The sequence below is a fragment of the Lactuca saligna genome, chromosome 8 (assembly GCF_052625555.1).
Source record: "Lactuca saligna cultivar CGN05327 chromosome 8, ASM5262555v1, whole genome shotgun sequence".
Taxonomy (NCBI): Eukaryota; Viridiplantae; Streptophyta; class Magnoliopsida; order Asterales; family Asteraceae; genus Lactuca; species Lactuca saligna.
Window position 1 is genome coordinate 127,030,897 of NC_136424.1, and position 72,089 is coordinate 127,102,985.

The following is a 72,089-nucleotide window of genomic DNA, read 5'->3' on the forward strand; positions in this document are numbered from 1 at the left end:
AAAATGTATGAAATCGTTCATCCAGCATAGATAGCAAGTATACAGATAATATGCACACACAACACGTAATTTATATAAAATACTTCATATCTATGTGTAAGCTGAAAGTAACTATGCACTCACTTGAGAAGGTGGTGACTGGGTACTCGGACAGTGCTTCGTTTACTTTAAAATAATTTCCTTCGACGAAACCTAGTATTATCACCACTAGATTTTAGTCTAATATTACCGTGACTAATTATTATTATTATTATTATTATTATTATTATTATTATTATTATTATTATTATTATATAAGCGTTTAAACAATACTTTCCAACCACTATGTACAGACAGGGGTCAGACATAAAACACCGGAGGGCAGGACCATTTTGGCGTATAGCACTTCTGAAATCCAACAACCCTATGCGGCCCTTTAAACTAGATTCCCCGTACCGCGAGTAGTTAAAAAGATACTATAACGATACTTATATAAGTCATAATAATAGCTCAAATATTTATTATAAATTTATAATAACAATACTAATTTTAAATATAAACTTTATTTAAAGTAGGGTAAGCATAACTTACTTACAAGGGGAATTCAGCTAGGAGTCGGGCTCTGCAGGGGCAGAACTTCATTGCTGAATCTTTCTAAGAAAGATTCGTGCAGCGCTTCAGCGCTCACCTTACTATACTAAAACTACAGAAAGAGAAGTCGAATCACGAGGGACCGAAATGCTTAGGGGATAAGGAGAGAAAGACTCTTGAATCAAGAGAATGATGCAAGAAATATGAGAGCCCAAGCCTCTTATCTATAGTAATTGAATTTACAAAAACTACCCTCCACAATTACTTAATGACCTTATAGTTATATAAACAACTAAACACCCCTTCATAATATTATTTTAAATAGATTTAATGATATTTGCACTAAACTAATGTCGAAAGAACTCAACATTAGTCTTATAATGACCGTATCGTCGATACCTTTCTAATGATATATACATATGTGTGTGTGTGTATATATATATATATATATATATATATATATATATATATATATATATATATGTAAGTATATATGATTTATGCTTTATTTTAATACGTAAATATGCTATTATAATTTGTAACTCCTTCATACGAACTCCGTTTTTGACGTTATTTATATCCACGCGTAGGTGGAGACGTACTCTACAACTTTCGTTTAGACTACGTCGGCTAATTATTAATTTATTTTTAAAGTTATATTTTTAACAGGTCGGGACAGGATTGGTCCGTTAAAATCTCATAGCTTCTTTATCCAATGTCCATTTTTGTCTGTCTTTTTATCGTTACGCTACTAATAACAAGATCTTCAATTCTCGTTTAGTTTGTGTCGGCTAAAAACCGCTCGATCTAATACTCGAACTTCGGGGTGTACACCGCTAAGCCGAAACTTCGAAAAATCATAACTTCCTCATAAGAAGTCAGATTTGGGCGTTCTTTTTATGGATGCTCTCAGGTTAACATATTCTACGAATTTCATTTAGATTACTAGGCTAAAAGAAGCTCTATAATAAATTCACTATTTACGTCTCCCGGTGTCGTGCCGGTTTTGCCGTAAAACTTCGACGGACCATAACTTCTTCGTTATAACTCGGATTTCGACGCTCTTTATATGTACGAAAACCTTGTAACATATAATAAAACTTGGTTGAGATTATTTATTCTTAATAATCTTTTGTCGAAAAGTCGTTTCCAACCCCTATTACCTTTAAATTGACTAGTCCGGATCTACGAGCGTTACAGTGTGTGTGTGTGTATTGTTATTAGTAAAGTGTGATTGATTGATTCAACACTTTTTGTAGGCACGATTTTCTTGACATCTCCCCGAATTTAACGAAGGCTATTGGTGCCATTGCGATGTAAATGTTCTTTTCCTTCTATCCTTTCTAATTTTGGCTTGATTTTTTGACATTTCTTCTTCAATTCGTGTGAATTAATTCGCCCGATCTACTAGAAGTTTTATAATCTGAAAAAAAGTTGTTGCAATTGTGACTTGTGTACTTTCTGCACTGTGAATGCTAACATTTTACACATTTGAGTCGTTTTTGGTTCCCTAATGACAATGATTCTTAATTTTAGTTGTGTCTAACCAGATTTCATCTACATGAGCAACATTCTTTCACAATATGCTTCAAATCAAATCCTCTAAGAGCCTTGGAACTAGAATATATATATATATATATATATATATATATATATATATATATATATATATATATATATTCCTATTGAATAGTCTTCTTATCATGTTATATACTTTTGTATTTGCTATAAAAGTGCATGATAAGTTAAGAAAAAGGCTAGAGGTATACTATGAATTTGTTTTATTTCTGGAATCCTTTTACATATTCACTTACTTTATAAAATTTCATATCCTAAAATAAATCACACTAGTATTTCGATTATCTTGTGTCTAGATAGCTCTGGTGGAGTTAATTTATAGCTTATTAGTTACATCATGGATAGGGGTAGTGAAGTATCATGGCCATAGACCGTGTTGAAGGCTTAAACATGTTAGTTATTAATTATTTGCATTCACTATAGTTTTTTATTATAATTAGTGACTATCCTTGTTGTTTTTATAATACCATAACATTTTTGTAATTAATTTCAAAACAAAGATTATTTATCTAACTTTTTATCATATGTACATTTTCTGTAATTTAATTCTAGCACAAACACACACAACACACATAATGGTAAATATCTAAATGTATGAGTAAAGGATAAGGGAAAAGAAATTTTACATTAATAACAATGTACTTTACAAAAATACACACATACACACGATGAAAGTAGGTTGCTTTAATGTAATTACTAAAAACCAAACAGGTTCTATTTAGGTTTCTTTAATAAGAACGAAAACGAATTATGTCAAATTTAGCAATGTACTTTGTAAGTACATTCTTATTTTAGGGTTAATTTGAAAATTGTTTTTTTAAAATGTCATTTTAATGGGTTTTCATTTTTTTTAAATAGTAACATGAACTTGCTTTATAAATCAGAAATGTAGCATGTTAAAGCTACTATAATTTTAGGCCTGCAAGAAAGAAATCAGATATGATAACTGAATGGCTTAAATAGAAGACTATTGAGTATACGACTGAAATAATTCAGATTTGAGAGTTAAGTTATCAACTGCAATGAGGAAAAAAAGCAAACCGAAGCCCAATAATAGACAATTTGGATTCAATATCATCATCACGTGCATCTTCATCTTTCGTTGCAAGGGCCAAATGTGGATTTGGATGAATGTTTGTCCAACTCTCCAAACGCTATTTAGAAATGGAAAATTGAGTTTGAGTTTTTGTTATATAAAATGTGTTGTACAAAAAATATTAATGTATATATTTAAGTTACCAAAAGTTGTAAAACACTATAATTAATGTAAAATACTTTACAAAAAAATTAATTCCTAGCAAATTTGGTAACAAAAATTGCAACATATAATTGCTCAATACTAAAAATTCCACGAGTTTTATTGCCGTTGTAAGTTGCATAGCTAAATATCTATGAATTTGAACTACTCCTTATCAACGTTGTTATGAAATATAATTTCGTAATAAATGTCGTTTCAAATTAGCTAGACTTTTTGTTCCATAGCAAAACAAGCAAAGGAAATCAAATTCCATATTAGAATTCCCTAGCAAATACCTACGAATGGTACTTCAATAACAAAACAACTATGAAATTGGTTTCTGTTGAAAAAGTATGTTGCATAGCAACACGATAATTAATTCCATAGCAGTAGCACAACAGAAACTTATTACGAATGTTTTTTTCCATAGAAATACTGGTAGCATAATACAAACGGATATGAAATCGGTAGCATTTTCCCTAGCAAGTCCCATGCTTGTTACTAGAAATAAATTCTGTAGATAATGTGGTAGCAACCTTGCTACGGAACGACATTCAATAGCACGATTCATTGCAAATTAACAATGAAAATGCGTTCCATAGCGTTATTCCCTAGTAAAATTGTGTTTTTCTTGTAGTGTTGGATTTTCATCTTTCCCCTTTTGTAGAAGTCTTCCAGATCAAAAGTTGAACCCTAACACTACCATAAAATTGCAAAGCTTATGGGTAGCCTTCAAGTTTTCTGATGTGCATTTCTGTTCCGGTAGCCTCCTTTGATTCTTGATTGTGTGAGTTCATGTGCGTTGAATTTGAACCCTTGTGTATGGAGAGAGAGAGAGAGAGAGAGAGAGAGAGAGAGAGAGAGAGAGAGAGAGAGAGAGAGAGAGAGAGAGAGAGAGAGAGGGAGGTTTGATGGTATTTTATTTAGTTTTTTCTTTAATTTATATAAATAAAAGAAAATGAAAAAACAAATTAAAAAGGAAAATAAATCATTTGAAATATTTTTAAATAGTTTTGGATCAAACCTGCAATAAAAAACTTATTTTGGACCACTGTGCAACTAGGATCAAATCTTAATTTTTGACAAACCATTAGGGACCAAATTTACAATTTTATCTTTTTTTTAAAACTGAAAATAGTACACATTATATATTTGAGGACCATAATCACAAACATTAATAAATGATAAGCGGCATCTGGTGAATATCGTCTAAGTGGAAGGAATGTAGGAGTGGTTTTATAAACTGATACATGGAAATTCTTTTGAATCTTTAAAGAAATTAAAGTCATTTTTTTTTTTCAAAACTATATTTGAATTTAACGGTAACTTCGAGTTCGAAGAAATCCATTGCTCTGCTTTCCCTTTTTCTGGGTCCCTACCGGGTTTGAATGTTTGATGCTCCCCTGGCCATATCTTTTTCAAGAACATCCCTCGATGTTCACAAAAGTCTTAAAAAGAACCTTCATGTTTTCAATAGCTTCACAGAATTTCCCCATTAGTATTTAGAGTATCTACAATGCATGGTATAATAAAATAGTTGAACAAGATGTCAAGATGGAAAGCATATTTAGTGCTCATTGGACTGTTCAACGAGAAAAAAAAAAGATACAATAAGTAGTGTCAAAGTCAATGAAATGATGTCGATCATGGTTATTACCTTATTACCTTTCTTAACATCCTTAAAGTAACAAATTTATAAGATCCAAAAAATACATTATGCATATTTTTATAAAAAAATGTTTTTGTGTTTGCTTTAATATCATGTGAAAAGCCATGGACGATCATAGTGTAATAAATTAAAAACAAAAAATTTAATCAAATAGGATCGTTGGTATGTGCTTTTTCGTTTAGTTTTAATGAGGAATTGTATATTAGGATGTAGACCTTGGACTTGAAGATGGATATTTGATATTTTGATGCATACTTTATTTTCGACTATTTATTCAATAGTTTTTGAAAGAAGGACATCATCGATAAGTTATATATATGGATGAAATTAAAAGATATAACTTATTAGGCCTTCAGGAGTACTCTCCATACCAAGGGTAATAGAGAGCTTCCTAATCAACCACCACGAACCATCATAAATCACCGGAGTACTCTACACGATGAAGAAGATAAAGAAAGAAGAGAGAGAAGAAAAAGGTTGAGAGAGAAGAAGACGATTATTGGCCGTTATCGTTTGTCCTCCACACCACATACTTCTACGAGCATGAGTCACCACAAAATATTGGAGTGCTGTTCATCTTTGTTATAGGTGCTGTTCATCTTTGTTACCGGTGTTATATGTTTGGATTTGGATTTGTGAATGTGCAAAATAATGATTGGATTTGTGAAGGGCGGAAACAAAATTTGTTGGAGCTATGTATTTTTTATATTGATTTCAGAAGAGTTTTCTACATTAAAGTATCATTATTTTGGAAAAAAAATTAAAAAAATCGTACTTTTTTAACAAAAAAATCTTGATTATTTAGCCTTTTGAATATAAAATTTCAAAAAATCGACTAATTTATTTACTTTAGTTCTTTTTGACATGTTCAGCTAGTCAATAAGACCAAATCGTTAATTTTTTTCCAAAATAATGAGAATTTTTTGCATATTTTTTTTTAAAGTTATATATAATATATAAACATATGTTTTACGTATTTGTATGTATTTTTACGTATTTATATATATTTTTAAGTATATATATATATATATATATATATATATATATATATATATATATATATATATATATATATATATAGGGTAAATGATACAAAAAACACTCTTTTTACACAGAAATTCGATTTTGACACTGTGTTTTTTTGTATCAATTTTGACACCGTGTTTTCCAATTTGTTACAATTCTGACCACTTGACCGGTTAACCAGGTTACATGCTGACGTAGCATGATGACGTGGCAGTTTTGATGACGTAACATGCTGATGTGTCAAAATTGAATTTTTTTCTCACAAAAAACACTAAGTTTTTAATTTTTTTTGATTTTGACACTAAGTTTATTTTTTTCTTTAAACTTTGACACTATGTTTTTTTGTTCCAAATCGAACATCATTTTTTCCAATTTTATTCAATGTTGATAATTTTCTATTTGAAATCGTATAAATATGCTTTTAATACATTAAAACCGTATAAATATGTTTTTTTTTTCATTTAAAAACCATAGTTTGTATAAATACATTTTTTTTACACTCAAATCATAATTTTATATATAAATATGTATTAGTTATATAAAAATTATATTTTATATTAAATATGCAACTTTCAAATGTGTTTGGAGGTTTGGAGGCGTGTAATCAATCAAAAACTCAGATATCAAGTTTGCAACCCATCAAATTTTTATATCTTATTAGAAGCTTATGGTTAGTGTGATTCTCATGATATAACTAATGCTTTGAATGTATGAAAAAAAAACACATTGTATTTAAATAAAAATGTGGGTTTTAAACGAAAAATATATGTTTATACGGTTTAAAATGTAATAAAAATATATTTATACGGTTTCAAATAGAAAATAGATAAAATTGAACAAAATTTGATAAAAGATATTCGATTGGAACAAAAAAACATAGTGTCAAAATTAAAATAAAAAGTTAAACTTAGTGTCAAAATCGAAAAAAAGTGAAAACTTAGTGTTTTTTATAGAAAAAAAAATCAATTTTGACACGTCAGCATACCATCTCAGCATGCCACGTCATCAAAACTAACACGTCATCATGCCACGTCAACATGTAACCCGGTTAACCGGTCAAATGGTCAGAATTGTAACAAACTGAAAAACACAGTATCAAAATTGACACAAAAAAAACACGGTGTCAAAATCGAATTTCTGTGTAAAAAGAATGTTTTTTGTGACATTTACCCATATATATATATATATATATATATATATATGTGTGTGTGTGTGTGTGTGTGTGTGTATTTTTATATACTTTAAATGTATAAACATAGTTGTTTACGTATTTATATGTATTCTTAAGTATTTTATATTTTTTTATGTATTTTTATATGTTATTTTTTATGTACTACATATTTATATGCTTTTTTTTTTTTTTTTTTTTTTTTTTTTTTTTTCATATTTAGGTAGTTTTAAGTTTTTTTTTTAATAGATGCTTATGCATTTTTATCTATTTTAAATGTATTATCATACTATTTGTACGTATTTATGAATTTTTTACTTTTCACCATTTCATCCAATTTTCACAGCTTTTTTGAGTATGTCTGGATGGTTTTCCAGTATACTCATATATTTTAGGTTTTTCTCATTCGTTTATCTTGAAATTAAAAAACAAATTAAAAAAAAAAGTATGCACATATGCACAATTTGTGATTCATTAGAGGCTACATAAGACTAGTAAAGTTTTGGCAGTGCATCAATTATTATTTTGTTATCTATCATAATGAAAGTGGAAACCACTTGAAGAAAATAAACAAACAAAATAGTTATTATCTTGGTTGAAGACGTCTGAAATTCAATATAAGCGAAGGAAAATAGTTACCCCTTGACTCCTAATCCTTAGCATGTAATGTGGATTCTTCTATTTTCTTTTTCTTTTCTTATCTTGTCAATATGTATTTTTTTGTCTATTTGAATATAATTTATATTATCAATTATACTCCGTCTTTTATAGGTTAATCTTTAAATTATTATACTATGAATTCATATCTTATCCTAAATTTTGGTAAAAACCGGTTCAGAATAATTCATCTATTTCTTTTCAAGTTAAACTGGTATCCTGTTATTTCTCAATTAACCGATTCTTTTTATATAAGTTTCTCATTTTTATTTTAATAAAAGAAATCCAACAACGACTACTTGTCTATATTTTTTAAAAAGCATGAAAAACGTTAATAAAAAAAATTTAAAAAGCCTAATGTTTTGTTCGAATATGCTGTTTAATATATTTTTTTGACATTTTGTTCTTTTTTTATTTATAGATAGGGTAATCCGAAAAAAATTATGAGTTATACACAAACTAGTCAGACTCCCTAAAGAGTTATAATAAATAAGAAATGAATATTTTTCTAAGAATCCATTAAAAAATAATAAACATCATATTATATATATATATATATATATATATATATATATATATATATATATATATATATATATATATATATATATATATATATATATATTAAAACTGATTGATTACACTCATTATATATTTTTTTTATTGATTAGACTCATTATATATTTTTTTTTATTAAAGTTGATTAGATTGTTCCGAAAACTAAATAATAAAAACCCCCCAAAGGGGTTTGTTTAGCACCATCCTTTATAAATTAGGTAATAATATAAGAAAAGGAAAGGTAGACTAAATTAGGTAATAATGTAACGCCCCGTTTATTTAAATAAATTAGTAAATGTGAGTCCCGGACTAATTGGTGAAGAATTTTATAAGTCGGGGTTAAAAGAGTAAGTTCGTGATTAAATTGAAAAGATTTGAAGGCTGAAGAGCTTATTGGTAATTTAGGGAGTTATTATGAAAGAAAAGAAGGAAGGAGGGATCAATTATGTTAATATGGGAATGTGTTTTAAGGCACCGGGTATATAAGTGATAAGTGAACCCTAAACCTACGTTTGTATCGGCCGCCACTCATGTTTTCAGCCGCCAACATCCCGTTCTCCCCTCTCACACTCCGATCAAGTGAAGCTCTGACGATCGCCGCAACTGAAGCCTTAGACTCCGAGAGTCGGCGTTCCACCTTACTGCCGATTACGACGCCATTGCCATTGTTTCATCGCCATAAACTGCTACCGGTGAAGTCATAAACAACCGTCGAAGACCGACAGGAGTGTTGTCGCCGCTACACTGCCTTTGTGAAGAAGATGAAGCCACCACCGAACGCCTCATCCACAGCGACGTCGGTGGCCCTTGTGCCGTCCACTTTTGATGTGGGCATTGCTTCATTCCAAGGTGGTCTCCGCTCGTCCTCTTCGCCCCTTCTTCTCTCTAGTTCGTTGTTGCAACGCCGTTGTGTCGCCGATGAGCCACTTGAGTTGCTGCTGCCTTTACCAAACGCCACCAGGTGGGTGGCTCGGTGCGTCTTGCAATCGGAGTCGTGAGGGTACTGTGTTGTTTCTTGTTCATATTAGCTTGCAAAGCTGTTGCTGATTATGTTTGTTGTGTGGGCGTGACAGTTTAGCCGGAGATCGAGATAAAACCCACCATGGCCGCCGACCATGGTGGTTGTTGCCCTGAAACCACTTCCTGCCACCACAAGCCATCATGAGGTGGTGGCTGTGTCAGTAGATCCTTGTATGAGTGTTTTTTTTAGAAGTTGTTTGCAAAGTTCACAGCCGGAAAAGTTGAGAAAAGGGCCACCACCACCACCATGAGGTGGTAGCTGCCGCCAAGCGCCACCGCCGGCCGCCATGGTGTGTTTGTGTGTGTGTGTTAGTTAGTTAGTGTGTGTGTGTGTGTTTGTCTAAAGCATTGTAATTGTAATTTCCAAAATATTAATGAAAAGAAATGGAAAACCACCACCTTAGGGTGGTGGCCGCCGCCGTGAGCCGCCATCGACCACCACCACTCTAGGTGGTAGTGGGTGGTGCCCCGCTAGAAAACCCTAATGGGCTTAGATATTGGTTTTGGGCCTATTGGGCCATGTTTGGGTGTAAAACCCTAATTATAAGTATTGGGCCTTAGACCTATTGGACCCACTTTTGGGCCATTGGGATTGGTTTGTGAATTAAGCCAAACTATTCCATGCCATTTATCTAGTAGAGTAAAGAACTTAATGGGCTAAGTCCTTAATGAGCTAATTGAGAAAATATTAATATTTGGGAATTTATCAGGACACACGAGAAATATCTAATAAGTGAAATATTAAATAATAATCATTGGCAGAAATTAATCTAAGCAATAATGGACTTAATGGATTAAGTCCTTAACGGATTAAGTCCCTAGTGGGTTAAGTAAGAAACACTTAACCCTAGTTATCATTTGATGTGAAACCCTAATTTTACTTGGGCTTTGTATTGGGCCATCCGAGAATAATCAAATGGATTAGAGTAATTAGTTGGGCTTTAGGGTAAGGCCCATATGAAGGATTGGGCCCAATTTGGAAAATTGGGCCATAGATAGGCCATAGTTGGGGTCTAGATGGTTGTATGATATTGGGCCCTAAAATGATACATGTTGGACTGGATTGATCAATTGGGCCATATGTTGGACTTTGATCCCTAGTTGACTTTGGGCCTATGGATTGGGCCTTGGGCTTGGGTAAGCCAAGCTAGGGGTAATGTAGTAATTATCCAAAGCATGTATTTTTAGTTATGTGTTAGAACCCAATTATTAACTGGGTGTTATTTGATGTTGACAGTTCGGGAATCTGTCAGCCAGCAGCTGGGGTGGAGTTTGTGGGACTTCAGCAGTGTGGGATTGTGTCTGCGGGACATCAGCAGTGTGAGGTGAGTTTCCTTCCAGTAGGAACGGGTCTAAGGCCACAATGCCGGCCCGTTTAGTAGCAGTAGTTTCCGGACTTTGGTCCGATGCAGTTGTTAGTTTGTTTAATGTCTTCGTGGCTCAGACAGTATTTATGTGTTAAGTGTTATGGGCTACGACCTGACGTAGTATGCAGTATATGAGTTTATGATCATGTGTGTTATGCTATTTGATATGTGTTTTTGCTATGCTATGCTATGCCCAGTTAGTTCTGGACTTCGGTCCGATGCAGTTAGTTCCGGACTTCGGTCCGATGCAGTTAGTCCGGACTTCGGTCCGATGCAGGGGACAAGGTCCCAGTCAGTTCCGGACTTCGGTCCGATGCAGTTAGTTCCGGACTTCGGTCCGATGCAGTTAGTTCCGGACTTTGGTCCGATGCAGGGGACAAGGTCCCAGTCAGTTCCGGACTTCGGTCCGATGCAGTTTCCGGGCTTCGTCCCGATGCAGTGGGCAAGGCCCAATATGTGTTTATATGTTATTGTATGGTATGTGGTAGTTTGGGGGAGCTCACTAAGCTTCGTGCTTACAGTTTCAATTTTGGTTTCAGGTACTCAGTTTTCAAAAGAAGAGCTCGGGAAGATTGCAGTGCACACACCATTTGTTCAGCCTGGGATATTTTTACTCTGATATAATTGACAGTTATTATAATATTTTGAGATACATTGCTTATGATTTCTATATGAGGTTTATTGACTATGGTTTTATCATTAAATTAAACGAAATTTTCAGACTGTGTTTTTGGGATGTTACAAGTTGGTATCAGAGCCTTGGTTTGAGGGATTCGGGCGCACTCCTGAGTGTGTCTGAACTCAAACTAAGGAAGTGGTATAAAGTTTTCAAGAGAAAAACCATGGTTAGAAAAGAATTTTGAGAAAAGAAAACAATTTTAGAAAAAGTATAAAGAAAAGAGTTTTAGAAAAAGCGAAAAAAAGTTTTGAAAGGAGAAAAGGGTGTGGTGCATGCAATCAGCCGAGCTCAAGTAAGTACTCCCAAATTACCCATACAAGTTTATGTTATGAATATCAGTTTCAGTTTCAGTAGAACACCATGCTAGAATAGGGCTAAGGATCTAGGAAGGATGCCTTATGTGCCTATTATATGTTTATCAGCTTTATGAGAATTGCATGCTAGTTAGGGCTAAGGATCTAGGGAGGATGCCTTATGTGTGTGTTATATGTGTACCAGCTTATTGAGAGATGCATGCTAGTACAAAGTAGCCAGTACGATAGCCAGAGTAGTATATGCTTTAGTATGTGTACTCAACGCCCGAATGCTGCTTGCTTTGTGCTCCTAGGAGTTCTAGTTGTCTTTCACTAACTAGTAAACGAATATGATAAGTTACATATTGCAAGGACTAAATAATTTCAGAAGGTTAGGTCTAACCCTATTTCGTAGCTCTTGTCTGAGTCCAACCGTTGTAGGGTAGGATCTCTCATTCGAAGAATTATCTAGTCTGAGTAATATGTAATAGTATTCGCGAGCTAGTTAGGGGAAGAAAGCAGGAACTTCTTATGCAACTGATGGTGGGGAGTGAGTTAGTGGAGTCAGAGATTTCCCTAGGGCAAGCCTAGGATGATATTAGCATGAGATTAGTAGTAGTAGTAGTAGAAGGGACTTGGTGGAGTCAAGGCAGTTCTTGAGGAAAGTACGGATAGATGTGGAAGGTAGTAGGGGCCCATATTACTGAAAGCAGAGGATCGGTACTCGAATCAAGGAAGGCTAAGATGAAACCAGAGAACTTGTAGTGTGTGAGATCCCTCGAGTTTGGATAAGTATCGTGATGTTAGTGATGGTATATTGCCAAGTATAGTGATGCTATGTGGTAGACCAGATGGTAGTTCTAGTATCGACGAGGGATCAGGCTCAAACTCTGTAGCAGGACAACTCGATGATCAGGTGAAGGAGTTCATTCCATATGAGGTTATGCACAATATCATTGACTAGACTCCTGTGATCCTCAGTAGGATCAAGGAGGGTATTATAGAGATGTGTGATGAGAGGCCGAGCACTTTCTGCACCGAGGTTGCAGACATGATAGGGACCCGTACGTTGATGTTTCAGGAATTCAGAGTTTGTGAAGCTTCAGATTGTCATGGGGGTTTGGGACCCCCATTGTTAGCAGCAGATGAGTGGCATATGTCGCCAACATTTTTCGTACCAGACGTCTCGAAAGGAGACAAGATTCGACTTACTTCCTATATCTTGAGGGATAGAGCACGAGATTGATAGGAAAAGGTTGGTAGTAAGTTGAGTAATGATGCGGTTGATGCTATGTCATGGGATGACTTTCAGACTAGATTCTGGGAAGAGTGTGCCCAGACTTTTGAGGCGTGGAACTTGGCACAAGAGTTGTTAGATCTCCACCAGACGACTGAGACCGTGGTAGAGATCACTGCCAAGTCTCGAGAAAGAGCTTATATGGTACCGTAGTATGCATCAGATGAGGAAATGAAGAAGGTAAGTTATTAGAACATACTATAGAATGATAGCATGGAGATCGTGAGTATTTCGGGGTGCAAGACCCTGAATGATATGACTTCTAGAGCTTGAGTTTGGGATATGGACTTGGAGCACATTGGTAAGAGGGAACCAAATCAGTTGCTTATAGTGAGGGGTCTCAGGAGGAGACCGTAGATTTCAGATTAGCTTTCGAGAGACCAGCAGGACCAGATTCGGTACAACACTTGCGGGAAACTGCACAAGGGAACCTTTCGTTCTAGATCTTTGAGTAAGTGTAACCCTGAGTTATCCTCAGTTTGTGTCTGAATTGTTTTTTTTATAGAGAAGTCATATGCCAATCGCATACCGAGAAGCATTAGCGATTAGTGATAGAGCAAATCCCCCAGATTGCGGGATTGGGGAGTACAACATCATCTTGGTTTATTCCAAGACTGTGGAGCGGCACGAGAAGCACCTGAGGGGGGGTGCTAGAGACTTTGAGGTGGGAGACAATTTTCATAAGGTTCTTCAATTGTGAGTTCTGGTTGCGCGGGGTGCAATTCCTTAGGCACCCTGTCAACCAGAATGGTGTACTAGTCGATCTAGGCCAAGATAGAGGTCGTGAGGCAGTGGGAGATTCCGAGGTCTCCAATTGAGATTCAGAGCTTCCTGAGTCTAGCATGTTATTACCGGAGGTTTATTCGTATTTTTAGAAGTTGTGTAATCTTTTGGATTAGCTGGTGTTGAAACCCTAGCATGAATAGGTGTGAGTTCTAGCAGATGGTAATGGGTGGTGAGAAGGATTGGAAATTCTTCCAGTTTGGTATGTTGTAAGGCATTAGCTGAATCAAAGTGGGGGGAGAATCGCCCAAGGATTCAGAAGCGGGAGCAGTTTTGAGACTAGGATAAGTCTTGCATCCTTGTCTGAAAGGAAGACAGCCCATGTGGTTGTATGGTTCGAGGAGAGTGTGATATGGAAGTTCGGAAAAACTTGCCAATAAGGAGATTGCATTCCCATAATGTTTACTAGTAAGCCTTAGGGAATCAGGTTGGGGATTCCATACAGGACATGAGTTTAGCTAAGTGCAGGTCAAGCGCATATTAGATCCAGCATAGATAGTGTTAGAGTGTGGTAAGTCTGCGGGTGTAGCCGTAGCATTCACTAGCAGCAGACAATGATAGAGTGTTATAAGTCTGCGGGTGTAGCCCTAGCATTCACTAGGTTGGTAGATAGCGTGAGTGCGTTGTTAGGACGCGGAAAGAACAGTAGTACCCCCCAGTTCGGGTGTAGCAGTGAGGAAATGGAAATCCATGGATTGGATTTCGGAATTTCCCAGACGGATTAGACCAGGTTAAGCCAGTGATAAGATTGTAGAAGTGCCACTATAGAGATGAGGGCAAGGAAGCAGTGGACTGTTTAAGGTCATGTATGACATGAGGCTACCGATTGTCATGTAGCCATCACTTTTAGCCTTAGGTTTGGTGACGTCAAGATTTCATGTATGGACTCGATCAGTTAGATCAGGAAGTTATTAGAGCCTCAGTGGCATGGTAACTAGTGGCAGCTAGTTCTAGAGAAGGAATCTGTTCAAAAGTCGTATGAGGCAACTAAGTAGGGAGTCCTTTGGCTCTGCAATCGGGCTGGAAACCGGTATTTCAGATGATTGACGAACCAATTGAGACGTGGAAGGCCTAGATAGATTTCGGGAAGCAGCCATGTGGCAACATACTGCTTCAGGCAGTTTAGTGTTTCGGCAGTTCAAGTGTTTCAGGTAGTTCAGTATTTCAGGCATTTCAGTGTTCAGGCAATTCAGTATTTCAGGCAGTTTAGTGTTTCAGAAATTTCAGTGCTTCAAACAGTTCAGTGTCTCAAGCAGTAATGGTATTTTGAGATTTCATGTATGGATAGAGTCACAGATAGCTTGGGATATGATAAGTCACTCACAGCGGGATTATCAGGACATTGACCAGCTATAAGTGAATCACAGGGATAAGTAGATTTGTGATTCTGTTTTCTAGTGTGAGCCTTGAGTTACCAGAAGTTGAGTAGGCAGCTGAGAAACAAGTGGATTGGATTTAGCAATCATGAATCAGTAGAGTGGTCTGTCAGGGATTCGGACCATCTCAAGACATCAGAATTTAGATGAAGTAGATGTGATCTTGTTGCGAGGGATTAGTTCGCCTACAGATGTTAGGGCTTTGTGATGATTGGTCATAGCTACCCAGAGAAGGCTAGGGTATGCCCAGGTTTATGGCCATGTTACATGAGTAGTTAGCGTGTAAGGAATGGTAAGGAATGATTTCGAGGACGAAATCTAATATAAGTGGGGGAGAGTTGTAACTCCCCGTTTATTTAAATAAATTAGTAAATGTGAGTCCCGGACTAATTGGTGAAGAATTTTATAAGTTGGGGTTAAAAGAGTAAGTTCGTGATTAAATTGAAAAGATTTGAAGGCTGAAGAGTTTATTGGTAATTTAGGGAGTTATTATGAAAGAAAAGAAGGAAGGAGGGATCAATTATGTTAATATGGGAATGTGTTTTAAGGCACCGGGTATATAAGTGATAAGTGAACCCTAAACCTACGTTTGTATCGACCGCCACTCATGTTTTCAGCCGCCAACATCCCGTTCTCCCCTCTCACACTCCGATCAAGTGAAGCTCTGACGATCGCCGCAACTGAAGCCTTAGACTCCGAGAGTCGGCGTTCCACCTTACTGCCGATTACGACGCCATTGCCACTATTTCATCGCCATAAACTGCTACCGGTGAAGTCATAAACAACCGTCGAAGACCGACAGGAGTGTTGTCGCCGCTACACTGCCTTTGTGAAGAAGATGAAGCCACCACCGAACGCCTCATCCACAGCGACGTCGGTGGCCCTTGTGCCGTCCACTTTTGATGTGGGCATTGCTTCATTCCAAGGTGGTCTCCGCTCGTCCTCTTCACCCCTTCTTCTCTCTAGTTCGTTGTTGCAACGCCGTTGTGTCGCCGATGAGCCACTTGAGTTGCTGCTGCCTTTACCAAACGCCACCAGGTGGGTGGCTCGGTGCGTCTTGCAATCGGAGTCGTGAGGGTATTGTGTTGTTTCTTGTTCATATTAGCTTGCAAAGCTGTTGCTGATTATGTTTGTTGTGTGGGCGTGACAGTTTAGCCGGAGATCGAGATAAAACCCACCATGGCCGCCGACCATGGTGGTTGTTTCCCTGAAACCACTTCCTGCCACCACAAGCCATCGTGAGGTGGTGGCTGTGTGAGTAGATCCTTGTATGAGTGTTTTTTTAGAAGTTGTTTGCAAAGTTCACAGCCGGAAAAGTTGAGAAAAGGGCCACCACCACCACCATGAGGTGGTAGCTGCCGCCAAGCGCCACCGCCGGCCGCCATGGTGTGTTTGTGTGTGTGTGTGTTAGTTAGTTAGTGTGTGTGTGTGTGTTTGTCTAAAGCATTGTAATTGTAATTTCCAAAATATTAATGAAAAGAAATGGAAAACCACCACCTTAGGGTGGTGGCCGCCACCGTGAGCCGCCATCGACCACCACCACTCTAGGTGGTAGTGGGTGGTGCCCCGCTAGAAAACCCTAATGGGCTTAGATATTGGTTTTGGGCCTATTGGGCCATGTTTGGGTGTAAAACCCTAATTATAAGTATTGGGCCTTAGACCTATTGGACCCACTTTTGGGCCATTGGGATTGGTTTGTGAATTAAGCCAAACTATTCCATGCCATTTATCTAGTAGAGTAAAGAACTTAATGGGCTAAGTCCTTAATGAGCTAATTTAGAAAATATTAATATTTGGGAATTTATCAGGACACACGAGAAATATCTAATAAGTGAAATATTAAATAATAATCATTGGCAGAAATTAATCTAAGCAATAATGGACTTAATGGATTAAGTCCTTAACGGATTAAGTCCCTAGTGGGTTAAGTAAGAAACACTTAACCCTAGTTATCATTTGATGTGAAACCCTAATTTCACTTGGGCTTTGTATTGGGCCATCCGAGAATAATCAAATGGACTAGAGTAATTAGTTGGGCTTTAGGGTAAGGCCCATATGAAGGATTGGGCCCAATTTGGAAAATTGGGCCATAGATGGGCCATAGTTGGGGTCTAGATGGTTGTATGATATTGGGCCCTAAAATGATACATGTTGGACTGGATTGATCAATTGGGCCATATGTTGGACTTTGATCCCTAGTTGACTTTGGGCCTATGGATTGGGCCTTGGGCTTGGGTAAGCCAAGCTAGGGGTAATGTAGTAATTATCCAAAGCATGTATTTTTAGTTATGTGTTAGAACCCAATTATTAACTGGGTGTTATTTGTTGTTGACAGTTCGGGAATCTGTCAGCCAGCAGCTGGGGTGGAGTTTGTGGGACTTCAGCAGTGTGGGATTGTGTCTGCGGGACATCAGCAGTGTGAGGTGAGTTTCCTTCCAGTAGGAACGGGTCTAAGGCCACAATGCCGGCCCGTTTAGTAGCAGTAGTTTCCGGACTTTGGTCCGATGCAGTTGTTAGTTTGTTTGATGCCTTCGTGGCTCAGACAGTATTTATGTGTTAAGTGTTTTGGGCTACGGCCTGACGTAGTATGCAGTATATTAGTTTATGATCATGTGTGTTATGCTATTTGATATGTGTTTTTGCTATGCTATGCTATGCCCAGTCAGTTCCGGACTTCGGTCCGATGCAGTTAGTTCCGGACTTCGGTCCGATGCAGTTAGGCCCGGACTTCGGTCCGATGCAGGGGACAAGGTCCCAGTCAGTTCCGGACTTCGGTCCGATGCAGTTAGTTCCGGACTTCGGTCCGATGCAGTTAGTTCCGGACTTTGGTCCGATGCAGGGGACAAGGTCCCAGTCAGTTCCGGACTTCGGTCCGATGCAGTTTCCGGGCTTCGTCCCGATGCAGTGGGCAAGGCCCAATATGTGTTTATATGTTATTGTATGGTATGTGGTAGTTTGGGGGAACTCACTAAGCTTCGTGCTTACAGTTTCAGTTTTGGTTTCAGGTACTCAGTTTTTAAAAGAGGAGCTCGGGAAGATTGCAGTGCACACACCATTTGTTCAGCCTGGGATGTTTTTACTCTGATATATTTGACAGTTGTTATAATATTTTGAGATACATTGCTTATGATTTCTATATGAGGTTTATTGACTATGGTTTTATCATTAAATTAAACGAAAATTTCAGACTGTGTTTTTTGGATGTTACAAATAATATAAGAAAAGGAAAGGTAGACTGAATGCAAATTAACTTCCAAGTAATGTTGTTTAAATCATTGTTTTGACTTTCAAGTTTTTGTAGGTGCATAAATTATTATTTTGTTTTTTATTTGATGTTTAATTTTAAAATAACCAAATGAGAAAAACTTAAAATATGTGGCTATGTAAGAAAATGTCAAGACATACTCGAAGAAGTGTGAGAATTTGATGAAATGGCGAAGACCATTTAAAGTAAAAAAATACATAGAAATAATGCAGTTATATATTTATAATATATAAAAATATATAAACATCTATATAAAAAACTTCAAAAAAATACGTAAATAGATAAAAATACGTAATGCATAAAAATAGCACATAAAAATACATAACAAATATGTAAAATACTTAAAAATGCATATAAGTACATAAAAAATACGCTTAAAAATTTAAGATACAATATGTAAAAGTATATAGAAAACATGTTAGATGTGTATTTTTCTATTGTTTTTCATTTTTAGAAAACCGTAGTAGTTGTAGGGAGGGGTGGGTAGGGTGGTGTTGGTAGGGAGCAGCGGAGGTGACAGTGTTGGTGATAGTGGTGCTGGTAGTGACGATGACAATGATAGTTGTATTGGTAGTGGTGGTGGCAGTTTGGTGTTGTTGACAGGGACGTAGTGATGGTGATGATGGTGGTGGTAGTGGTGACGGGGTATTGGTGGATGTGATGGTAGGTCGAAATTTACGGTGGTGTGTGTGTTTGTGTTTTTATAGGGGTAGACGAGTAGTGATGGTATGTGGTTGTGTGTGTGTTTGTGTATGTTTGTGGGGTGTGTGTGTGTGTGTGTGTGTTTTGTGGGGGGTAGGGGTACGAGCGTCTGTGTTTGTGGATGTGTGTGTATGTATGTGTGTGTATCTGTTTGTAGGGGTGTGGGTGGGGTGGGGGTAGGGGTGAGTGTGTATATTTTTGTAGGGGTAATGGTGATGCTAGTGGTGATGTGTGTGTCTGTGTATTTTTGTCGGGGGTAGTGGTGGTGGGGTGTGTGTGTATTTATAGGGGTAGGGAGGAGCATGCTTGGGAGTTGGTGGGTGTGGGTGGGTTGGATGTGTTAGGTTTGGATATGTAGAGGTGGGTGGGGTTGAAGTGTGTGTATGTTTTTATTTTTTATTTTTTTAAAATTAAAATAATATGAAAAACAATGTTTTTGAATTTTCCATAATTTTCTAAGATCTTTGTAATTTTGGAAAATGGAAAAATTTCATTTTCCATGAAAATTTTAGAAAAATTGTTGAACTAAATGCGTTTTTAAAATTCTTATTGTTCTTGGAAAATTTTACCGGAAACGGTCCATTTTTCCGTAACTAAACGTATCCTATTTTTCTCAACACTTTTTTCATCTATAGATGTGTTCGACACTGAACGTTTAGGAGTGTTTGAGATCTTTTAACTTCTACCGTTCGTCAAAATGCTCCGTTTTAAACAGAAAGTCTCGTTTCATACTACAAGCTTTTAACGTTTAGCTTAAACAAAACGTTCCAAATCCAAAAGTTAACTCATGTAGCGTTTAATAAAACGCTACCAGCTACCAACTTTAAATATCACATCCATATTTTTTATCACATTTATTTTTGTCAATTATCAACACAAAAAAATCCATCTTTTTAAACCCAATTTGCGTTAATATTAAAATGTTTACTAAGTTAAAATTAAACATATAAAACTAAAAAAATTAAATAAATTAAACATTTATTAAAGATAACATTTCATTAAAAAAGAAAATTGTTACAAACTAATATTTAAGATCAAAAACTGATAATTAAAATCCAAAAACAAAAATTAAAATCTTAAATCGATAATTAAAATCAATAATACACAAATAGTAAAACATGTGGTATGGATTGAGAGAGAAAATGAGAACTCCCTCGCCTTCTCAGAATGGCGGTACCCACGCTGCAATGCCAACCAATAACCAACACTCGCCATCTTTGCCCCCACTCACGAAGTCGAGCTTCAATAAAAACAAAAGATCTGCGAATATGCCAGTTAATACTCAAAGAACCCTAAAAAAATGATTTCCCTTGACATATATAATTGATTTATGCATGTATTAGCCCTGTAGTCTTTTGTTGTTTACACTTTTGTCCTTCCAACTTCATTAAAACAAGGGAAATAGAATTATTAAGGTAATTAACTTTTTAGTTTGTTCATATTTGGCTAACTATTTATTTATGTACATATCTAGGTAACGAACTTTTTGGAAGTATTCACATATAATTACTATGACCGACTATGACAGGTTACATCCAATCATAATGATCATATATGAACACTTCCAAAAAGTTTGTTACGTAAATGTGTATAAAAAAAATAGTAACCCATATGTGAACATACCGAAAAGGTACGAGTAAATTACACGAATGGTCCTTGTGGTTTGGGATATTTGTATGTTTGGTCCCTAACTTATTTTTTTTTTAACTCGGATGACCCATAATATTTATTTTTATTGTGCGTTTGTTCCTTGTTTTACCTAAAAAGACTATTGTGCTATTTTTAATTAATTTTCATATTTATGTATTTATTTTTTATTTATTTAAATAATAATAATAAACCTCACATATATGGTTTCATGTTTAGGGTGACGAGATACATATATATGTGAGATCGATTAATTTTTTAAATATATAAAAAATAAATACATAAATAAGAAAATTAATTAAAAAATAAATTAAAAATGATACAATAGTCTTTTTAGGTAAGACAGAGACCAAACGTGCAACAAAAATAAATAGTAGGGATCATCCGAGTTAAAAAATAAGTTAGGGACCAGATGCACAAATCACTCAAACCACATGAACCATTTGTGTAATTTACTCTTATATTTTCGATATGTTCATATCTGAGTAACTTTTTTTTGTAGACATCAAGGTAACGAACTTTTTAGAAGTATTCACATATGACCATTATGACCAACTATCGGTAATAATGATCATATGTTAACATTTCCAAAACATTCGTTACCTAAATATATATAAAAAGAAAAAAAAGATCTAAATGTGATCGAACCTTATTTAACAAGTCTATTTTCATTAAAACAATTCCTACCACTTGGACTTTATTTTTATCAACACTTTTGTCCGATCACCAATTATCTTTTCCATTTTAAATAAAAAAACATATTCAAATAAGAACCTTATGGGACTTTCTCATGGTTCCAAAAATAAAGAATCAGCGCAATCATATTTAGTATTAAATTTGTACGAATTTTAAAATTCAGTTTAATTTCCATCTAAACTTAGACCGGTTAGTGAAAACGTTACGCATGATCATATTAGGTCGAGAATTAAGCTACAATCATGTCTCAATGAATTATATGAAACATCATAAGTATTTTAAAGGTAAAGGAAGTAAGGTACATCTTATTTTAATAATCAAAACAATAATATGAATTTTACAATCATATGTTTTCTACATAACGATATTTATTTCAACAATGAATATTTTCAAAAAGAATAAAAAATTATTCATTGTTAATGGAATCATAGGAAACATTTTTTCAAATAAAAGTTTTACGTTGTCCATATACCACCAACTATAATTTCACCTCATTAGACACCTTGTGGAGAAATATAGAGAATGAAGTAAGGATCTCCATATGGTGTTCATCAATCTCCAGAATAATAGTGTGACCCCAGAAGCAATTTGGAGGACCTTAGAAGCCAGAGAGGTCCCAACGAGATATGTCATGATTATACACGATGTGTACTGTCAGCCTACGCATATGTAAGATTGCTAGGTGGTGACACAATATCGTTTTTGGTCGAAATTTGACTGTATCAAGGTCCGACTCTTAGTTTGTTTGTCTTCTCATTTATCTTAGATGAGATGTCAGGCGAGTTCACGGGGAACTACCTTGGTATTTTTGTTGTTGTTGTTGATATTGTGTCGGTGGTGGAGTCTATGACTGAGATGAATTCTAAGTTAGAGACCCAGAGGTCATCATTAAATGAGAAAGAACTGAAGATCAACACTAGTAAGACATGGTATCTTTGGTGCAATTTCAGTAAGAAACCAAATGACGAAGGAATAGAGATAAGTATAAGAGAACAAACTCTTCCACGGAAAGGAGTTCCAAGTAACTGGGTTCAACGATCCATAAAGGATGGGTGCATAGATAGATGTGTCCCATCACATCAAAGTGGGTTGCCTAAAGTAGAGGCGGTCTTAGGAGTCTCATGTGATAGGAAGATCATGTTTAAACTAAAGGAAAAATTTTATAGGGTAGTTGCTAGCCCTGCCATGTTGTATGGATCCGAATGCTTTCTAAAAAAGAAGGAGCATGATAAGAAGATGGAAGTGACATAGATGAGGATTTTAAAGTGGTATTATGGGAGAAAATTTCTAGATAAGACCCAAATTCAACTATTCTAAATTTATAAGGATAACTAGAAAATAGAAGAAGGTCGATTGAGGTGCTATGGTGTAACGCCCGTAGATCCGGGCTAGCTAATTTAGAGATAATAGGGGTCGAAAACGACTTTTTGACAAAATATTATTTATAATAAATAATCTTAACCAAGTTTTAGAATATATCTCAAGGGTTACGTACGTATAAAGAATGCCGAAATCCGAGTTATAACGAAGAAGTTATGGCTCGTCGAAGTTTTTCGGCAAAACCGGCACGGCACCGGGAGACGTAAATAGTGAATTTAAGATAGAGGACCTTTTAGCCTTAGGGATCTAAATGAAAGTTTTAGAATATGTCTCCACCTACACGTGGATATAAAGAACGTCAAAAACGGAGTTCGTATGCAAAAGTTATGGCATTCCGAAGATTTAGCTTTTAAAAACCCTAAACTAGCTAACTCACGACGTGAGAGTTATGACGCTCACAAAATCTGTCATAATTCGGAATCTAGAAGCTGCGAGAGGATAAGATCTAATTCACGACATAAGAATTATGATGCTCACGGTATTTTTGTCATAATTCGGAATCTAGAAGCTGCGAGAGGATAAGATCCAATTCACGACGTGAGCTTTATGACACGGACAGCGTGAGGTGTCATGGCCACCATACGAAGCTAGGGACCCAAATGGCAAGTCTACGGAGTGAATCATGAGATTCACGACGTGAGTCTTATGACACTCACGACGTGAGTGTCATAAAAACTTACTATAAATAGCATGCGAGCCATTCCGAAAATCTCACACCTTTCTTCATATCTTCTCTCTAAACTTTCTCTCTCTAAGGGTTTTAACCCTCCCCTAATCCTAGGTGATCCCCTAGCACCCTAAGGAAGCCCTGAGGCTCCCAGAGTCCCGAGAAAAAGAGTCTTTCGGTTTCGAAACGCTGCTCCAAATAAAGTCCAGTTTTCTTTAAAACCCGCTATAAGTGAGCTACGTTTACGTAATTTTTAATATAGCTTTCAAATAATTATAGTAATGTTATTAGGTCCTTAAAATAATTATTTGGGCTATTATTATGAGTTATATTAAGTGTTATTTAACGCTTATATAATAATAATAATAATAGCTAGACTATTAATTAGTCACGGTTGACGTTAGACTAAACCCTAGTGGAATTGATACTAGGTTTTATCGAAGGAAAATTGTTTTGAGAGTATTGAAGCGTTATCCGAGTGCTGAGTCACCACCTACTCAAGTGAGTGCATAGTTACTGTAACACCGTAAATTTCAAAACAAAATTTTCAAATTTTTATAAAACATAATTCATTTAATATTCAGAAAACAACCATTTTCAATCGTTCAATCCAAGTAATACAAAATCCCAAGATCTCAAAATTATAAATCCCGCGCGTGTGTACTGATCAAGTCGGCGCCTTCCCGCGGTCGTCACTAGTACCTGAAACAATTAACATCAAACACTATGAGCACAAAGCTTAGTGAGTTCCCCAGAATACCACATATAACACATATTAGCCACTCGAGGCTATAACTCTATGGGTCCATGCACCCAACTCTGTGAACCCTCAGGTTCTAACTCTGTGAACCTTACGGTTCTAACTCTGTAAACATGCACAACATAAATCACATAGAAATAATATAGTACAACATATAACATACATAGCATACAAATACTCTGTCACATAACTCTGGTTACCTACTCAAGGTAAAGTATAGTGAGAAGACTCACCTCGCGTATCTCGGAATCACTAGCGCTCGATCTCCCGAGCTATCGTCCTCCTACAACACAAGCATATCTCTACTTAATACCACCTTGATCCTGGCTGACTAACACTATAGAGTCAAACTAGTCAACTCTGGACAACAGTCAAAGTCAATCCATGACTGACTCTACTCGCCGAGTCAACCCAATGACTCGCCGAGTCCCCAAGCTCAGAACTTCCCTCATTCCGCGACCTGATTCGCCGAGTCACCCTGAGACTCACCGAGTCCAACAACTCTGAGTCCACTCGCACCCAACTCACCGAGTCATCCCTTGACTCACCGATTCTCGACTCAACCAGAAAATATTGGGACTCTTCGACAAGACTCGCTGAGTCCAAGAACAGACTCGCCGTGTCTAAGGCTATCTTCAACCTACTCGCCGAGTTGTTCATCCAACTCATCGAGTTCCAGCTCATCTTCAAGCAACTCGTCGAGTCCACCCTTGTGACTCGCCAAGTACCACCGGTCTGAATCCATACAGAAGCGTTCCAGGCCATGCAATTGATCCAAAACATAGATCTAGCCTCCTACAACCCATCCGTCACGTAAAGTGGCAAACTTTACGTGAATCCAAAGAGATCTAAGCCTTATACACTTTAGAGCTAGGGTTTGGGACATGATGGCTTCACTAAGCACTCAAACACAGGGACTTTAATGCACTCTAGACCTTCCCCATTCTAGATCTGAGGTAGCAACCTCAGATCTAACCTCCAAACTCCAAAACATACCAAGATAAGATCCCATAAACCCCAAAATGATGAATCCATAGAGTAACATCCCAAGAACAAGATATTACCACAAAAGAACGCCCCAACTGCAATGAAACTCGAATCCAAGCAAAGCCCCTTGCTCCAAGCCTCCAAACTCCCAATATTTCTTCAACAAATACCCTTCAAGCTCCCAAATGCACTTTGATCCACACACACATGAATACTAAGGGTTTCTGGACTTGAGGATGAGTAAAGAGGCTAGGGGTATGGATGTTAAGTTCTTTATATAGGGCTCAACCCCGAGAATTAGGGTTTTCTCCACTCAGCACCTACTCGACGAGTCCATCTTTGGACTCGCCGAGTAGGCCAATTGACACGCGACCAAAGTCGCGACCCTACTCGCCGAGTCCATCCATGGACTCGCCGAGTTGCCCTACAAGATTTACACTTTTAGCCCTTCAACTCTACTCTTGATATTTCGGGGTGTTACAGTTACTTTCATCTTACACATAAATATGAAGTATTATACATAAATTACGTGCTATGTGTGCATATTATCTGAATACTTGTTGTCTATGCTAGATGAATGAGCTTACACATTTTTTAAATGATTTAATGTGTATATTTACTTTATATCTACAAATATGTTGGGATAAAACATGGGTATATGAAATAGTTAGTGTGTGATGAAATAAAATAATGAGAGATAGGTGATGATAGGAAGATGATGATAATTAGGTAAGGATAGATAGGTGATGATGAATCAGTGATGTAGGATACTACAACCTTGTCCGACAATTTAGAGATCTAGTCATCTACCAGAGTATAGATGACGACCACGGATTATTCTAGACAACCCCATGGAAACACTAGCAGGCTCATAACCTGTAGGTGATGAATTACGAGTTCAGACGATGTTGTAACTACGTATTCATGCCATGATACTTTAACCCCTTACTATAAATTACGAGTTCAGACGATGTTGTAACTACGTATTCATGCGATGATACCCTAACCCTTGTTGGGCACGTATTGAGGGAGTAATCCCTGAATCAATACTATCTATGTGATGTAGGTGATGATCCTTAGGGAGTGTCCTTAGGAAAAAACATATAAGGAAATGCGATGTAAGGAGATGAGAGGAAAATATGATGTAGGAGACGACCCTTAGGATAAATCCTTAGGGAAGGTACTTAGGAATAAAGAAGATAATGGGGATGGGTAATTGGGTTTATTGTTTGTTGATTAAACATAATAATTATATTATTGTGGGTTGAAAACCCTATGTAGTCACCAAGTTTCCCAACCTGACCCACTCAGTTTACTTGTATCATAGGTGACGATGTGAAGTTACATTACAGTGAGAGATTAAGGAGATATAGATCACTAGTGTAAATGAATGTATGTTCTATTTATGCTTATGTTTTTGTATTGACGATGAGATCCCAAATGTTTTGAAATGAATAAAAATACATTTCTTCGGAAATGCTTTGATAATGAAATTATCATGTTTTTCTGGGAACAAATTCTGCAACGTTTTTATTAAAAGAGATACTCTGTTTTTTTAAAAAGCATAAACAATAATCGGTCTTTTCTGGCCGTGAAAATGTGGATGTCACATATGGACATGCACAAAGGATATTAGCATCAATGCCAGTTAGGAGGTTCGACTCAATGACGATTGATGGTAAGGAGGGGAGAGGAAGTCCTATAAGGAAGTGGAAGGATAGTATCAGGATAGACATGAAGGAACATGCTCCTTAGGAGAACATGAAATGAGATAGGAGATTGTGGAGACTTAATATACGAGTTGATGAATATCATAGCCTACTTGTGTTGTTGTCCACTCCAGACCTCCACCAAAGCAAAATTTTAGATGGTCTTAGGAAGAAATCAACAAAGCCTTAGAGTACAATATCTGGATCCAAGATCTTAAGGATAATCCTGATCTGATGCGTGGAATATCCCCTCTATGCCACGAAGGCATTTTGCATGATTCTGATATAGTACCCTTCATGTACTATGATCTTCCAACAACATGATTTCGAACAAATCGATCTTCCTCTCTCTCCATACAACAAGTTCTACATCAAGTTCGTTCCTCTTCACCCAAATGATACTCTGGAGATTATTATCCGGACTGAGCGAGAAATATTAAAAACCTTCTACTCCATGAACGCACAGCCTCAAAAGGAAGTGTGGATAAGGAAAAGGATAACAAAGATTCAAGGATTCGGAAGAAATATTTTGGTAAAATTTGAACTCAATTGTCCATTGTTCTGATATCACATCATCCGGAACAAACCTGCATACCACACCATCACAGATGTTGATTTCCCGACAATGAATCTGAATGACATTCTCACTTTAGCTGCTCACTTTCGAGGACTCCAAAATGATGATATTAGCATGGGTGCTTACCATGTTGCTTTGAGATTCCTCAAAGATTATGTTGCAGAATTTTGTTGATGCGACTATGAGTTGGCTCATCTGTTCGGAACTGAAGACTTTGTTGCAAAGATTGATTATGTGCTTCATGAAGTTGAATTGCTTGCTGATGGCCCAATTGATGAACCGGTTCTAGGGTTTATCTACATAAAAAAGAATACAAACAAGAAAGACTTTTTCAGAGTCCTTGATAAACACCTAGTTCCTACCAAAGCTCTTCGGAAGTTCATCAGTCGTGCGTCCAAGGCTGAAGTTCTGGAACAAGCGAAAGCAAAGTTTGTAAGTCAGCTAACCTGGTACATTGAAATTTGAGAATGGTTGTTTCTAGACTACACGTTCATCAAGGAAGAAGCGATATAAGCTGACTTGATTGCTAAGTTCACTTAGGGGGGTTGTTGGAACCTGAAAGTGAACCTTTAGCAATCCTAAATCCTTTTGTCAATTCCGAAGTCAGTTGTAGTTCTGAAGTGAAGTCTGCTCTGGAATCTGTTTGTGTCTGGACCTGATGTTAAGTTGGCAATGTGAAGAAAGAAAGTGAATATATTCCGGAATGTACCTTGTGTCCGGAATGTTTAATGTTCCGGAATTTGTATTTTGTCTTTATGCATTAAATGTATTTTTCCTTTGTTTGATTTATTTGTCAAACTCAGATATTCAGAGTGTTAGATGTAACTCTTTTATCCACTCCTATGTTTGTAATCAGTTAGTACCATGTTTCTTGTACTCCTATTTATAGGAGATTTCAATGTTAAATCAACGACGGATTGTTCAAAGTTTTTAAGTAATATTCCATTTACTTCATTTTTTAATTCTTTACAACATTCTCCTTGTTCTACATTTATTAACTTTACTTTGATCTTGATTCTCATTCTTCATTTATGGCTTGAATATTTGTTGAATGCATTAACTCAGACTTGACTGGTCTATCCAGACTTGACTGGAATATTTATTAGTAATCAGACATTAATCTAAAGCATTAACTCAAGGTTTGATTTTTCAAACCTTGTCCCTGCGCATCAGATCTATTTGTTCTTTCAGGGACTCGGCGAGTCACATAGATGCACTCGGCGAGTCAGGTCAACATGAATAGTTGACTAGAGTGTTGACTTCTGTTGACTTTAGGGTTTGGTCAAGGCAGGGGTTATGGGGACCATGGAAGGGTAAAATTGTCTTTTACCCATTCCAAGAGTTTGAGATAGAGAGAGAGAGAGAGAATAACTTAGTTATTTAGAGTCGTGACTTAAATGTTAATTAGAGATAATTATCTTATGTGATTAGGCGGAGGCTAGTTCAAGATTCGTGTACGAGATTATTTACTTGCTTGCTTACGAGGTGAGTCTTCTCACTATACTTACCTATAGTGGTAATCTTTGTTTGACCGGAGGGTCTTATGTGCTTATATTAAGTATTGTGATATCCTTCATTATGTCTTTGTGATTTGTGTTGTGTATTATTCTGAGCTTACCAAGTTAGGATCGGAGGGTCCACCGGAGTTGGTCTGGAGAGTCCCACTTAGACACATTGACCAGAGGGTCTTATACGAGGATAGCCATGAGAGGCTAATGAGATATGTGTGGTATTTTGGGGAACTCACTAAGCTTCGTGCTTACCGTGTTATGTGTTATGTGTTTCAGGTACCTCTCAGGATCACGGGAAGGCACCGACTTGATTGTACACATCGATTTTGAGACCTTGTGGGTGATTCTGGGATAGTGACAATTTATGTGGATATGTGTTGACATTTGAACAATATTGTTTTGAGAAATATATTATGATTTTTTTTATGTGCTTTAAAAATGAAAAACTTTGCTTGAAAATTTACGTTGTTACCAGTTAGTATCAGAGCCTTGGTTTGAGGGATTTAGGTGTACCTTCGGGTATGTATGAACTTAAACTGAGGATTTGAGAAAATTTTTGAAAAGAAATGATTTTTCTAAAATGAGAAAGAATTTTAAGAGAAAACAAGTTGGAGCAGTGTGTACAATCAGCTAGAGCCCGAATGGTGATTTCCTAAAATACCCTTACTTATTTGTGTTATGAGATATTAGTGATGCATGCTAGAGGATAGGCTAAGTAATTCATATGTAGTGCTAGAGTTTACTGATTTGTGATGCCTTAGTCTAGGAGTCGTTGCTATATGTTATGTGCTTTGAATATGTGTTGAGTAAGAGTATCTAGCAGGAATCACTTAGACAGAGAGTTCCGAGTCGAGAGATAATCTAGGAGAGATACCTAGATGAGCATATGAGAGATCTACTGAGAGGGTAGTCTGTTATTTTTTAGAGTTAGATTACTTGAGAACTGGGATCCTAGGAGGAAGACTTAGGGTGATTATAGGTTGGTGTTGAAGGTAGTATTGGGCCCGTCCTACTAAAAGTACCGGATCTGTATGCAACCCAAGTAAGAATCCGTAGGATGCTAAGGAACAAGTAAGGACGGGTGATCGAGTGTGAGTATGCTTGAGCGAGTCTCTGATGATTTTTTTGTGTTGTGATTCAAAGACATCATGGTGGGTACATGCATAAACCCCGGGAGCAGTGGGACTAGTTATGATGAGATTCGCATGATGATTCATGAGGAGGTGGCTGTAGCAATTCGAGAGGCGATTCATGAGATGTTTGGATCAATTAAGACCACAATGATTGAGACATTTGATGAACGATATGTTACTGTTACTGAGGCGGCTGTTGTTGCTGCCATCGCAGCTGTCGCCACTGCCAGGCCATAGGGAGGTGACTTGTTGTTGTTTCGGGAGTTCAACAACATGAAGCCACCAGAGTTTGATGGGACCCAAGATCCAACTGCTGCTATGAGATGGATCTCTAATATCGAGAGGTGTTTTTACATGTGTTCATGTCCTGATCATTTGAGAGTTCGGTTTGTGCTAAACCAGCTTCGCACAAGGGCGAAGGACTAGTGGAAATTTGTGACTACCAGTTTTACTCCTGTAGACCATGTTGCAGTGAAGTGGGAGAGGTTCACTCAGTTGTTCAAAGATGAGTATGTCCCACGATGGGAAGGGAACGCTTGGCCCAGGAGTTTCTGTCTCTCAAGAATTAGATAGAGTCAATGACTGAGATTACGAGGATGTTTCACGAGAGGGCGTTGTTTTTCCCTGAACACGTGTCCATTGAGCAAGCATGTGTGAGCCGGTATCTGAGCATATTGAGGAGGGATGTATGAGATTTTGTGACGAACTCATCATACAGGACATTGACTGAGCTTCAGACCAATGCCAGCCAGAGGGAGATCGAGCTAGAGTTACAGATCATTGAGCAGACATGTGTGATCTGGTATCTGAGCATATTGAGGAGGGATATATGAGAGTTTGTGGAGAACTCATCATACAGGACATTGACTGAGCTTCAGAACAATGCCAGACTGAGAGAGATCGATCTAGAGTTACAGACCAGGGAGGAGGAGGAGTCTCGGGGTAGGGACAGGAGACCAGTGCAGTTGCAGCCGGCGACGAAGCAGGCTAAGCCTGTTGATATGAGGTCTGTGGGCCAGAAGGGACGCACTTGTGGAAAGTGCGACAAGAGCCACGAGGGTTCGTGTCGAGCGGGGATTTGCTACAAATGTGGAAAAAGGGCACATGGCGAAGGATTGCCCCAAGGGGTTTGCAGTTTGCTTTCACTGCAACCAGACCAACCATCGGAAGGCCGAGTGCCCCCAAAATTTTCAGGGAGCAGCACAGGGATCCACACCTGCTGCTTTACATGTTAGCGAGATTCGGCTAGTGAAGGTCTAGATACTGACGGTTCGTGGGAGAGCCTTTCAGCTGACAGCGAAGGGGGTCAACACAACACATGACGTCGTGGCCAATACATATTTCCTTATTTATGTTATTTTGACATATGTTGTGCTTATATTGTGTTGTGTATAGGTACTTTTATTATGAGTTATGTACCTGCTTTGTTGTTATTTGACTCGGGTGCGAGTCGATCATTTGTGTCTTTAGCTTTTAGTCGTCACATCAGTATATGATGTGAGGCATTGAGTTGATCTCTATGGGTTTCTATAGCCAACGAGCATGTGGTTTTTGCTACTAATGTGATCTGGGGATGTGTATTAGAGATTTTTGGTGTTGAGTTCCCTTTACACATGGTACTGATCGCGATGGGTGATGTCTGTGTCATAGTGGGCATGGACTGGTTGAGTCGGTTTGGAGCTATGATCGACTGCGAACGTCAAATGGTGACCATCCGAGACCCTAGTAGGGGAGTGCTCATGTTTTATGGTAAGGGTACATGATGGACACATGGGTTGCTACAGAGAGGCTGAGTTCTATCGTCGAGGTTCCGATAGTGTGTGAGTTTCTAGATGTTTTTGTCGAGGGGTTGCCGGATGTGCCTCCCGAGAGGTAGGTGGAGTTTTGGATTGATTTGGTTCCGGGAGCAGCGCCTATTGCCAAGGCACCTTATCGCCTTGCGCCACCAGATATGCAGAAGCTATCCTTACAGCTCCAGGAGCTGTTGGGGAAGGGTTTTATCAGACTTGAGTAGCTCACCGTGGGGAGTGATGATCATTTTTGTCAAGAAAAATGATGGTTCACACTAGATGTGTATTGATTAACGGGAGTTAAACAAGTTGAAAGTCAAGAACCGTTATCCACTACCGATGATTGACGATCTGTTTGATCATTTGCAAAGACCGTCTTGGTTTTCCAAGATTGATCTGATATCTGGACATCATCAGATGAGAGTATGTGATGAGGATATCCAGAAGACGACCTTTAGGACTTTTTATGGGCACTACGAGTTTGTGGTTATGCCTTTCGGACTCACCATCGCACCGGGGGCATTCATGGATCTCATGAACCGGGTGTGCAAGCCTATGTTGGATCGATCGGTGATCGTGTTCATCGATGATATTCTAGTGTATTCGAGATCCAGAGAGTAGCATGAGGAGCATCTTAGAGAGATTCTTGGGGTATATAGGACGGAGAGACTTTATGCCAAATTCTCCAAGTGTAACTTCTGGTTATGAGAGAGCGAGTTCCTGGGACACCTAGTTAATCAGAAAGGGATATTGGTCGACCCGAAAAATATTGAGGCAGTTATGTGATGGGAGGTTCCAAGATCCCCGACTGAGATCAGGAGTTTTCAGGGTTTGGCTAGCTACTATCGGATATATATAAGAGATTTCTCCAAGATTGTCGTCCCTCTCACCAGATTGACCTGGGAGGGTGTTACTTTTACTTTAGGGCCCGAGCAGCAGGCTTCATTTGAGACTATTCGCCAGAGATTGTGCAAAGCCCCAATGTTAGCCCTTCCCGAGGGAGTGGAGGACTTTGTGGTTTATTGTGATGCTTCTATATCTGGGATGGGTATAGTGTTGATGTAAAGGGGAACATGATAGCATATGCATCGAGACACCTGAAGCCTCATGAGACGAGGTATCCCACCCACGACCTGGAGCTGGGGGCGGTGGTGTTCGCCCTCAAGATCTGGCGCCACTACTTGTATGGATTCCGGTGTACCATATATACGGACCACAAGATCTTGAAGTACCTCATGGATCAGCCCAACCTGAATATGAGATAGGGGAGGTGGTTGGATGTAGTAAAGGACTATGACTGCAAGATCTTATATGATTTGGGCAAGGCTAATATGGTAGCCGACGCCCTGAGTCGTAGAGCAGTGAGTTCTTCGATCCGGGATGTGTGCATGAGGATGATAGTGATGACTCCAGTCTTAGATACCATTCGAGAGGTCCAGGTGGAGGCCATGAGACTGGAGAACTGAAAGAAGGAGCGGGTGATTGGGCAAGTTTCCGAGTTCGTGATAGACAGTTGTGGGCTTATGACTTTTCGAGGGTGGATTTGGGTGCCCTATATAGGTGGAGCACGATGCATACTGATGGAGGAGGCACATAGATCGAGATTCTAGATCCATCCGGGGGCCACTAAGATGTATTTGGACTTGAAGAAATATTAATTGTGGCCCTGAATGAATAGTGACATGGCATGGGTAGTTAAGAGGTGCCTGACCTGTCGTCCGGTTAAGGCGGAGCACCAACATCCACATGGCCCGTTACAGCCTCTAGAGATTCCCCAGTGGAAGTGGGAAGAGATTTCGATGTATTTTATCACCAAGCTACCGAGGACCGCACGTGGGGTCGATACGATATGGGTGATTGTGGACCGATTGACGAAGAGTGCTCACTTCCTCGCCATCAGTGAGAGATCTTCTACAGAGAAAATGACCGAGATTTATATGAGAGAATTGGTAGCACGGCATGGAGTGCCAACCTCGAAAGTGTCAGATCGAGATGTGCATTTTACTTCCAGGCTCTAGAAGAAATTTCATGACGAGTTGGGTACCCGATTGCATTTCAGTGCGACATACCACCCGGTGATAGATGGGCAGAGCGAGCGGACCATTCAGACGCTCAAGGACATGCTACGTGCATGTTTTATGGACTTTGAAGGAAGTTGAGACACTTATTTGCCCTTGGTTGAGTTTTCTTACGACAACAGCCACCATTCCAGTATTGGCATGCCTCCCTTTGAGCTCTTATATGGGAGGAGGTATCAGACTCCCATCTGTTGGGGAAAGGTTGGACATCGAGTGATGGGTGGCACTAAGATAGTGCTGAGGATGACCGAGCAGATTTAGCAGGCCAAAAAGAGGTTACCGATAGCCCAAAGTTTCCAAAAGAGTTATGCAAATCAGAGACGATACGAGCTAGAGTTCCAGATTGGATATTTTTTCCTCCTGAAGGTATCCCCATGGAAAGGGGTGATCTGATTCATGAAAACGGGAAAATTGGGGCCCCGATACATTGGTCCTTTCAGAGTGATCGCCATAGTAGGTAAGGTAGCTTACCGAATGGAGCTACTTATAGAGTAGAGTCAGATTCATAACACCTTCCACATGTCTCAGTTGAGAAAGTGTGTAGCTGATGAGACAACGGTGGTACCATTAGAGGACATTCATGCGGATGCGTGCTTGAATTATATTGAGAGGCCGATAATGATCTTGGATAAAAAAGTGAAGGTTCTGAGGAACAAAAATATGCCCCTGGTTCAGGTCCAGTGGCAACATCAGAAGGGTCCGAGTGGACTTGGGAGCCAGAGTACGATATGCGCGAGTAGTATCCAGAGTTATTTCTAGAGCATGACTTCGAGGGCGAAGTCTGATTCTATCGGGGGAGAATTGTAACATCTCGACTCCCAGGTACTTCATTTATTTATTTATTTATGGTATTTAAGGAGTGACTCGACGAGTTGTGTGTCTGACTCATCGAGTAGAGTTGGATTAGTCACGTGGGTTTAATGACTAACTCGACGAGTCAGAGAGCAGACACACCGAGTTGGCGCTGTGTGAAGAAACCCTAAATCCCCGGGTTTCTTACCTATTTAAAGGGCCTTAGGCCCTGATTTCCGCCTTGCCAGTCACCTTACACCCTTGAGAGAATCCCTAATCATGCACTTGAGCTAAAGAGTAGAGAGGAGCTAATCTTGTGGTTATTAGTTCACTTTTGAAGGAGAAGAAGAGAGTATCAAAGCTTGGATTATGAGGAGGCTTTGGATCTAGAGGTTCATCAGAGTTTTACTTCATTTGGAGGTAAAAAGATGCTAACTCGATCATTTCCTTAAGAGATATTGGTTTAGAAAGTTTCTAGGGTTTTCTCCCATCCCTTTTATGTCATTTGAGTCCTTCGAGCATGATTTGAGGTTGAAACCTCAGATCTGGAGTGTAGGAGGTCTTGTGAGTCCAAAGACCCAAACTTTATTAAGCTAGAGATAAGATCTTGTGCATCTAAGCTTGAATTGGCATTATAGAGCAAACATGCCAATATGCCATGCATGAATGTAAATATCGAAGCTTTACGTCATAATCGAGCCTTAGGAAGTTAGATTTGGAGTATGGGGCATGGTATCTGCCTTAAAACGTCTGAATGAGAATTTGACTTAAGGGAGTCGACGAGTGAATGAGCTGACTCGATGTGTCGGCTAGGGTTTTCCTCGATGAGTCTGGACACGAGTAACTCGACGAGTTGGTGAGACAAGTCGACGACTTAAGTTGGGTTTTCGCGATGTTATTAAGGAACAATGGGGACTCAGCGAGTTACATAGATACACTCGGCGAGTTAGGTCAACATGGACAATTGACTTGAGTGTTGACTTATGTTGATTTTAGGCTTGGTCAAGTCAGGGGTTATGGGAACCATGGAGGGGTAAAATGGTCTTTTACCTATTCCAAGAGTTTCATAGGAAGAGAATAACTTAGTTATTTAGAGTTGTGAATTAAATGTTAACTAGAGAGAATTATCTTATGTGATTAGGCGAAGGCTAGTTCGAGATTCGTGTACGAGATTATTTACTTGCTTGCTTATGAGGTGAGTCTTCTCACTATACTTACCTAGAGTGGTAATCTTTGTGTGACAGGAGGGTCTTATGTGCTTATATTGAGTATTGTGATATCCTGCATTATGTCTTTGTGATTTGTGATTTGTATTATTCTGAGCTTACCGAGTTAGGATCGGAGGGTCCACCCGAGTTGTAGGACTGGAGGGTCCCACTGAGACACATTAACCAAAGGGTCTTTTACAAGCATAGCCATGAGAGGATAATGACATATGTATGGTATTTTGGGGAACTCACTAAGCTTCGTGCTTACCGTGTTATGCATTATGTGTTTCAGGTACCTCTCAGGATCACGGGAAGGCACCGACTTATACGAGCATAGCCATGAGGGGCACATGGCGAAGGATTGCCCAAAGGGGTTTGCAGTTTGCTTTCATTGCAACCAGACCAGCCATTGGAAGGCCGAGTGCCCCCATCTTCTTTAGGAAGCAACACATGGATCTGCACCTACTGCTTTACTTTCTACCGAGAGTCGGCCAGTGAAGGTCGAGACACCGAGGGTTCGTGGGAGAGCCTTTCAGTTGACAGCGGAGGAGGTCCGCACAACACCTCACATCTTCGATGGGATGTATTTCCTTCTTTATGTTATTTCGAGATATGTTGTGCTTATATTGTGTTGTGTATAGGTACTTTTCTTATGAGTTATGTACTTGCTTTGGTTTTATTTGACTCGGGTGCGAGTCGATCCTTTGTGTCTTTAGCTTTTAATTGTCACATCAGTATCCGATGTGAGGCGTTGAGTCGACCTCTGAGAGTTTCTATAGCCGACGAGCATGCGGTTTTTGCTACTGATGTGATCCGGGGATGTGTATTAAAGATTTTTGGTGTTGAGTTCCCGATAGACATGGTACCGATCGCAATGGGTGATGTCTGTGTCAAAGTAGGAATGGACTGGTTGAGTCGGTTTAGAGCTATGACCGACTGCGAGAGTCAGATGGTGACCATACAAGACCCTAGTGGGGGAGTGCTCACGGTGTATTGCGAGGGTACCAGATCTGGATCAGCTTTCTGCTCTACTACCAGAGCGAGACAGTATCTAGAGTAGGGTTGTATGAGATTTTTGGCATACGTGATGGATACACGGGTTGTTACAGAGAGGCCGAGTTTTATCTCCGAGGTTCTGATAGTGTGCGAGTTTCCAAATGTTTTTCCTGAGGAGTTGTCGGGTGTGCCTCCCGAGAGGCAGGAAAAGTTTCGGATTTATTTGGTTCCAGGAGCGGCACCTATTGCCAAGGCACCTTATCGCCTTGCGCCACCAGAGATGCAAAAGTTATCCTCACAGATCCAGGAGCTACTGGGGAAGGGTTTTATCAGACTGAGTAGCTCACAATGGGAGCGCCGATCCTTTTTGTCAAGAAAAGGGATGGTTCACACCGGATGCGTATTGATTACCGGGAGTTAAACAAGTTGACGATCAAGAACTGATATCCAATACTAAGGATCAACGATCTATTCGATCAGTTGCTGGGAGTGTCTTTGTTTTCCAAGATTGATTTGAAATATGGATATCATCAGATGAGAGTCTGCGAGGAGGATATCCAGAAGATAGCCTTTAGAACTCGTTATGGGCACTACGAGTTTTTGGTGATGCCTTTCAGACTCCCCAACGCACTGACGGCGTTAATAGACCTCATGAATTGGGTGTGCAGACCTATGTTGGATCGATCGGTGATCATGTTCATCGACGATATTCTGGTGTATTTGAGATACAAAGAGCAACATGAGGAGCATATTAGAGAGATTCTTGGAGTACTGAGGACGGAGAGGCTTTACGCCGAATTCTCCAAGTGTGATTTCTGGTTACGAGAGGTCCAACTCCTGGGACACCTCATTAATCAGAATGAGATATTGGTCGACCCGGCCAAGATTGAGGCAGTTATGAGGTGGGAGGTGCCGAGATCCCCATCTGAGATCAGGAGTTTTTTGGGTTTGGCCGGCTACTATCGCAGGTTTATCAAAGATTTCTCCAAGATTACCGTTCCTCTCACCAGATTGACCCGGAAGGGTGTTAATTTTACTTGAAGGCACGAGCAGAAGGCCTTATTTGAGACCCTTCGCCAGAGATCGTGCGAAGCCCTAGTGTTATCCCTTCCAGAGGGAGTGGAGTACTTTCTATTATCCAAGGCCTGAATTCCCATTTCAACCTTTAGAGTTATGTGTTCTGCGGCCAGTTGTTCTCTTGTTTTAAGCCTTTCCACCCTTTTAGTGAGTGATTGCGGTATGCCTGTCTCTGTGTTCTGAAGTTGGTTGGAGGTGATTGCGGCCAAGATTTGGTTAACTTTCAACTGGAGACTAAGGAATTCCTTTCTTAAGACCGCCAACTTTTTCTTCTACTTTGCCTTTTGCTTCGAGGTGGTGTGTTGGGATCCACTTGACCCTTCATCTTAAAAGACCATCATAAGCTCTTCTGAATGCGGAGGCTGCTGAACTTCATCAATATCAATGTCATAAAAAACAAACATTGGACCTGAGCTAATTTCCACTGCGGTTCCATCATTGTTGGGGTCATCATTTTCATCCTGTTGAGGTGGTTTTGAAGGACCACCACCACCTCCAGATTTTGAGCTTGTTAAACTATTGTTTCCATCTTAGACATCCATTATTAAATCTTCAAAATCATGGATGGTCTTGCCATTGTTGAAAGAGTCTGCCCAATACTTAGCAACTACGAGAAGATCCTTCTCTTTTTGTTGTTGCTGTTGAATTTGTTGGGCTTTTCTAGCCTGCACTACACGTTGGAAAGCTTCAAACTTTCTGGTTCTGGACTCAGTACTTGTACGGTACTGAGTCAAAGAATCGTTTGATTTGTATCCGTTAAATCCTTGGTTTCGCATAGAGGTGTCCCTCGGGTTCGTGGTTCCTTGCACTATTATTCTCCCCACGCCTAGACCACTTGTACGTAATGATGGTGGAATAGTGTTTCCTGGGCTTCCTCGGTATCCTTGACTTGAAGTCATGTTTGGCCTCAGCCCAGTTCTAGCTAAGGTACAAGAATTGCCTTATGGTGCGACTTGTGTTTGAAGTGTTTGTGTGACTCAAAGAAAAATGGAGTTCAACTCCTCATGCTCAAATACATGTAAGTGTGATGCGCTAGAGACCTCAGGGCGACTTGAACCAATAGGATCCACTTGGGATTCAACTGGGGTGTGTCTCCATGGTGGGATGAAACAGATACACTTACTGTATCTGAGTGGTGAGATTGAGTGTGAACAGGTGAGCCTGCGGTAGGTCCAATGACTACCGGAGTCTTTTAAGAGACTGTGATATGAGTCTTGGTACGCATATGGCTTAGGCTAGAGGTAATTTTGAGTTTCTTTCTTCAGAAAAGCTCTCATGAAGTTGAAGACTCATGGAGAGTTTCATCAACAACATTTAGTGATGGTTCATGAAACGCAGTAGAAGGTTCTGCGGTTTTGGACTTAGGTTTCTTGGAAGGTTCAACTCCCTCTTTGACAACATTATGTGGAGTTTTCTTTGAAGTCACAAATTGTTTGATTCGTTTAAGTTTGGGTTGGACTATCTGATCTGTGGTAGAAGGTGGTACATATTTTGTGCTAGGAACTACGCTAGATTGACTAGGTCAAGGCGGGGAAGAATGGTATTGGTCAATACCATTCGTAGCCTCAATATGGTCTGTGAACGCAAGGGTTGTGAGTGTAGTTGACTCCAGAATATGTCTAGGGTTGTGAGTCCAATGGACTCCAGAGTATGTCGGGGAGACAGACCACTAGTGTTTTTAGGTTCTGGAGAGTCAGAGTTGTCACTGCAACGGAAGAGGGGTCCATCCTCCTTTGGGTTAGGAGTTCCTGTTTGGTTTCGGATGACTTGGGGGGGGGGGGGGGGAGATCGTTGCATGATATGAGATTTTCTGGTGGTGCTTCTCGGGTGTTCTTTTAGATCGATGTGCTGATAAAGAGCGATTTCGAGGGCGGAATCTAATTTAAGTGGGGGAGAATTATAACACCCTGATTCCTAGATGTGGGACTTGAGGATTTTGTGCAAGTTGAAGGGCCTACTCAGTGAGTTGGTTGGCCCAACTTGTCATGTAGGAGTTGATCAGGATGCATGGATTAGGAAGCCTACCGTCGAGTTGGAGGGATGGACTCGATGAGTTGAGGCTGTGTGATGAAACCCTGATTTCTTGGATGTGCAACCTATTTAAAGGACCTTAAGTCCTTTACCCCTCCTCCCTTACGATGTTTCATGTCCATAGAGTAATCCTAGCAAGCTAAGTATGTGTGTGAGGCCAAAAGCGTGTTTTTGGAGCAATTACTTGAAGAGGATTGAGGACCTAAAGGCTTGGAATGAGGGAAAGCTTATAGATCCAGCATCTACATCGTGTTGGCATCCAATGGGAGGTAAAAAGTATCTGCCTTGGCTTTCCATTCCTTAGATCTCTTCTTATGTGAGTTTATGGGCTTTTGGTGCAGAATCAGGTTCATTCTCGAGTTAAGCTTACCAAGCGGGTATGAGTTTTAGATCTGTGTGCCTGGAGGGTCTTATTTGAGTTATCGGCCGGAGGGTTGTATGTGCTTATATTGAGTTATGAGATATTATGCATTTTGTCTTTGTGATATATGTTATATTATCCCGTGCCTTATTGAGTAGGACCGGAGGGTCCAAACCGAGTTATGAGACCGGAGGGTCTTCACCGAGATACATGACTGGATTTTCCTACCCGAGCTATGAGATCAGAGGGTCTTTACTGAGATACAGAACTGGAGGGTCCAACTCGAGCTGTGAGACCGGAGGGTCTTCACTAAGACACATGACCAGAGGGTCCACACCGATCCGTGAGATCAGAGGGTCCATGCCGAGCTATAGCCATGATAGGCTTATTATTTGTGTATGTGGTATTTTGGGGAACTCACTAAGCTCTATGCTTACCGTGTTGTGTGATATGTGTTTCATACACTTCTCAGGATGGCGGGAAGGCACCGACTTGATTGTACACACCAATGAGAGATTATGTTTTTGAGGATTTTAGGATATTATCAAACATTATGTTGTCTTGTGTTTTGAAAAGCTTATACATGTGAGTTTTTGATAAATGTGAGATTGTATTTTGTGGTTTTAAAAATGAAAATTTTGTTTGAAAATTTAAATAAACGGCTGTGTGACATGACCAGTTGAGAAAATAGATTTTTTAAAAGATTGTGTTTTATGGAAAAACTTTTTATTTGAATTTTAGCCTAAAATAGACCTGATCAAGAAAAAGGGTTTTGAAAGAGACTGAAACATTCTATGCTACAAAAATGAATGTTGTGAGGAATGTTTTTATTGATTTATTATGGAACCTTAAATAGCACACAAGATTCTCAGTTTTTTATTTTTTTTATTTTTTATGAAATGATTGCGAGATCATTTATTGCACTTGTGGTTGAATTCTATTGACTGTGGTGATGTGCAGTGCGACTGCGGTAGCATAAGCTGAAAGAACACTTGATCAAGAAGTTAGAAATAAAAGAAATGAAGGACCCGAAAGATATAAATGCAACACCCAGTTCTGAAAGTACCCGGTTGTGGTCTCGGAGGACAAGGGTTTGGGCGTTTCTTTCTTTTATGGGTTTCAGGTCTTATTCGGAAGGATTTTAGGTTTGGGGTGTGGGTAGGAACGTAGGGTTTCCTTCCACCTTTTCATGGATATAAAGTTCGTCGAAAACAAACTTGGAATGAAGAAGCAATAGCACTTTGAAGTTATTGGCATTATTGGTCCTTAAGGGAGAAAGATGGCAAGAAAGTACCATGCATGCAAGGTGATAGGCGTGAAAGTATGCCTAACGTAAGTTACAACTATGCCCATCATAGAGAAGAATGTGGACACGGGTGTTTGAGAAGTACGCTCAGCGTACGAGAAGTACGCCCAACATATGCTCAGAGTTCCTAAACCCTAATTTTAGGGCCAAGCACAATAAAAAGAACATAACTCCATAGATATCAGCCTCCCTCTCATTTATAGACATCCACCACGAAACCGTAATCATTCCTTGAGTGTTCTTGGAGCTTTGGAGTCCATTAAAGAGCATTTTGGTTAGGGCTGGCAATTCTTGACACGACACGTGACACGGCACGAAATAAATGGGTTTGGGTTGAGTTTTTCAACCCGCCAACCCGCTAACCCGTCAACCCGCCAACCCGTTTATTAAACGGGTCATATATGGGTTTCTCAAAAAATAAACGGGTTGACCCACCAACCCGTTTATATTCTTAATAAAAAATTATTATATTTTTAAAAGTATTTATGTATCAAGTATTAATATTTAATAAGTATTATATAATATATACCATTTATTCATAGACCATTTGATTGTTTGACATTATTACTCGTGGTGGATGGTCTAAGGTCATAAGTCGTAACCTATAAGCCTAAGTCTGTAACATGTTTCTATGAATGTTTTTAATTTTCATTTGGATGTTTAAGACTTAAATATCTAAAATTTGGACCCACGAACCCAAATCTGACCCATGAACCCGCCAACTTGTGAACCCGTATAAATAAATGGGTTGGTGGGTTATGTATGGGTTTATGTTCCAAACCTGCCAACCCGTGACCCGCCAACCCGTGACCTGTATAGTTAAATGGGTCGTGTTTGGGTTGGCATATTTTGACCCGCCAAACCGCGACACGCCAACCCGAACACGACACGATTGCCGGGCCTAATTTTGGTGTTGTGAAGCCATTTTCCAAGCAAGTGAAAAGCAAATCAAGGTGGTGGTTTAGAGGAAAAGCTCTAGATCCGAGGTTGTTGTTCCATTTCAGATCACCTTGAGGTATAAATCCTTGATCTTTGCTCAAGTATGCTTAGATCTAGTGTAGTGCTGTTTTGGAATCATTTTGGTCCCAAGTATAGAGCTTTATGGTTCAAATCCGACTCCTAGGCTTAGAGTTGCCGCTCTCAGTGCTAAATGAGTCCCTAAGGCAGAAAGTTTCCATCTTGGATGTCTTATTGGATTCATGCTTGAGTTAAGATCATTTTTATGAGAATAGAATGCCATTTTGGAGTTTAGGCTTATTAAGGTCATGTAAAGTCACCAAGTCAGTGACTTTATGGATTAAGACGTTGAAGAGGACTTGGATATGTGTTTATAGCCGTTGGAATAGAGTATTGAGTGCTTAATGGAAAAGTGACTTAACAGAGAAGTACGTTGGATGTACATGCAAGTAAGCGAAGTGTACACACCATGTAGCCTGTACGCTTAGTGTACAGAGGAGTACGCCCAACGTACTCATCGGATACGGGATTGGCATGTTTTGGGCCTCGGATTGGGCCAAACATTGGATTTTGGTTCTTTGGGCCTTAGTGGGCCATCAAAAGTCAGATGATTTGGGCCAAGAATATGTTTGGGCTTAAGGTAAGGCCCATTAGAGGGATTGGGCCCAATATAACAAATTGGGCCATTATTAAGCCAGTAGTGGGCTTTGGAAGCCTACCTACTGTTGGGCCTTTTTGTATTATGGTTTTGGGCCTTAGATATGGACCAAGTTGGACTATGGGTAAAATGGTCATTTTATCCTTAGGAGAGTTATTGGTTTGAACTAACTATTATTTTGGGTAATGGTAGCTCGGGGAGTCGAGAGATCAGCAGTTTGGGGATCTGCCAACTAGTCGTAAGGGGTTATTCATAGGATTCTACGGTCAGCTAGTGAGGTGAGTTTTCTCTTGTAGGAACAGGTCGAAAGCACCAATGCCGACCCGTTTATGTATATTAGTTTATGCCGGACCTAGGTCCGATGCCAGGGTTAGCCCGATGTAGATTGCATGTTCCGTACTTCGGTCTGATGACGGGGCAAGCCCAAGGAATGTTTAGTTATATGTTATGTGTTGTGTATTCCGGAATTCGGTCCGATGTTGGAGCAAGCCCAAGGAAGGTTAAGTTTTCCGGACTTCAGTCCGATGCCGGGTGGGGCCCAAGGAAGGAATGCATGTTTAGTTATACTTGTTGTCTTGGTGATACTTGTATATTCCTGGTAGGGAGGTGAGTGTGGGCGGGGACCCGTATTTCATCACTAGCTGAGTTTGGACAGGATTCCATATCTCATTATTAGCAGAGTAGGGGCGGGGCCTTGAGACTAGCAGTTATAGTGTTGTGTTTGTCTATTATGTACTAGCATGATTATGATTATATGTTTGTATGTGTATAGCGGGCGGGGCCTAGTAGAAACATATTTGTATACCGAGCAGGGCTCGATGCTAGGCGGGGCCTGATGCCGGATTCGTCCGATGCCTGGCGGGCTCGATGTAGCGGGCTAGGCCCAATGTTTGCAGTATGTTATTATATGTATGGTATGTGGTAGTTTGGGGAGGCTCACTAAGCTTCGTGCTTACAATTTTCATTTTTGGTTTCAGGTCCTTCCACTTGCAAAGAGAAGAGCTCGAGATGACTGCATTGCACACATCAAGATGTTTTAGCCTAGGATGTTTACTCTGATGCTTTGAAACTCTAATAACAATTTTTGAGATATTGTAACTTATTTTTTAATGAAATGGGTTAATAACTGTGGTTTTATTATTAAATTAAAATGAAAATTTTGGATCGTATTTTTGGGACGTTACAATATAGATCATATATGATTGCGGTATACTAGGTATACTGAAAAGATATATGATGAATATATTATTTTAGAACCGCAGTGAAGAGAATGCTTCAAGAGTTTTTATTTTGAAAAGAAGAGAAGCAATTTCCTTCACATTTGGAGACCGAATGTGGTCTGCGGTACCTATCAATTCAGAAAGAATTGTAGGTCTGGGTTCATCATTCCTAGCATTGCCAGAAAGTTATTTAATTTTGTAGCATCAAGTGACTTTGTAAAAACATCAGCTATTTCCTCATGAGTGGGAACAAAAATTAGTATGGTGTTACCTTTGAGGATGTGATCCTTGATGAAATTGTATCGTAGTTTAATGTACTTCGTCCTTGAATGGTGAATAGGATTATGATCGCTATTACACTCTCCGAATCACAGTAAATTGGTACCCGCATCATTTTGTATCCGTAGTCCATGAGTTGAGTCCACATCCATAGAACTTGAGAATAGCAGCTGGTTGCGGCCACATATTCTACCTCTACGGTAGACAACGAGACACAATTCTGCTTTCATAAAGACCAGTTGACTAGTCTTCCTCAAAGAAATTGACAACCACTGGAAGTACTTTTTCAATCTAATATGCATCCTGCATGATCCGCATTTGTAAAGGTTTGAAGGCTGAAGTCTTTTCTCGCATGGTACCAGAGACCTAATGCTTTACTTCCTTTTAAATATCTGAGAATTTGCTTGACTGCGATCAAGTAAGATACTTTAGGATCAGCTTGGTACCTAGCATATAAGCCTGTTGCATAGAAAATATCCGGTCTACTTTCGGCGAGGTACATTAATGACCCAATCATTCCTCGATAAGTTTTGTGGTCAACTAATTTTCTGGTAGGATCAGCTGAAATCTTGTATCCAAAGGCCATCGGGACCTTGGCTGAGGATCAATTGTCCATTGAGTATTTCTTCAGCAGCTAAGAGGTGTATTTTTCTTGATGAATGAATATCCCTTGAGGGACTTGTTTCACTTGTAGACCTAGAAAGAATTTAATTTCTTTATTCATGCTCATTTGGAATTTACTTGTCACGAGCTTTGCAAAGTCATTCACCATACCCTGGTCTGTTGAGCCAAAGATGATATCATCCACATATATTTGGATGAGTATTAAGTGATTACCACTTGCTCTTCAAAATAAAGTGGGATCAATCACACCTTTTTTGTAACAAGATGTGACAAGAAACTTAGAGAGAGTCTCATACCATGCCCTTGGAGCTTGTTTAATACCTTATACGACTTTTTCTAGCTTGTAGCAATGATTTGAAAATTCTTGACTTTCGAAGCCTGGAGGTTGTTGCAAATAAATTCTTCCTTTAGTTCTCCATTCAGAAAGGCACTTTTTACATCCATTTGATGTACTTTAATGTTCTTATGCTCCGCATATGCTAAGAAAATGCATATTACTTCCATCCTGGATACAGGGGCATATGTTTCATTGTAGTCAACACCTTCAAGTTAGCTGTACCCCTTAGCAACTAGCCTTGCTTTGTTTCTTACCACCGCACAGAACTCATCAAGCTTATTTTTGTATACCCATCTAGTACCGTCGATTGTGTGGCCCTTTGGCGTCGGTACCATTTTCCACACTTTGTTCCTCTCAAACTCGGCTAACTCGTCTTGCATTACAATGATCCAGTCAGGTTCCATGAGTGCTTCTTTTATGGTTCGAAGCTCGACTGAGGACATTAAAGTTGCATAGTGTTAACACCCGATCCCTGGTATGCTTTCAATTCAAGTATTTCTTATATTTTCCTCTGAGACTCGATGAGTTGGAGGCCCAACTTGTCATGATCTGTAGGAACTTTAAGTGATCTACTCGACGAGTCAGGAGACTGACTAGGTGAGTAGATACTCTTTGAGTGACACCCTAAATTGAGGGTTTGCACCCTATTTAAACACATTATAATGCCCCAACTCAACTCCCATCGTCCAGAGCAAACCTTAACTCGAAACCTTAGTCATTTTTGTGTGTTCTTGAGCCTTGTGGTGTTATTTTTGTGTGATTGAAGCTTGAAGAGGAGAAGGATTCTTGTGAGATCAAGGGGAAACAAGAAGATCCATAGTTTTAGGCTCATTTCCAACTTATTTGAGGTATGCAGCTGAAACTTTGTCTATTCATTACTTGGATCTTGATTTTGGACCTTTTCTACATCCTTCTAAGCCCTGGTGAGGATGTATTCGGGATTTAGTATAAGAAGTGAGTTTGTGCTTTAGATCTATGGATATTGGGGGTCTCTATGGCATAAAGGTGCCCACTTTGTTGCCATAAACAGCCCATGCATCTTGTAGACCATATTTTATGGCTTTTAGAGCCAAAGACGCCATGCATGTGCACCAAGTTTGAAACTTTATGTGAAAAATGGACATTAGGAGGCCAGATCTATGGTTTTGGTGTGTTAAGACTCATTTAAATCGACTGTATAGTAATAGCCAAGGATGGACTCAGCAAGTGAAGGTGTATTGACCACCAAATCCTTTCTGTAGATGGATAAGATGATAGGATGGAAGGTCCCTCAGCTGTTTAGGTTCATAAGGGACCTAGGAATCATGGGACTCAATGAGTGTTTGAGCAAACTTTTCAAGTCCAAGGCAATCTCCCAATCTTTGAAGATGGAATCGACGAGTTGTTCATCCAACTCTGCGAGTCATAGACTGGACACATTCTTATTGGACACACTCTTTTGGGAGAGATGAACTCGACGAGTTCAAGGATGAACTCGGCGAGTCGGATGAAGATCGTCCCGATGGTATGATTGAAGGAGAATCCGTCGAGTTCTTGCTAGACTCGACGATTAGAATCGGTGGTTGGTTTGGATAAGAGGAGTATGGACTCGACGAGTTGGTAGACCAACTCGGCGAGTCAGGTCAACTGGATGTTGACTTTGACTGAATTGAGTTGACACCGGTTGGGGTTGCATATTCAAATTGATAACTTTGAAGGGTTATCGTGTAGGGGTGGAGGAGTTGAGGAGAGTCAAATTTCACACTGAGAACAGTTCAGACACTACACAACATCGAGGTGAGTTACCTTCCAGTAGAAGTGGGTCTAAGGCACCAAAGCTGACCCACTAGGAGTTGTCTAGTTGAGATAATATTATCTAGTTTGTTATTGCTTGATATGTGTGTATGCTAGTACGCTATGTTATGTGAGATAATATCAGTAGGAGGGGACTAGTCCCCGATTCGGTCGCTAGGACCAACGGGTAGGTCGGACACCCCATATATGTTTGACATCATGATTATGGTATGATATTATATGCTAGAGGTAGGGGTGAAATAGTACCTGTGTTCGGTTAAGATAGACCAGAGTGTAAGTCGGCACCCTAGAACAACCTGACATGGGTATGTCAGCACCCTAGAACGACTTGACATGGGTAAATCAGCACCCCAAAATGGCTTGAGATGGGTAGGTCGGGCACCTTAGAATTGCCCGACAATATGCATGTTGTTTAGTATGTGGTATCATGGGGGAACTCACTAAGCTTTGTGCTTACCGTTCAGTTTGGTTCCAAGTACCTCTTCGCCTAAGGGGAAGGAGTCGACGGTGTAGCGGTGCATCACACACACACACACTCATGGTTTCCGCATGGAGTTTCTGGGATTGTACTCTGATTTTATTACTTTCGATGATATAGTTTTGATACATGTTGTTGTGTTTTTGTAAATTGATATGACAATCAGAAATCACAAGTTACTTAATTACAAATGAAATTTTTGGCCCCGAAATTTGGATGTTACAATAGTGGCAGTGGTCCGTTAAATCACTAGAGGATAGAGTTTGTATTCCGGTGGATAGGTTTCTAATGATTTGACCCGGTGTGATCCTTCGTCCAAATGTGAAGACGAGGTTGTTGGTGATCTACGGCTGCGGTAGAGGGAATATCTTTATCATCAGAGGACTCTAGTTTCCCCTCAACTTGGGAGAAACCTGCAGAAGTATCTTGGACTGCAGGATTTTGAGCAGCAGTTGAAGGAGGTTCCCCCTGAATTGTGGATAGGAGTTCCCCCTGAACCAAAGATGGTTCCCCCTGGATTATTGAATAAGTGGTTATCCTTAGATCTGTTCTTATGTCAATATTATCAATTTCTTCACCATCAGAATCATAAGAAGCATTTGATTGAGCAGTGACTCTGCGAGTAGAAACCGAAGCTGCATCTTCGACTACTGGAACCTCGATGGCTGCCATTTGAACTGGACTTGAACTTTCCCCCTCAACCGGCGAGGTGGAAGTATTGAGTCACAACTCTTCAGATAGGGTTGGACCAGATACTTCAGCATGTTGTTGTTGAGCTACTAGAGATACAAGGATTTCAGAGAGATGAGTCGTCTCTGCAGGATCAAATAGATCATCATAGTTGACCTTGACTATATTCAATGGACTTGAGGAGGCTAGGATATCACTTTCCAGGATGAATTTCGTTTCAGTTGATGGAGTAGTGTTGCAAACATAATAGTCATTGAATTTGACATCGAAACTTTTGAATATCAGTCTTGTACGTCTAATGAGAACCCTGGCCACTTTCTTGGTAGAGTAGCCAAGAAAAATGTCTTCGTCTGATTTGGGTGCAAATTTGTTATGGTAACCCTTGTTGTTGATCACAAAACATATGCATCCAAAAATGTGGAAGAATCTGACATTTGATTTACGATTGTTGAGGCCCTCATATGGAGTTTTGTTAAGATGTTTGCAAATGATGCTTCAATTTTGAACAAAGCATGCAGTTGTCACTACTTAGGCCAAACTTTAACATTGATCTAGCTGCTTTGACCAATGTGCGGTTTCTTTGCTCTACTGCTCCTGTTTTTGCGGTGTGTAGGGAGCTGAAAAGTTGTGACCAATGTCTTTGGAAATCAAGAAACTATTCAAGAGTTGATTAGTGAACTCGGTTCCATTGTCACTCCTTATCCTTCTGATTGGTAATTCGATCTGAAGCTCTATTTCTTTTATGAAGTTTATCAGGATCTGCGGTGTGTCGGATTTTAGTCTTAAGAAGAAGACCCCTGAGAAACGTGTAAAGTCATCAACTATAACCATAGTGTATTTTTTGTGAGGAAGACTAGCTACGATAGATGGACCGCATAGATCAATATGAAGTAGTTCCAAAGGTTCAACAATCGACGAGTCAACAATCAGCAGATGACTTCCCTTGGTTTGTTTTCCACACTCACAAGCTGGTCACAATGTATCATTACTGTACTTCAAAACTGGGAGACCATGAACGAGTTCTTTAGTGACCAGGTTGTTGATGTACCGAAAGTTTAGATGAGCTAGCTTGCGGTGCCACAGCTAGCTAGCCTTGGATACAGCTTTTGACAGAAAGCACAATTGTGGTTTCCTAATGATCAATGAGATATCCAAAGGATACATTGTTCCTTCAACCTTTGATTTGATGAAGCAGGTGTTTCTATCACTTGTCATGATGTAACAATATTCACTATCAAATTCAACCTGATGACTGGATTTGCATAGTTGGCCCATACTTATCAAGTTGTGTTTAAGGCCTTCTACATAAGCAACTCTTTGGATGGAGAAATTTCCCGTGGTCAGTACACCGTAACCTCTGATGATTCCATGTTCATTATTTCCAAACGTGACGTTTCCACCATTACAGATTTTCCTGAAGTCATGAAGGTATTCTAACATTCCTGTCATGTGTAAGGAGCATGCACTATCAATTAGCTACTCCTTTTCTTGTTCCTCCTTGTACATTTCCTATAAAATTAATGGGTTAGTTTGGGCACCCAAACAGGTTTGGATCCCGAGGACACATGAGAAACTTCATAGGAACAAGTTTTGTGTCAGTTTTTAGACCTAGTATCGAATATTTCTTAACTTTTGGAATGTTACGAGGTTGGATTGGACGATACGATTTTAGCAGATAAAATTCAAAGGAAAGATTTTTCTCGTTTATCCAGACACCGTACTTGGTCAGTGGTCCGAAGGGTGTGATTGAAGTCTTGTGACCAGTAGGTGGGTTGTTTTTGACTGCAGTGCTCTTGGAACTTGAAAAAGTTTTGACATGTGAAGTACTCCTAGGTTTTGAATTTTTGACAGATTGATGTGATTTTGATGGTTTAGGAGTTGGTAAGATGCCTTTCCACTTAGGATCATTTAAGGAATAACTTTGAAAAGAGTACTTTTGAAAAGACGTAACCTTCTTTTGAGATTTTTCCGGAGTGTTTGACAAGGTTTTTGTTACTGTACATTCCTTTTTGTTTGATCCTTTGACATCTATAACTTTTGAAATATTTTTGGTGGTAGTGGATTTTTCAAAACTCTTTTGATTTGAAGATTTGGCTTGTTTAAAAGTTAGGTTTTTTTAGTCAGTGTCCCGCCTTTTACCTTGGGACTTGAGCTCCTATTTGAAAGCCAATTTTGCTTGTGTTTTTGGAGAACCGCAATCATAAATGTTTAACTGCAGTTTCTTGAAAGTCTTTAAATGCGTTGAAAAATGAGGACTTGATTCATCCGAACTAGAAGGTTCATGACTCTGTGAACATTGACCATATTCAAAATTATCGATTAGTAATTCATCAAAAATGGGTTACATAGTTACTGTGCTTTTGACTTTGGTCTGCAGTAAAGATGATTGGACTACCACATAATATTTCTAGGACAGATTATTGTTCAAACACTTTATGGAAGGTAAGGGTGAACAGTCGACAACTAATTCTGGTCCTTCCATAACAATTTCTTCATCTACATTCGAAGATGTCTGAGAATTGGGACAAGTTGTGTCAATGATGGGTAGTTGATTGGAGGATTCATGAAGGATTTCCTCAATAACACAATTGTTACTTAGTTCATGATGTCTACCAAAGTGAAATCTTATGTCTTCGGGGAATGTTTTGTCATTGACTGGGTAATGAAATTCACGATCTGGAGGGACATATGGATGTTCAACATTGAATCAAGGTGTAGAGTTCTATGCGGTAGAGTACCTATTGGACCAACCCCAGTTGTAGGTGTTATCTATGGACCCATTATTTACTAAGTTTTCAATTGCTTTAGTTTCGTTAAAAATCTTTTCGAGTAATTTATTTAAACGTACATTTTCTTTCTAGGAAGATCCCTTTGATTTAAATCAATATCTAACTGAGACTTATTCAACATTCTAGCATCATTTTCTAACAACAAATCGTTTTCTAGCATAACAACCTTAAGTCTCTTATCCTCAAGTCTTACTCTCAAGTGATACAGCTCTTGGGTCGCTATATTCTTTTCATCTAATACTTTTTTGTAGTCTAAAAGGACAACATCACATGTGTCATTAAGTCTTTCTAAATATGGTTCACAAACATGCGTGCTAAAATTATTAGAATGGACCATGATTTTAGTTGCCCGATAATGTTGAGGGTGCCATCCGGATGACCATACTTGATGATCCCTCTTCACTTGGGCAACATATGCCCTTCCTTTTTCTTTTTCCTCCGTTTCTTGGGCCATTCTTAGATAGAAAGACTTGGCCTTAACTACATTCGCCTTACAGTCTTTGGAAAACTGATTTTCCTTGTTGCACTTGTGACATATGATAACTTCATTCCTTTCTTCAGCTGTGGTACCAATGTCTGATAGTTTGTTGGACTATGGTGCCTTTTTTTGTGTGATGCACATTCTGTGTTTGCGGTGTATGGTGAGGATTTCGGGGACATCTTGAGCAGTTGTTTTGAGGATTAAAGTTGCGGTTGAAAAGTCGTTTTGTAAACTGCTAATTTTTATGAAATGATGATGGTGGTAGCCTGTTGAATTGTTGGCTAACCAAGGCGATGGCATTTTGAAATTCTTCTTCATCATCGTATTCCGCATTTACTTCATATAAATGCGGTGGGTTGTCAAATGGAAGTTGATAAGATGATTTTGTGGGTAGGAATATTGTGGATTTTTGGCATATGAGGTTTGAGCAATCAGGGCAACAACTCCACCGAGGTCAACACAATTTTTTTGGCACAATTGATTCTTGTTCCCGAAGTTCTTCATATAACTTGAACAGAGAAAAAGTATGGAGTTTCCTATCTCCTTGCACAATCATCTTTGCGGTAGACAAGTGTCTTCCCAAACCATTGAGAAACTGTAGGTTTGTTTCATGATTACTTCGAACAGTACCCACATTTGATAAATTCATGACAATGAGTTTGAACCGTTTGAAAGAGTCGTCAAGACTTTGACTAGGAAGAGCTTTGAAGTTGTTAAACTCGTTTAGTGCCGTGGTGAGTTTCTTGTCTTTTGCTTGTTCTGACCCTTGATAGTGATTTTTTAGCACATCCCAAATTTCTTTTGCCGATTTGCAGTTGATGATAATATCAAAGTTGTTTGGAGCCACACCACAAGAGATTTCATTGAAGGCAATGGCATCATTTTCCATTTTGTCTAGATCATTTTTTTGTTGGTCGATTCATTGCGGGTTGACCTCCACCTAGTCTGGCTTGAGTTCTATCTGGTTGAACAGGAGTGAGAACCGGGACATGAGGTCCTTCTTCAACAGATCTCCAAATATCTCTTTCGATCCTCTTGATATACCTTTCCATTCTTTGTGACCAATGGTGGTACTCACCAGTAGCAAGTACTGGTGCTTTATTTGATCCTCCAACACAATTGGAAACATTTAATGATAATGCTTGTGCCATATTTCCTTTGTTTTGTTTGATTTCATTAGAATGAGCTTTAGTGGTATAGAAAGCTTTTCAAAATCAGAGTTTTGTTTAAAAAGCAACCACTTTGGCTCTGATACCAATTGTTGAGAGGGAAACTTTTGAGAAACACTTGAAAAAACGTTAGAACAAGATAATAGTTGCGGCATAAGTTAATCTCAAGGATCAAGTAAGCTCAATAATAATAAGTTAGAGTTGCTAGATAGTTAGTTGCGGAAATATAAAGTACGGAAATGTAAAGGAAATATAAATAACAACAAGTTATATCAATTAAACATCAAACTACAAGTTATATCAATTAAACATCAAACTAATTCTTAACACGGTTTGCAATCAAACTCGAGTTAGTAAGTGCGATCAGTTTAAGATGAAGAGGATCTCGAATATTAGATAAGATTGAGAAATGAGAGAATGATATTTGTATTTCAATGAAAGTTCAACAGATCATAAAGAAGTGGTGTAAGATTACATGAAGACGAGGACTCTATTTATAGAGTCTCAAAAAGTTATATCTTGAATAAACAATAATAAAATTGCTGACTTATGTGATCATGAAAGGTTCACTAGATAAACTAAAGCTAACACGCTAAGTTGCTTGACGTAACAAAAGGTCTTCACTGCGGTAGTAGAAGTTGCGGTTCATTCTGCTTTCAACATATATGAGGTAGGCACCCATCGTTGCGGTAGTAACATCAGTTGCGGTAGACATAATTACAACTGTGGATAAGTTTAGAGGGTCACTTTATGCAACAACATTTTTTTAAATGATTTCTTTTTCAATTAGTAGATTAAGGATACTAGTTTATAATCCGTAGGAACCACGGTTAGAAAATTAATTAAACTTTCTAAGTAAAAACTCAAAACTAATAATTAATTATTTTAAATAACTTATTAATTAAGAGATATTTTTTTAGTTATATATAAAATTATAATCGTTGATTCAAATAAATACGTAAAATTATATCATCTTATAATTTATTTAAATTTGATTTTATTATGATTTGTATAAATTATATTTTATTTTTTATTCTAATGCTATTAATTTAATATAATTAAAATGAGAAATTTGAAATTTGAAATTTGAAATGAAGAATCAATATATTAACAAATGGTATGGTATTAATTACAAGGGCTAACATTGTGACAGATGACAAAAAAACTATTTTTGTTATTAGTATACAGAGAGATTTTATGAATACCAAATTAAATTAGATGAGGTGATAGAATAATTACAAGTATCCTAATTTAATTGAGTAAGAACATTTATGAGACTCAATCTAATTTCTCTTCTCCTTTATAGGATTTACAATATCAAATCAAATCTTATATCTAACAATCAAAAATAGATTATAAAGCACAATATAAGCTTAATTCTGATAAACAAATATTGATTTGTTATAACTTCTATTTTAAAAAAAAAAAAAAAAAAAAAAACCATCAACTTACTCTTCCAAAACCATATATTATTAGTACAAAAGCTTAATTCTGATAAACAAATATTGATTTGTTATAACTTCTATTTTAAAAAAAAAACCCATCAACTTACTCTTTCAAAATCATATATTATTAGTACAAAGATGAGAAATTAAAACATCACCGTTCACCACTCACAAACGGCTTGTTTGTAATCGACTTTTTCCAAAAACAAACCAAAATTTTTTAACATATCCATCACATTGTCAAATGACCAATATGTCCCTTTTCCATCTACCTCGAGGAGCCACAAGAATACTTTTTTACATGTATGGGTAAAATATCCTATTACATTGATACTCAAACCATTTTTTCTTATCATTTTACATTCGATTTTTAAATTAAAAGAAATTATTTCAAATACTACTTAATATAAAGAAACCATAAGAGGATGTTGTGAAACACACACTTAAAAATTGGTGTTTATCTTTTAAGCTATCATTTATGTCACTAACAAATTTTAAGGGTTGAACTTGGCCTAGAAGGATCTCTTATAAGCCTACAAGTGAGCTCTTAATCAAGCGATTTAAATTTTCTTCTATTCGATCAAAATACTATTAATAAACAATATATAATCAGATGTGTATGAACTACAAGTCTAAAACCAATTACAAAATGCCTAGAAATGATTGTTTATAAGCCAGACTAGAACATGTATTAAACCGTTATTGTTCGAATAAATTAAAATTTAATTTACGAAAAATCTTAACCACTGAAAATCAAATATCAGCCTAAGTTGTTCTTTTGTATGTAAAATGATACAAGTTTACAAGGATAATCAAAGTTAGATAACTCTTTGGATCATGTAATGTTTATCTAAAATAATGGATCACTACTAAATTCATGTCAAAACCAAGATCTATATAGATAAACCAAATGTACCATTCATGTAAAAATCATAGATGTAGTTATATGGGTGCAAGAGTGAACATTGGACTATTCCATGCAAATTTGAGATGATATATATATATATATATATATATATATATATATATATATATATATATATATATATATATAATATAGATCCGGTAAGAAATTTTTTTTGGTAGGAAGTTAAGAAATTTTTTTTCGGTTTATTTTTTTGGTGAACAAAATAAATGAATCATTAGATGAATCAATAATAACATGATTCAAAAAAAAAAATCCCGAAAAAACATTTCGATGATTCATTTTTACGATGATTTTGTTGATATTTACTAAAATTGTCATAAAAGTGATTTTTTTCTTGATTTACCTAAAAATAAATCATTAAAGTGTTTTTTTCGGATTTTTTTTCTTGTGAATTATCTTACTTTTGAATCATCTAATGATTCATTTCATTTTTTTCCTAAGAAACTATGTATATAAAAAATTTCTTACATTCCTACCAAAAATTTTCTTTTTATTTGATCTTGACTCTCTCTCTCTCTCTCTCTCTCTCTATATATATATATATATATATATATATATATATATATATATATATATATATATATATATATTGAGTAAAAAATACTAAGTCTGTAAATTATAACATGACTCATTCCATCTAATTTAAATTTATAATTAAAAAAATAATTTATATGTTGAGACATCTCGATTAAAGAATTAAGTCAATAATTTTTTGAATAGATCAAATTGCATTTCAATCTCCATAGTGAACTCCTCGTTCATCAGGTTTGTATGTATATATATATATATATATATATATATATATATATATATATATATATATATATATATATATATATATATATATATATATATATATATATATATATATATATATAGTAGCCGTTTACCCGCGCCAAGCGACGGGTGTGATAATGGTGGTTGAATGCTGAAAGATGAATTAAACCTTAGAAATCGAAACGTCAACGATATATATCCAAGATTTGTGAACAGAAATTGCGAGATTTGGGGAAATACGAAGATAAAAAATGAACCGGGTCAAAATAGCCTAAGAATAGGGGATAAGAGATTTGACATTTTCAACTGTTGACCATATGTACTCTACTCTTTTTATAATGCATAAATTGATTGTACAAATGCATTGTATGTTTGTATGATTTAAAATTCAGCATTTGACCAAAAATGATTTATAAGGTAATTAAGATATATATATATATATATATATATATATATATATATATATATATATATATATATATATATATATATATATATATATATATATATATATATATATATATATATATATTACTTCAAACTTAAACGAACAATTTACTTTAAAATCATATATTATTAAATTTTGTTAGCATTTTCAATATTTTACTACTTGTTCATATTTTATAAATTTATTTGGTTTATCCTAAAATAAAATCTTGACTACGCCACTAGTGAAAATAAAAAAATAAAAATCAAGATGATTGTATTTGTTTTTCTTATTTGTCACTACAAACGGTTGAGAAGCAAAATTCTATACAAGAAGTTCATGGTGTAAATTCTTATACACCTAAAATATTGATCGTGACCAACGATTTACTCACCACATGATGAGCTTTTAAAGACAAATTCAACATATACCGACTAGCAAGTACGATTTATCCTTTTTATTTGTTGTCCGTGATTTTTCATTTATTTTGAACTTAACAATTAACATGGGTAAATGATGGGGTTAATTAATTAAACAAGTGTTATACATCATTGCCATCACTATTTATGGAGTATTGGTATCGGAATTTAATTTAATCAAGGTAGCACCACATGTAATTACATGCTCTCAAAACTTGTTTACTTTAGTCATTATGAAAATTATAGGACCATTTGTCCATTTGTACTTGCTAGAATATTTTTAATAGAAAAATAACTTTTCGACATATTTTCACTTGTTAAATACTCAGTTAAAAGGCAACATTGCCAATGACTTACAATTAAGGTGACGTTAGGTTTGCAGAATGTTTTTGAAGGAATTAGAATCTGTTAAGGAATTGAAATCTGTCAGGAATTAAAGATGGTCGTGGTGACATAGGGGTTTCATATGTAGTATTAAATAGTAAAATGGGTAATATGGTAACATTCAACATTTTCACTTGAAATGAATTTTAATTTCTTAAGTTTTTGGATGTAATTTATTTTCTCTCGTTGAAAGGAAAATTTGACTTATTTAGAAATCCAATTCCTTTTGAAAGCTTCAACCAAACAAAGAAAAGTTATGAAATTCGATTCCAATTCCTTCTAATTCCAATGGATTTCGGCGAACCAAACAACACGTAAGGATACTAGCCATCAAGTTCTATACTATTCACACCATAGCTTACAAGATTTTTGATAAGTTGATATAACAAATTAATAGCTATATTATCAGAAATGACCAAACTTTTTATGTGTTTATTGAAAGAACTTCTTGCTTCAAAATGAAACCGTTTCGGAGTATGTTGGTATATAAAGTTCGGTAATTTCATCTCTATAAAAAATATATTTGAAAAAAAAATCGTTTTTTCTTTTTAAACCGAGATATGTCGAATGTCATTGGGATTTCAAGAAAATGACATCTTTTTATGATGCTTTATCTACTTTTGTTAACAAAAGTTTTTTTACCTTGTCGTTAGATATAAGATACACATCAATATTACGGAATTCCAAATACATATTTTGGATTTTAGATGTTGTAAGTTACATTTTAAATTTGTTTTTATACAATAAAACAATACCTAGATTGTTTTTTTGTTAAGCTTCATGATGTTCACCCCAAAAATGTCATTTGATGTGTTTTTTAAAGTCTAAAATGTATATTATGGAATTTTATTTGGATTTCGGACTTACTTATATTCCTTATAGAGGCATACTTGTTTAAGAATCTTGATCGTTTTATATTTTGTTTTGTCGATAAATGATACTAAAAATTAAAGTGCAAGGGATTTAAAAAGATCCCTACTTTACCAGGAAGGGGTCTGAGAAATTGTCGTATCAATGTTGATTTTTACCCTACTCTCAGTCTCAAACCTTAGTGCACCTGCTAGAAACTTGACTATGTTTTAGGGTTACTGTAACACCCGTTTTCTATCTTGGTTCGTTTTAGGGCATTAAGGAGTCAAAATCTTGGTTGTTGGGTTAAACCGAGGGTCACAACATGACCATAGGGTGGTCACGACATGACACAAAATGAGGAAGGTGTATCTGGACTATGGTTACGACGTGAGGAAGGCTGCAGCCCAAGCCCATGATCTTTTAGGGTTTCCATCATATTTAAACCCCATTAACTCGATTTTAGGGTTCACTATCAGCCTCCATCATCCTAAAACCTCAGAAAACCCTAACCCTAATCCCTCTTGGTGGTTCTTGGCTCAGTTTGGTACTTTTGGTAGGTTGAAGAAGAAGAAGAAGGTGTTCTAGAGTATTAATCCAGCAAGGAAACATCATCATCATCCTCTTGTGCATATTTTGGACCTTTATAAGTGTCCAAGATTAAAATATTATGCTTCTAGGTTGCTAGATCTAAGTCTTCGTCTCTTTATCTTCAAGTTTGAGCAAGTTGAAGTGATGAGATTCTAGAAAGTTGGCAAATTTATGGATCCTTGAAGTCATTTGGGTGTTATATGGTTCATATTTGGAATATAGTTGTGAATTGTGAGCCTTGTTTGAGTTTTGGATTATTTTTTTTGTCTTTTGACCTAGTTGGGGTAGAGGACATGCATGGGGCATGCATATCCATAAAGTTAACATTTTTATGAACCTTTGGAGTCCCTATTATCTTTATGGAATGTGGAATTGAAGACTTAATGGATTAAGGACTCAAATCATTAAGTTGGTGCTTTAGGTTGTGGTCACGACGAGACATTAAGGATGTCATGATGTGACCGAGGAGGATTCCACGAAAATATTGTCCTGTTATGCTCACAACGTAACTAAGGAGGGTTCACATCGTGATGCTTATTGAATGAGTTAGTCATGACCGAGAGGCTGAGTTGGAGTGAGACGAGATGGAATCGGGTTGAGTGTGTTCTCACGACTAGTCACGATGTAAGGGTCCATTGTTGGTATTTGTGGGTGTTGACTTTGATTTTGACAATTGACTTTTTTGGATATGGTTGACTTTTGATCAAGATTTCTAGTCTTAGTGTGTAGACTGAGGTGGGACCATGTCTATTTTGATAGGAGTGTTCTAGCATCTTTTACGGGGCGTTGAGTTGTGGTTTAGCTGATTTCATAAGACAAATGAATCTTCTCACTATACTATGTAGGTTGCTAGATTGTCTTTGTGATTCTCATATGAAAGACCGTATATGGATCATAAAAACTATATGAAAGACAGTGGTTAGATCAGAGTACTTGTATGTAAGACCGTAGTTGGATCACAATACTTGCTTTGTCTTTATGACTTGCATGGAAGATGATGGTTGGATCATGGCAGGAAAGACTGTAGTTGGGCTGTAGAATGGGAAGACAATGGTTGGATCATGCCAAGAAATATTGTAGTTGTGTTGTACTAATGGAAGTGATTATAAGACTATGGTTGGATCATATCATTCACATGGGTTGAAATATACCCCTAAGGTTGGGCCCATTATTATTTATGGTATTTGGTATTTTTGGGAACTCGCTAAGATTTGTGCTTATGGTTTGTGGGTTAAACATTTTTAGGTACTTCCTGTTCCAAAGGGAAGGGTCCGACTTGACTGCACAACATCCCCTTGTGATTTCCACATCGACGATTACTATTATTCTACTATGATGATTGTGATATATTTTTACTAGGATTGGTTTTAAAACACTTAATGTATTGATTTGATGATCATAAAAATGATTTTTCATGCTACTATTTTTGGGGCGTTACAAGTTGGTATTAGAGCCTTTGTTTGAGGGATTCGGGCAAACTCTCAGGTTTTTCTGAACTTAAAGTGGGAATTGGTAATCTTTTTGAAAGAAAATAAAATTTTCTAAAAAGACTTTTACAAAGAAAAGGGTATGATGCGTGTAATCAACCGATTAATGAGAGGATTCACGAGTTTGTTTCACCTGAGAACACTCACGGTATATTGGATGGGACTCCTGTGATGTTTGGTTCCATCAAGGAGGGGATCACAGAGTTGTTGGATGAGTAGCTTCAGGCTTTCCATGCTGAGATTGCAGCGGGTTGGTTAAGGGATTAAAATCTCTCTATTTTAGGGAGTTTGTGAGCCTATCAACCTGCAAGAATTTATATGATATGATTGTTAGAGCCCAGGAATAGGAGATAGAGTTGTGGCTTCAGGCAAAACACACGCCGGAGCAGGTTCAGACCAAAGTAGGCCAGGCGAAAAGGCCTAAGACTCAGGATTCACGATTAGGAGGCCATCAGGGTTGGGGCCATTGTGCCAAGTGTGGGAGGACTCATGAGTGGAGATGTCATGAGAAAGGAATCAGTTGTTTCAATTACAACCAAGCTGGTCATTATAGGAGGGATTATCCTCGGGGTTCGTGTCCGATTGTGGGCCACAAGAAGGCAGATTGTCTGAGGTTGATGAGTGGAGTGGTGAAGGAACCTGCTCTAGCTTTTTTGAGGATTACGGATGGCCATGACGGCAATATGGAGGCTTTAGTGGCAAGGAGCCAATCATTTTAGTTGCAGGCCGAGGAGACCAGAGTTCCATCAGATTAGTTTCAGATATGTATCGTATTCGCTTCCTTCATGCTTTTAATATTGATGCTTATGATCATGTGGTTGTGTGCGTGAGACGTTATGTTCCTTATAGTTAATTCTTTACCTAAGGATCATAGTTTCTTTATGATTGTATGATTATTATATTTCAAAGAATTGGCATATTCCATTCGTGTTTAGATTATATTTAATTGAACCAATTTCAGGCTTCAACGTGGGAGACGTCGTCCAACAACAGAGTAAGCCTTAAGTAGAGGAAGACTAAGTGTTATGCTTGAAGGAATCTATGACATCCCCATTTTTACGGTCTAAAAAGGGCTCTTTATTTATGCTTAACTAAAGCATTTTTTAATGCGGAATTGATCCCAAAATATGCTTGATATGATATAATATTAAACTAAGAAACTTAAGAAGAAATGTTTTTCATTCATATTTTCAAAAATCATGATGTCATAACTGATATAAGAAACATAAGCATAAACAAAGACTTACTACATTTCATTACACAAATGGTCAACATCTTTTTGAATCTCTCAACAAAAACATACATCATTATCCATATATAATTACCTGTGATGCAAAGAAACTGAGTGAGTCAGGTTGGGAAACCTGGTGAGATACATAGGGTTTTCAACCCACAATATTATAATCTTTGATTATATATTCTTCAACATTCAAATAACGTAATTACCCCACTCATATTATTCTCACTTACTAATCCTAATATGATTATTTCGTTGGATCTTTCTTAAAGGATCTTTATCAGCAGACAAATATAATTCCTAGATTATTAGGCATGGTAATATGATAACACTTTGGGTAAACATAGCAACAAGGCAATACATTAGTACTTTGGATAGTCACGACAGGCACAACAATACAATAGTACTTTAATTTAGAACGATAGTACAAAAGTATTTTTGATAGACATGGAAGACACGACTTATTATTTGGCACAACTTTCACTAAGCTATCACAACCACTATCTCACACATCCATATCACAACCTCTCATTTGTTATTTTGCACAACTCTTCACTACCCAATCATATTATTAAGTAAGATAAATATACAATTAAATCAAGTAACATGCATATTGTACAACTACATTAAACACAACAAAGAAAACACGCATAGAAATTAATCATTTAGAATACTTGTATCTATGTGTAAGTTTGAAAGTAACTATGCACGCACTTGACTTAGGTGAACGACTAGTGAACTGGGTAGAGTTTCACCTAAGACCTTAGATATTCCCTGAATATGACCTAAGTATGATTAATACATAGTTTTAGTCTAATGATACTGGTGCTAATAGTATTCTATATTCCTCACTAATCCTAATGTCTACATCAGGATCTATCAAGTAAGGATCGGTCAGGCAGGTCAGTTGGGAGGCAGGATTATTTCGGCATATATCTTTTCTGAAATTCAACAACCAAGCCAACGTAACCATTTTAGACACCTCTCCCGTAAGTAGATCAGTCAGTATAACAAATTTGAATTATTGATAAATCTTATTTATAAGTTCATAATAACAACTAATAACTATAAATATAAGTTATAGTGAAAGCGATAGAGTGTAGCTTAACTTAAAGATTTTTTAAGCGAAAATCAGGGAAATTGTATTAGCAGGACTCTGGCTTGATAGCTAATAGATGTTGGGTTCTCAGGGAAATCAGAGTTTAGCTTAAACTTCCAGAATCCAAGGAAATTCGGACCAAAACAACAGAAAATCGAGAGAGAGAGAGAGAGAGAGAGAAAGATATTGAAATGGTGTAGGAGGGAATGAACAACAACATATATTTAGAGGGCTTAATCTTGACCTTGCGCTCCGCTCACTCCAACAATGTCGATCCTCCCGATTTCTGCCACATGTCGCAAATATGGTGGTCTATGCCATACCTTCTAGAAGGTGCACACCATACAACCCACCTGTGCGTGGCGCCTTTCGGGAAAATTCATAAAATTGTATCTCCTTCATACACACTCTATTTTTGACATTATTTATATCCCCCAAATCTCTCAACAAGATCTACAACTTTCCTTGTAGATTCCGTCGGCTAATTTTGACTTTATTTTAAATTTATATTTTTAATAGGTTTTGATTGTTAAAGTTTGTTAAAAATTCATAACTCTCTCATACGATATCCATTCTTGACTTTATTCATATTGAAAGAATCATATGGATGAGATCTGATTTAGATTATTTTTCTAACAATCAAACGATCTTTACTTCGGTTTCTACGTCGTATACTGCTATGCTGAAACTTTTAGAAATCCTAACTTCCTCCTACGAAGTCATATTGGTGCGTTATCTATATGCAGACTTATGGTTTGATGAATAATATGACCTTCATTTAGATCTCTTAGGATAAAAAGTAATCTATCGAAAATTTACTTTTTACGTTACACAGAGTCATGCAGGTTTAATAGAGAAACTTTGAAGAAGCACAATTTCTTCATACGAAGTCGAATTTCAATATTATTTATATGTACGGAATACTTGTCATATATTTAATGACTCTGGTTAAGATTACTTATCCTAAATAATCTAGTATTAAAAAGTCATTTTTTACGCTTATTATTTTTAAATTGACTATCCCGATTCTATGGGCATTATTGGATAAACAGTCGGATTAATTTTGATGGTTTCAATGCAATAGGCCGAAGAAATGTAAAATATAAATTCATTGGATTTCTGGAATTCAAGATGGTTTAGATCTTTCATGGTTGAGAGGATTATTGAAATTGGTCAGAACATAGGTGAAGGGTGAGTTGTTGTCAAATTCATGCTTTTTCAGGGTTGTGTGCGTGGTCCTCGCGTTGGAAGCTTCTAGGCAAGCATCTTGTTGTAGCCAGTTGTCCCTTATGGGAAAAGAAAATAGAGTTCACAGGTGTGTGTATTGCTCCAGCTAGAGGTTGATCGAAGGTTTTCTAGCTCGTTGAACCATTCGTTGTCTTTAGTAAGGGAAGAACTGTCGTTCAACTATCAACCAACTTCTTGGTGTGGGTGGTACATTTTCACATGGATTTGTTTAGCCGTCGAGATTTTTTGAGGGTGTTAAATTTGTATCATTTTTTGATCCTTTGAGTATGCTGGCCTTTTGTCATGTTTGGAGTGATGGGCATTTAAACTTCTTGTTAGTGTGTCGGAGGAACGCTGTTTAGGTTTTAGGAAGTGTTTCTTGATAATTTGTGATCATGAAGGTTTTGTTCGGTTATTTAAAATGGGGATATTGTTTTGGGTTGAGAAGGTTTATGGTTGGACTTCTCATTGAAATGGGTTTTAATCACAAGTTGGAAATCATGGGGTTTTGTCTCTATGGATTGTAGTAATATAGTATAACTTGTGGAATTATTTAAGGAATTCAGATTCTCTTATAACCAAGTAATGATATGTGTGGGTGGCATGAATCAACTGGGTGACGTTTTGGGTTGGCTGGGAAACTTGAATGGTTATGAATTTGTTAGAGTGTAGAAGATTCCAAGTGAGGGAGAATTGCTTGGGTTTAATGGAAATATTTCCAAATGTAGGTCAACTTGGAATATCATAACCAATGGTAAGTGGAAGCCAGTTCTGATTGTGGTATGAGCCGAGGTTTATGAAAGGAATAATGTTCATTGTTCGGTCGTAACCACGGAGGAAAATGTTGAGGATTAAGGTTATCTTGTATGAGGATGTGAAACATCGGTAGTGGCGTATTATGGGTTCGTGGCTAGGTTTAGGTTGAGGGTAGTGTTAGAACCACTATGCCTATTCATGTCTGATGAAGGCTTTGGGGTTCGAAACATGACCAAATGCATGTTGGGGTTCAGTAGGTTGGGGTTCGACCCATATTGATTTTGGATCGGTATTGTGGGTAATAGGAAAGCTCATAGGCTAGGCTCATGGCTATCGTGGATGTATTGAAAGACTACTGGTTGGTCGTAGTATCTGTTAGGATGAGTTTGGCCATTTTAGGAAGCGTTGTAAGACTGTGATAGGATCACAACCTTCATTTGGGTGGAGTCGAAATCAATGTTGTTATTTATATGCTCTATGTTAAGTCATGATGGATGTTAGAGTTGTAGTGGTGATTAGACTACTATAGCTCCCGACTGAGGGTGATGACCATTTAGTTATGCTAGCTTAGGTGAGACACATATAATCAATGCCTGTTTTTTTAGGTTATTTTTGGTGAGATCCGTGGATGATGCCCGTTTGGTTATGTCTTCCCAGAGGTGCAGACCATTAAGACGTTTAAGCATGCAGGGTATGTGGTAATGGTTGTGAGTTCCCAGGTCAGTGATGGAATGTTGGTAAGATTAGGGTGTTCTATAATCTTCACGTTTATGTTGATTGAATAGTGTCATTGTGCATCATGAATCATTAAGTGTATCACTCATGAGGGTGGGACCTATTAGTAACTGGCATGGTTGGGGCATTAGAAAAAGTTGGAATAGGGAAGATCAGTAAATAGTGGTTTGGACACATGTAGCAGATAGGATAGGGTAGCCTTTATTAGTTAGACTCTTGGGCGGAGTCTCGTAGTGCGACCGTGTGGGAGTTTTTCAGTCCCAGCAATTGGGTAAGTATTGTGCATCCCAAATTATTAGAAGGTCAATGTGGAGGAAGAAAACCTTGGATAGATCAAATATGTGAATTTTGGTCATTAGAATGTGAGTTACGTATTTGTTTGGCACCAATGGTTGAGACTCGCATTGGGAGTCGCCTTTGTTTTCGAGTGCATGTTTATCGGCATCGCTTAGTGATCAAGGGTTCTCTTTTTTCCAGCTATCAACAAGATAATTCAATGTCGAAGGGGTCTTTTTTCCAGACATAATATAGTGTTTTCAGTTTTTGGGGCAGAGCAGTTGGATCTTCTTTTGTTGGTTTATGGCAGAGTGTTAAAGTTCGTTCTTCATCAGGGTATGTGATTTGTAATACAATTAGGCTTTAATAGTAATGTTGGATGGTGGTCGTCTATATTACATGACTTCTCAGTCCTAATCAGAATTCAGGAAGTTCTAGAAAGGTTGTTTGGGTAGTAGAGTAAGTTGCAAGGAATAATTTTGAGGATGTAATCTAATTTAAGTGGGGGAGAGTACTAACACCTATTTTATCGGTTTAGGGAATTAAGGGTGGTCACGACATGACAAGCCAAAATGAGGAACGTGTATCTGGACTATTTTCACGACATGAGGAAAGCTGCAATCCAAGCCCATGATCTTTTAAGTAGGGGAGAGTAGTAACACCTGTTTTATCGGTTTAAATCCCATTAACTTAACTTTATGGTTCATTATCATATTCCATCACCCTCATACCTCTGAAAACCCTAACTTTAATCCCTCTTGGTGGTTCTTGGCTCAGTTTGGTACTTTTGGTAGCTTGAAGAAGAAGAAGAAGGTGTTCTAGAGTAATTATCCAATAAGGAAACATCATCATCATCCTCTTGTGCATATTCTAGACCTTTTAAAGTGTCCAAGATTCAAACTTTATGCTTCTAGGTTGCTAGATCCACATCATTGTCCCTTTATCTTCAAGTTTGAGCAAGTTGAAGTGATGGGATTCCATAAATTTCGGAACTTTACGGATCCTTGAAGTTTTGGATCATTTTATTGGATTTTTGACCAAGGCGGAGTAGAGGACACACATGGGGCATGCTTGTCTATAAAGTTGACATTTTTATGAACCTTTGGAGTACCTATTAGCTTTATGTAAAGTTGGATTTCAAGACTTAATGGATTAACGACTCAAATCATTAATTTGGTGCTTTGGGATACAGTCACGACGTGACATTGAGGATGTTATGATATGACCAAGTAGGATTCTGCGACTATATTGTCATGTTATGCTCAAGGCGTAACCAAGGAGGGTTCATGTTGTGATGCATACTGAATGAGTTGTCCGTGACCGATAGGCTGATTTGGAGTGAGACGAGTTGGAATCGGGCTGAGGACATTCTCACGGTGTGACCAAGGACTAGCCACAACATGCGGGTCCGTTGTTGGTATTTTTTGTTGTTGCTGACTTTTTAGGTATGGTTCACTTTTGGTCTGTTGGAAGGGGTGTATAAGGTCATTAATTATTTGTAATATTTCTAATAATAATAGGGTCCTTTTGGGTTGCCCTCAATACCCAAATTCAGTAGAATAAATAAAAGCAGAAATTGGTTAATTAATTATTATGGTTAATAATTAATTAGAAACTAATTGGAATATATTTTGGCAATTAATTAACATTAATTAATTAGAGGACTGAAGATTTAAGTAATCAATACTTGTTTGATTAGGAATATTCCAGAACCCTTATGGATTTAGGGTTGGACGAAAAACACTCCATCCCAAATGGGATAAGCAGTAAATTTCGTTGATGGCCTCCTATCACACATGAGGAGGAGTAAAAAACCTAGAAAGACATCCAAGGCTACAAATAGGGAATTAGGGATTTTTTTCCTTTTGCACCTTGGCTTGAAGTTTCACCAACCTTTCTTCTCCGCCCTGTAACGAACCAAAAATTCAAGACCAAAAAAAATTCTTTTAATAAAACATTACTTTAACCAAAGTCATCATTCCGAAACATAATCAAAGTATTAATTTTCAAAACACATGTTCATTATCAGAGTAAACATTCCCAGGTTGTCTAATCTATGGTGTGTGCCATGCGATCACCCCAAGCTCTTCCCTCTGCTACTGGAAGTACCTGAAACCAAAACTGAAAACTGTAAGCACGAAACTTAGTGAGTTCCCCACCCTACCACATAGCAAGCATAATCACATACTGCACATACTGGGCCACGCCCGCTATCATGGGCCTCGCCCCCTGCCTTGGGCCTCACCCGCTATAACGGCCCTGTCGCTCCAGGCCCCGCCTGGCTTCGAGCCCCGCTCGGATACATATCTGTTTCACTTAGGCCCCACCTGTCACAGGGCCTCGCCCGCCAACAAGTAATAACACACAAACATATCACAACACATAAGCTAAACTCATACGACTGATCCTGTCCTAAGGCCTCGCTTATCCTGGGCCTCGCTCCTGTCCTGCTACTGATGAGCCATGGAACCCCGTCCACGCTCCTACTGGTAGTGAGATACGGGCCCAGCCCACCCTCACTCCTTCCCTAACTTGGGCCTCGCCCCTGTTCTGCTACTAATGAGATATGGAACCCCATCCACACTCCGCTATTGGTGAGATACGGGACCTCGCCCACACTCACCTCCCTACAAGGCACATACATGTATCACATAGACAACAAGTATAAGCTATCATATAAACAATCCTTGGGCACCCGCCTACTATTACTTGACCTCGTCCTGAATATCATACTAGCATACTGTGCCTAGGGCTAACCCCCAGGTCTTTTACTCATAACTACATGGGCTGGCATTGTGGCCTTAGACCCATTCACACAAAGGGAAACTCACCTGCACTGGCTGAACTTGCTGATGATCTCACTAGCTGCTGCCCGGCAACTCACTGAACTCCTGCTCCCCTTGCTCCCCGAACTACCAATATCAACGCAACACTGAGTCTAACTGACCCCCGAAAGACAACCAAGTCAACCCTGGTCCAAGGTCAAAGTCCTGGTTAAGGTCAACCTCCCAGGTCAACCCTACTCACCAAGTCAACCTACTGACTCGCCGAGTTCATATATTCAGAGTCCTTCCTTTCGCATATCGACTCGCCGAGTCAGTCCATGACTCGCCGAGTCTACCGATTTTTGAGTCTTGACCTGTCCAACTCACCGAGTCTCCACTCGACTCACTGATTCAAGTCTCAACTCAAAGGGTTTGGGGTTTCGCAACCTGACTCTCCGAGTCCAAGAATAGACTCGCCGAGTACAACGCAATCTTCATCTGACTCGACGAGCTGTTCATCCCACTCGTCGAGTTGCTCCTCACCTTCATGCTACTCGCCGAGTCCACTTCAAAGGACTCACCGATTCCATTCAAATCTGCTTACATGCAGAGGGCTTTTGAGTCATGCATGGACTCCAAACTATAGATCTACCCTTCCCAAGCCTATTCCTCACGTAAATTTGTAAACTTTACGTGTTGAGAAGGAGATCTAGGCAAAATACACCATAAACTAGGGTTTAAAGCAAAGAGGCTCCATAATCCACTCAAGGACTGATACTTTATGCTTCTCAAAACCATAATATGTTTAGATCTGAAGTAGCAACTTTAGATCTGGCTTCTAACTCAAAAGAATAACATTATGGCTAAAAACCCCAACAACCACACATAGATCTAGGTGCAAAAAGGGTCCAAGAACTAGTTTATTACCTCCAAATGCTCAGAAATGAACTCACAATCCCAGATCTATAGTCCTTTCTTGCTCCTCCAAATTCCTTCTTCCTTCTCCAAGCTTTAATGCACCTTCCAAGGCAACAAATGGCTCAATCAATGGATATGGCGGCTAGGGTTTGATGTTCTGGGTGAAAGAGGCAGTAAAGGAACCGTAGGGGAGAGAATGAGACGTTTAAATAGGCTCAAAGTCTCGATTTTAGGGTTTTCCTCGCACAGACCAGACTCGCCGAGTCCCCTTGGCCGACTCGCCGAGTCGGTCACTTACTCCTCGACCCGAATCCCGCTCGGACTCGCCGAGTTCATCCTTGGACTCGCACAGTCGCCCTTTAAAATTAGGGTTTTCTTTCCTTTCTTGGCCTTCCAGACTTTCGGTGTTACAACTCTCCCCCACTTAAACTAAACTTCATCCTCAAAGTTTGCTATGATCCATCGCCTGCGGTCTGCCTCCAATAACCCACCAATTCGTCTAACACGAGCTGCCTAACTTCGTTGGCCTTCCGCTCAGTCATTCACACTAACATCAATCGTTACGGATAATAATCTTGGGTCCATCCTGACCCTGGACATTTTGGAAACACAACTTACTCAACCAACAATCCTTCTTGTACTCTCCGAGTACAGCAACCGAACCCATAGGGTTCACCCCTTCTTTCCTTGCGCGATTTCCTTGCCCCCCTAAGGCAATGTTCCATAACCATCTATCTCCTCTTCCACTGTGAAGACCCTGTCCTCCCCAAATCTATTACTCCCGCTACTCCCAGTACGGGTCATCATCGCCAGTATCCACTCGGCATTATTTCTACTATCATTTGGTGTCGAGCACCCCACGATCAACTAACTGAATTCCACCATACGCTGCATAATCGCACTGCTACTGGCTGGAAATTCTGCTATTCCTTATCTGGCTTCCGGATGAACTGAGACCACCCTGGTACCTACCAACCTATCAATATCTGGATTACTGGCTCCCACCGATTGCTGACCCAACACAACCACTAGTCGCTCCCAGTGACATTCGAAGAAACTTTAACCACCTATACTGCTCAATCTATTCTACCAAGTTGGCACTACAATTTCCTGGGATCCCCGATCCCCTATCTAGACACTAAGATCCTTACCAGGTCCCACTTGTGCTGCTAAAACTCACGGGCCCCGCCCACGGCTCTCACCTGCCCCTATCCTTCAAGTCTCGCTTGCCTTACTACTCTCACAAGGGCCTCGCCCACGAGTCTCACCCAACCATACTACTGAGGAACCCTGCTCTCAGGTCTCACCTACACTACTATTCTCATACGGGACTCGCCCACGGGTCTAACCCAAAATATATACTAGAACGGCCTCTCCCAAGGTCTCACCTCTTAAGGGATATACAGGCAAACTCCTTACCATTCTCATGTATTACCCATTCCTGATCCCTATCTGAATGCTAGGAGATAAGGGCCTCGCCCCGACTCCGCCAACGAAGCTATTATGGAATGCTTCGGCTTACCCGCAGTCTTACATCACCTTTTATCGTCGTCTGCTAGTGAATGCTACGACTGCCCCGTAGTCTGACAAGACTTCCTACCACTGACTGCTAGTGAATGCTACAGCTGCCCCGTAGCCTTACAACACTTTCCACCACTGATCGCTAGTGGCAAAAGCTGAGTCTCTCCCGCCGCTCTTCCATGCTCTACATGTTGCCTTTGCCACGATCTACTAACACGAAAGCATCTCATGCTATCTGACCTCAAGATCTTCGTTCCGACTCACACGAGTCCTACAGGCGATCCTTCAACCTGAATTCCCAACCACATACTAACCATCACCAATACACGCACTGGCTGAGGGGGAGTTTCTCAAACTCCTAACCCTGAACTCCTCAATCATCAAACGCTGAACTACCTCTTTTCCTTCTCGGAAGTCACGTACTTGTTTTGGATTTGCGTACTCTTACCCTTGTACACCCGGAGGATTCTCCCCCACTTCGATCCTTCTTACACCTCGCTGCTCAATGAATAGAGATCCCAATCCTTGCTACCATTCCATAATCGATCAGCTGAGGAATCCCAAGCTTGTCATAGCTCGGGATGTAACCTGTCCATTTCTAAAACTTATACGTCTCTGAACTAGCGAGACCTACCAAGTCCCTCCTAGGCATACTACAGTTACTACACCCTAAGTAACCCTTTCCAACAGAACCCATCCCTTAACTACTATCCAAATATCCAAGGTATGCAGATGGCATATAACTTGATCACAATCAAACCGCTCAAAAATAAAATACCCATACTGATAATGATGCAGAACCATAACAATATAATCATGCA

General features: G+C 38.4%; 1 protein-coding gene across 1 annotated transcript; it reads left to right on the forward strand.

Annotated features, from left to right (window-relative positions):
- The first annotated feature begins 22,359 nt into the window (after positions 1 to 22,359).
- LOC145010082 (uncharacterized) lies at positions 22,360 to 22,839 on the forward strand. Its single transcript, XM_078968669.1, has one exon. The coding sequence runs from the start codon at positions 22,360 to 22,362 to the stop codon at positions 22,837 to 22,839; it is 480 nt and encodes a 159-aa protein (XP_078824795.1).
- The last annotated feature ends 49,250 nt before the right edge of the window (positions 22,840 to 72,089 follow it).

Coding starts and splice junctions, on each gene's coding strand:
- LOC145010082 (XM_078968669.1), top strand. CDS start 22,360: ATGTCAGGCGAGTTCACGGGGAACTACCTTGGTATTTTTGTTGTTGTT.